This window comes from Gossypium raimondii, chromosome 3 (assembly GCF_025698545.1).
Source record: "Gossypium raimondii isolate GPD5lz chromosome 3, ASM2569854v1, whole genome shotgun sequence".
NCBI lineage: Eukaryota > Viridiplantae > Streptophyta > Magnoliopsida > Malvales > Malvaceae > Gossypium > Gossypium raimondii.
Window position 1 is genome coordinate 31,368,092 of NC_068567.1, and position 72,089 is coordinate 31,440,180.

Here is a 72,089-nt window from a genome sequence, read left to right on the forward strand (position 1 = left end):
GCTAGGCGAAGTAGTTGGGCTTGTAGGTTTTGGGCCAGGCCGTATAGCCACATGGGCAAAGCCAATCTGGGCGTGTGGGCCCATATGGGCATGAGGGCCCAAAAATCTAAAATTTTCCCTAGGATTACACGGGTCGCTTCGATCGACTGTAGGCCTACCGTGGGGTCGGTAAGGGATAACCAAACTCTAAAATCATGTGATCTGATAGTCTGATATTATACTCTGAGTATGACATTGTTATGCATGCGTGATTATTATGTTATATATATTTGATATATGTATATGAGCATGAAAGCATGATATTTCTGTATATATGATTGGGGTGGGAATTGTATATGTGGAGGAAGTGTTCTGTATGGCGACCATCGCCTATATTCTGGCAGCTTGGCTGCATATTATCTGATATGTGTCGTAATGACACGATATGGTGTGTAGGGACTGGTGGGTGTTTTTAACCCCACATGGTGTGACGGGATGGTCAGAGTTGGTTTGTAGAGGATGGGGGTAGGATTCTGTATATATGTTTTGCATATTTGATTATATTATTTGTATCTGTAAAGGACTTAAGTCCGAATCTGAATCTGAATCTGACTGTGTATGTGATATTTGTATGAATAGCATGTCTAATTTTGTTGGGTTACAAACTAAGTTTATGAAAACTCACATCTATTTATCTGCTCTGTTTAGGTAATCCACGGACTTAGGCGGATCGGTGTGACAGAGCCTCACGGTGACCATGAGTTCCAAATTATTTAAGATTTTCATTTTTATTTAATTAAGGATTATTTCTGGGAGTTTTGTAATTAATGGACTCTTCGAACTGTTGATTGTATTTTGGATTTGTGTTTTCGATTTAACACTTTATCTAAGACGATTAGCTAAAAATATTATTTTTACTAAAACAAAAGTTTTCTTAAAATACTAACGGATTTCCAAATATAACGTTTTTTTGGCAATTAAATTAATTAAGTAACTTTTTGATAATGGTTATAAACTAATAAAAGTTACAAATTTTGAATGATTTATCGAAACGACTCTATTTTCAAAACCTTTCTTTGTGATATCTCTGGATTCGACTATAATGTCTAGGTCGGATTTAAGGTGTTACAAATATTCACATAACATATAACTTATAATATAAATAAAATAATTTTTAATAATTTTTCAACTGAATTTAGACCTGATTGATAGATGACATTAACTAAATAAAAAACTTTATAAATAATAAGCATAAATATATAGATTATTGTAGAAATTAAAAATCCGAGTTTTAAAATAGTATAGATGACAATGCTACAAAGGGAAGTTCTCCCCAAATTTTCAATTCACATTACTTTGTCAATAGTCGTGTTCGGCAACTTCCATGGAAAAAGGAATTTATGTATTACTTTTGCTTTTAACATTGCTAATGATGGCGTGATTTTAAAATAGAAAAGTCAATGTGTTAGCTACCAGGACCTTAATTCTTCTAAGTTGCATGCCATACGAGAAGTCGAGCAAGATTAACATTATTTTTAAGAAAGTGTTTTTAAAAGGTGTTGTGAAAAATGATTTAGAGAAGTAATTTTGAAAATTTTAATTTAAGATTTAAGTGTGTAATATTACTGGTAAAAAGTATTTTGAAAAATAAAATATTTATTTTAGACATGGTATTATAAAATAATAAATATGCATTTAAATAATGTTCAAATTAATTAATATTATGATATTTTAGTAAGAATATAAAAATAATTTATTATAATTTGTTGTTAATATTTTAATATATAAAATATAAAATTTAAATATTTTTAAGCAATTAATATTAATTATTTATAAAATTTAATTTGAATATATAAATTATGTTTTAAATATTAAAATATAACCAATAAAAGTTTAAATATATAATTATATTTAAAATAAATTTCAATAGGAAAGTAATTACATACCCAATATAAATATCATATAAAATATTTTATAAGGGTTAAAATTATCCTTATTCCTAAAAGTGTTTTTACCAAAATTAGAAACTAGAAAAACTTACTTTTGCTTTTGAGTTTAAAAACACTTTTGAGAAATAAAACTAAACTTAAGTCGTACTCTTACATGCATTCAATTGGAGTATTCAAATCCAAATTTTCATCAGCGAGACTACAAATTGTACGCCATACTAAAAAAAAATGATTGATGGAATTGGAAGTTCAATCGCTGAATTAATAACATTAAAAACCTTCATTTAATACAAAATGTTGGTCGCCATACTTCCAAAAATAAACATGATCGACGTACTTGGAAGTTCAATTACTAAAATAATGACATTACAAACCTTCTTCATTTAATACAAAATGTTGGTTGGGACAATAGCAGGTAAATATCCATGAGGAAATACAACAATAGACGACCATCGGTGCATAAAAGAATATACTATTTTTTATGACATTAATAACAGCAGATAAGATTATTCAATTCAAAGCCAAAAATGATAAAAATTCATCTCGTAAAAAGCACAAGTACTTTTCGAGAAAAGTTTATTATTATAAATATCACAAATCGGTTTGATTTTTAAAATTTTTAATTTTCCGCTGTGACAGAAAATCATTTTCAAGCCTGATTTTTTCCAACAATCCATAGGATAAAAATAATTATATTTATCAATTTTAATTCATGAAATTGTTTGCAACATAATAGTTATTGGATCTTGTTGGAAAAAGGAGATGAAATATAAGCCTTTGGATTGAAATTGTGATGTTGGATATATTATTATTTTAATTATTTATTATATAATTATAAAGGAAATATGAAAAAAAAAAGCCTCCATATTTCCCTATGCTTCCAACGTGCAGGAGAAGGATGAAAAGAGAAACTTTCATCTTTTTACAATTTTGTCCTTTTCCATAACATTTTACCTTTTCAACCCAAAACCTTAAGAATTTCCATAGCAATTAAAGAGAGAAAGTGATGCTGAGACCTTAAAGAGCTTATGTATCATCTTAGAATCAAGATATTTGAAGTTGGAAGTAAGAGAAAGTTAAGAGAAGTGTGAGAAACCAAAGTTACAAGGTAAGACCTTAAGTGTTCTCTCGTGGATTTTATGCTTAATAGAAGTAGAAACATGAAAAAGCAATTTTTAGTGTAGTTTTTATTAAGTTCATCTTTTTTTTATGAAGTGTAAAAAGAAGAGGAAGTGATGGAAGTGTTGTAGATAAAAGAAAGAAAGTGAATAAAAGCAAGTGATATTTAACCAAAAATAGGTAAGTACTCATATGAACTTTGTTTAGTTTATAAAGGATTAAATTGAAATATGTTATAAATTAAGTGTAGTGAATGTGAATGTAATGGAAAATAATATTAGGGTGAAATAATTGATGAAAAACAATATTTAGAAAATATAAGAATTAAAGAGAGCAAATTGTCATACTATGAAATATGAAAAGTGATAGTGAAAAATAAACTTGATGCTGGGATCTAATGTCATCATTATCATTAATATCTTTTGTATATTTTCCTAAAGGGTAAACTACAAAAATAGTCACTTTTGTTTGCCTCAGATTACATTTTAGTCACTTATGTTTGAATTGTTACGTTTTAGCCACTTATGTTATTATTTTGTTACAAAGTGGTCACTATTCCGTTAAGTTCTGTTATCTCCCTAACGGTAATCCTACGTGGCAGTCCAACTAGATTTCTAGTGCCAACTTAGATTTCCTAATGGGATGAGAATAGATTTTTATTTAAATAAATTTAATTAATTAAAATTTTTAAACCCTAAATCTTAGTTAAAAAACCGTTCATCTCCCCCATTTTTTTAGTTTTCTTTTTTTAGTTTTCAACACTAATTTAATCCCAGTAGATGGCTCAGGAATTCCTAGCTTCTCAAGGGAAACCGCTTCCCATATATCATCCAATATCACCACAAATCTACTCTTCCGAGACAATGTTTCAAACAGCATCCGTGCCCTTCTTGTTTCACATTGTCACCACAAAAAGTTACTTTAATTTGACTTGCAATGGCCATCTGTAGCTTAGCAATACTCATCTCCTTGGATGCAGTGATCCAAATCACAATATCGAATTTCTCCCTCTCTTGTAAGAGTTGATTGTTTATAAGTTTCATGATGCTTGTTTTCCCCACACCACCCATCCCCCAAACTCCAATCTTTCCAACCTCATCATCCATCAAGCACTTCCAAATCTCTTCCATACAGACCTTTCTACCTTCACCTGATAATCTTGTTGTCGACAAAACCTATCCAATCCATTGAGGATTGTCAACCACCAAATCTTCCTGAAATTTGCCTTGCTGAATAAGTTCCTCAACTTCTCTTGTCCTCTTTAACACATCGTCTGCATGAAATCCACGTGTAAGAGTAATGCTTTCACCAATTCGTTCATTAAGGTTTTGAACTTCGCCATTGATTCTTTCAACGTTTTCTAACCATATCTGGACCTCCCTCTTGAGTTTTCTTTCTTGGTTGCTGCTCTGCTTTCATTCTAGAATTTATATCTTCCTTCACACCATTCAATTCCATTACTTTCCTTTTCAGGTCATTCATATGCTGATTAAGGCTTTTGTTATTGTCCCAGTGTTTATCAATCTTATTCAGAGCAAATTCCATGGCTGTAAGTTAAGAGTACTGCATAACATGTAATATGTTAGAAACTAAATAATAATGCATGGTCAGTTGTGTGTATCTAACCATGGCTAAAAAATAACTTTCTTAGTCATCTGAAAAAGAAAACTAAAAAAAAAGGAGATGAACGGTTTTTTAATTAAGATTTAGGGTTTGAAATTTTTAATTAATTAAATTTATTTAATTAAAAATATATTCTCATCCCATTAGGAAATCCAATTTGGCACTTAAAATCTAGTTAGACGCCACGTGGATTACCGTTGGGAGATAACGAACTTAACGGAAGAGTGACCACTTCAGTAACAAAATAATAACATAAGTGACTAAGACGTAACATTTTAAACATAAGTAACTAAAATGTAACCTGAGGCAAACAAAAGTGACTATTTTTGTAGTTCACCCTTTCCTAAATGATTTTGCACATAAAGTAAAATGAAAGAAAATATTAGCTTTGTAACGCCCTCAACCCAACCTGATTTACTGAGTCTGGATCTCGGGTGTTACTAGACGATACAAAAATTTTAACAAAACAATTTACAATTTCCCATTTATTTTAAAACTATTATTTGAAATCCCAAAAGAAAATCTCAACATCTTTAAAACTTTAAAATGGAGTACATGTTGAACATCTTATTACAACTCATCTGATTCAGATTTTTACAAGTTAGAAAATTATTGAAAATAGACTTAAATGAAAATAGCCCAATCTACCACCAGCTTGGCGTACTACTGGCGTTGTCTCTTCAGGCGGAGTCGCTTCTCAACAAACCTAAAAAGAAGTAATAACCTCATAAGTAAAAAAGTACTTAGCAAGCTTATTGATAGTACCTTGGCAGAGTCTTGTAACACTTTAAGACTTTCCATGGATCAACTTCTACATTGTATTAGAGTATACCCAAAGACCAATCATAAGATGATTGTAATAACATACTTGTTTTTCCTTGTTTATTAATATAAGGTATTTTCATTATTATTTCAGTTTTTTTTCGTGTATATAAATAATCTGTTTTATAATAATGTCCTAAGAATAATGTGATTATTCTTAAAAGGTCATTAGTCGAGTATTATTGTGGTCTTGGAGAACAATAATGCATTAAGACTAACATGTAGTTGATTGATGACAAAGTGTTGTCATTGACATAGGGATGTCAAAATCAATATATAAGTATATGTTAGAGAATGACATATTGGACTGACCCGCTATGAGTATGTTTCTTGGATTATTATGTAATAATTACAACATTACTCATAGTGATAATACGATCCTTAAACTTGAGATCATCATTGTCCCAACATAGTGAGTCATACATTTTGATACAGTCAAATGTTTACTGTAACAGGTTGTACTATAAAGACTGATGTTGGGTATGCCACAATCTATGTAGTGGGATATGATTGATCAAGATAGGATTTGTCCCTCCTACATAATGGGAACAATATCTTAGGTCACTTGATGAAGTGATACTAGAAATGCATGGTCATGCTTAAATAAGTTAATATGAGATATTACACTTATTTGTTTATTGTAGTCTACTTCGGGAATCAAGAAACATGATATTGGACTTTGCAAGTGTGACTATTCCATGACTTGTGTCCAATCAAGATATAAAGGAAAAAAGGATATAATACATGAAAATTTATCACAAAAAGGTTATGTTGAACCACGAATTATTGTAACTTGGGTAGCAATGATGCACTGCTAGATGCCACTCATTGTTTGTAACGTTAGAAGTGTTCTAGTATTACTACCAATGTTACAAGAGCCTACAGGGTCACACCCTATGGTTGAAACGAACAGAACCTAAACATAATTGATATTAAATTTAACTGTCACGAGATTTATATTAATTATTAAATTAATTTAATTTGACAGTTAAATAATAAACACAATATATGTACAAATTCAGTGTACAAGAATAGAGAACCTAATTAAAATAAATGTATGAATTTGATTCATATAAAATATTAATTATGATCTGTTTACCAAATTATTAAAATAAAGTATTATAATAATTAATTTCGGTCAAACATAAAATATATATAGAAATTAATATCATTTTGGAAAGGATATTATACTATGATATTTTCAAATATATTCTGGCACCAAAAAGAGGATTCTATTTTTATTTATTTATTTAGGGAATATTAAATAAAAGGAAATGAATCATAAAATAAAACCCTAGTGTGCAGAAAAGTGTTAACCAATATTAACTACAAAAGAAAATAACCTAGGTCTAGCAGCCGCATTTCTTTTCGTATAAACTGTCTGAAGTGTTCAATGAGAGTTTTTGTTTGTTCGTTCGTAAACAGGGTGGACCATGTAGAGGTCAGGACGATACTGTTGCGGCTTTGGATCGACAGCATGTGAAGGGGATTAAAATAGCAGTGGTTCCTTCCTATTTTTCTGAGTACGACAGGTATATTTTTCAAACCTTTTCTTCCCGATTTGTTCCTCGTGCATGGATTCCTGGTTTGGATCGTCGGAATAATTTTTTTTTCGCTACGCCACGGGGCATCCCGGTGATCCAACACTTTGCGCCATTTACTACGATTGATATATTGCCAACTCATCACTCTCATATTCGCCAATCATCAAACTCTTATCATACTTAATCTTTCATATCTTGTTACTGAGGAAATCCTTCCATTCAATTCATGAATCTCTTATTTCAATTTAACTGCTCGCTAACATTATCTTGGGCAGATACATATACATGGCGAATACTTATGTGACATTTCATACTTGTGGTTCAATCTCATACCTAACATGATCTAATTTCGTGCACATATTCATACTAGTAATTTATTGCGCATAACATCCAAATGAACTCCATATCATGCTATACAAAATCTCATAGTTCAAAATAGCATTAACTTAGATTCAGAATAAATAGGGAAGAAGATGTGATACCCCTTACTTTGAATCTAACTTATTCAATACTTCCTTCAAAACTTATTCCAGAGCATACCAATACCTTATCTTGGTTAAACATATTACAGATCTACTAGAACTTACTCATATCTTACCATAGATATAGACATTCGAATTTGTAACTTACCAGATTTTCCCGACAGTCCATGCCACTTCAACTTAGCAAAATACACCTTACCGGAAATCAGATAGAACACACCACTAAGATGATCCATTCATAGTTCACCACAAGGGGAGTTCTTAAAAGTGCGCCATGAAGGCATTCCTTACAGAGTTTGCCACAAAGACTTACCTTTCATATTTTGCCACAAAGGCTTTCTTTCATATTACACCACAAAGGCTTTCTTCCCCAACGTGTTTACGATATGGATTTGCCTAAACTCATGTTATGTGGGGTTTGCCCATCATTATTCTGGGACACAAAAAAAACCCAATTAGGAAATCACCGTCCTTTAGTTCCTTTCGGAAGGTGCCATGGCAATGGACTTTTCCTTTCAAATATTGTGTTTAAAGTCCCGACGAACCCCTTTGACTCCACCGCGGTGAATAGACCCAAAATCACTTCATCGGCTCTTCATGCATTGACACCATTTAAGACTTCACACTTTGATCTATTAACAACACTAGACTAACTCACATCTCATCACATGCATTCAATTTGTGCTCATACATTCCATTTGCCCTCTTCGTGTAGAAAATAATTTTAAGTTTAACTCATCCTCTCTTAGGTACGATCCTCAAAATACTTCTCGAAGTTTTTCATTGTAAACTTACTATATTACAATTTGACTTGTATATTTGTGGACACCGCAGTTCTATTTTCTATCTTTTTGTTGCAGTATTTCCATTCCAAACATTTGTACATCTAGCAACGGTTAAGTTGGCACTGTTGCCAGAGAGGTTTCGACATTAAATTAAATTTTAATTTTTGCATTTAATATGATAAATAGGAGATACAATTTTTATTCTTTTTATTTTAAAATTAATTTTGGGTATTAAATTAATATTTGGTTCTCTGATTTTAGTGCTTGACTCAGAGCGGAACCATTCCAATTGAGCCAAAACTTGAGCCAGGGAGAATTTTGAGATGAAATTGACAGTAGATGCAACATAATCCACCAGTGTTAGCTGATTTACCACAATAAAACCCATTATTCGACGATCCAATTGAACCACCAACTCAGGTTAGAAGAGAGCCACTAATGGCTCAACATGAAAGAACATTGTGTGAATATGAATTACCTACATTGGATGTAGTGTAAGGTAGTATCAAAATCAAGTCGACTATTAATGCTAATAACATCGAAATCAAGATGGGCACCATCCAAATGTTTTAAATCGCTCTGTAGTTTCAGGGTAATATGACTGAGGACCCAAATCAACAGTTAAAGTGGTTCCTTTAACTCTATGATACCTTTAAATATAATGGGGTCACCTGTAATACCCTATACCCGGTATGATCACCTGACCCAAGCTATAAGGTATTATGGCTGTAAAACATCACTATTATTCAAAGATTCAACATAAGTAATCAAAAATTCTATTAAACAAAATTAAAACAAGTATGACATGATTTATAATTAAAAAAATGACATTAAATAAGCATGTGAGACCCTTAAACCAACTCAGAATCAATTTAGGACTAAACTAAAACTTTTACAAAAATTTACGCAAAAAGTGTCCAGGCTGTGTGACAAGGTTGGGACAGTGTGGTCCTAAGACATGGCCATGTTACCTAACCTTGTAACAACCTGATGTCGTGTAATCTAGGGTCACATGGTCGTGTGGACAAACCTGTACCAAAATCAAACAAACCACCTGGTCGTGTCATGCAACCGTGTAAGACACACGACCATGTGGCAAACCATGTCAGAGGCCGTGTGTGCCCAAATGTACCTTCTAAAACAAGTAATTTCAACCTAAATCACTTAGGCCACAAGTCATGTTATTACCATCCATTTAACCTACCTAAAATGCATCAAAACATGCCAAAACATGCCATATATCAACCAACCTAAGTGCCTAACCAATATTCCATCAATGGCACCACAATTAAAACATTAACCATTAGCATTCAATACTATTCATACCGTAAGGTTAATACCAAAACAATCACTTAACATCATTATTTTCAATGCTAGCATAATACCAACCAAAGTTTAATAAGTTACTTAAAACATATATACCAATTCAATTATCCAACATGCATTTAGGTACCAAAACTTTTTTATGCCATAACACACAACAACCAATCCAAAATAACCATTAAAGATTAACATCTAAATACATGTTTCATATGCCAAATGGCACAAAACATAACCAAAGTGCTTTAAAACATACATAGACAAAATCCTATTTACATGTGCATATCTATTAGCTTGAGTAAATCACATTTCAAGTAGGCTACTCACTTGCCACTTCATTTCTCATCATAATACCAAATCATTCAACATCATTAGACCAAGATCATGAACATCCAAAATAACTTAAACACAAATACAACCCTATATACATGTCACATAATCAAATTTAGAATAAATAAAGATTATTGAATTAAAAATTTGATAGTGCGAGCTCCAAGTTGATCCGACCGATGCATTCTGCAAAATAACCTATTCAAAGATAGAAAAGCAAACAAGATAAACATTACAAATGCTTAGTAAGCTCGTATGAAATTCATTTAACCTACTTCGATAAGTTTACAATTAAATTATGAAAACCTAATGTAACAAGTTTGAATATCATTTGGCATCTTGTTACATACACAAGCACATCACTTAATACTTTCAGAGGTTAATATATTAGATTACAGTCTTATTATATCACCATTTATCTTTAATACGATCCAAAACAAATTTGACCAATTATAGCTCAATTCAATTTTTGCTTATTTATCAATCACAACTTAAAACAATATAACTCACCTCAGTTTGTATTTAATTAAACGGACTAGCTACTATATAGTTCCCTGTTATCACAATTTAATATCAACAGGTAAGATTATCACACATGAATCAAATAACATTTCCAACGATACCATTTAATCTATATAAAAAATGTTCAGCAAGTACAACATTTAAATCATTTCGTTCTCATGTATCCATTTCAAATTTAATATTCACATTATTTAAACAATTTCATTTCATATCACGTTTATTTTCATCGCCTGGAGAAATATAGCAAATATACCTTAGATCCATAGGATAATAGTGCTCACATGAGCTGTGAATCAGACATTAACCATTACACAATGCTCCTCACACGAGCTTTGAAGAATCTGCAACAAATGCAGAATCTTAACCATCAGTAAGGTATCCAGAAAATCGGGACATTAACCATTACACGATGTTGCTCACACGAGCTGTGAAGAATCCGTAATATATGCAGGATCTTAGCCATCAGTAAGGTATCCAGTAAATCGAGACATTAACTATTACACGATGTTACCCACACGAGCTGTGAAGAATCCATAATATATGCAGGATCTTAGCCATCGGTGAGGTATCCACCACCATTACATAATACCTACTATAAAAGACCCTAATGACATGTCATTTGTATCCTAGCTATTCACTAATTTCACATGGGCCCTGTATCACGTATTCAATCTTTTCCATTCCTTTGAACATTTTCATACACATATCAAATGACCATCCACTTATTCATTTTCGTTCACATAACAAATAACCATATATTTGTAACTTAAACAGATTAATATTTCATAACCATTCTATATCATATAACTATTCGTATTAGCCACATATATTGTACTTTGCATTATAGTTCTTTCGATGCTAACAATTATTATGTTACAACAATTAAACTATCAAGTGACTAAATAAGCAATCAATAAGAATTTAAATCTCATACAAAACTTACTTAATCAAGATCGACAACGAATACGACACCAAGGACTTTTAAGTAATTTTTTTCCTTTTTTTGTGTTTATCTTCTAGTTGTCTCAAATCCCGACCAATTTTAAAGAATAAGCTTAGACAAAAGCTTGGTATTTCATCCATGGAGACTCGGTGGAGATGGAAGGGAAAAGATGAAATAAAATGGTTTTTACCTTTTTTTATACTTTAATACATTTTAACTTACTTATAAAATTATTTTAATATTAAAAAAACATATATATATATATATTGTTAATAAAATGGCATTAACCATCCATTACAACTTAAATAATGGTTAATTTCCACTTAGACAATTGAAAAATATTAAATAAGCATTTTAGCTAATAAAAATCAATAGCAATTTATTTTACGATTTTTACAATTTTGTCTTTTTTCTTAATTAATTATCAATTCGCCAAAATTTAAGGACCAAATTTCAATTTACCCATATAAAAACTCTGTAAATATTTAATAATAATATTTACGGGCTCAATTTATGAAAACGAGATCCCGATACATCATTTTCCAAACCCACTTGACTTTAGCTAACTATCCAATTTTCAAAACTTACTAGAAATTTGCTAAAATATTATAATAAACTCATAGAAATTAATAACTAATATTTACAAACTCACTTTTCAAAATTGTGGCCCCGAAATCATTTCTTCCGACACCTCTAAAAAATGGGTTATTACATCATTGATGACGCTATTCATCTTCGGTTGTTCCCCCTTTTTCATTGTGTGATAACGCGTATGATTAGCTTGAATCAAAAGCTCCAAGTTCTATCACTACGTGGAACGAACTCATCGAAAGCTTCTTACACAAATTCTTCCTCAAAAGTAGAACCATCCAATTGAGACACAATATCACCAACATTAAGTAGATTAAGGGCGAAAACTTATACGAGGCGTGGAAACTCTTTAAATTGTTGTTGAGGAAATGCCTCCATCATAGGATGCGAGAATGGCTTCAGATGCAACTTTTTTAAAATGGTTTAGATGGGAAAGTGAAGTACAGGTTAGATGACGCATCTAGAGGAGTGTTCATGAACAACATATATGAGCGAGCCTATTAGCTAATTGATGACATGGCCATGAACTTGTATATGTGGTCGAATGAAAGATTTTCATACAACCCGAAACCCTCAACAATTAAAGTGGTCCTAGAGGAAGATAAATACCAACAAATATTGGAAAAGTTGCACCTCTTAAAAACCACCAGTAAACAACCCATGAATGACTGACCCGAAGTTATGGGAAGTATTATATGAGCCACCTGGAAGAGGTAAATTATTTGGGTAATACGAGTGGAAACCTCTATTCGAATACCTACAATCCCGGTTTGAAGGACCATCCCAATCTAAAGTGGAGAGGTAATTAAGAAGGTGGAAATCTAGTGCAGAATCGGTTGAATCAGTAGTATCAACCCTCTAATAACATGGAGAAAGAACCCACCAGCTCGAGTAAGGTGGGTTTCTGAATGTTAGAAGAAGGGAAGGAAGGACAAGTGAACTCCTTCAATTATTGAGACAGATCCTTGTCCTATTTTTGTTAAACATCAAAGGGAGAGAAGGGATACTAGCCCACGTCGATATGTTTCTGCTAAGAGAATAAGGTTTGGACCTCTCCTAAAGGGGGAGTGTAATAGAGGGCACCAATTGAGGAAGTATGAGAAGCTTGGCAGTGAGTATCGGAGTCTAGGAGAAGAGGAGTTGAGGTGGTAGTAGGAGGGTCTGTAACATTGGTGGACTTAATAGAAGGATCAAGAATGACCGGAGGAAGGAACAAAGGATGAGTTGGAGAGTCTGATCTCGGGAATATTGTTATGGGCACTTGAGAGGAACAAGGGATTCACTCTTTGGAAAGATAAGTTGCTTGCCAGGTTTGTGGCGGGAAAACCTGTTGTCGCTTCTCTTCCCAGCACTAGAGGATCCCCTTTCAATTGTCAACCTCTTGCAGCTACTATTACCAACTCGCACTTTTGAATCAATCGCATTCATGGCTTGTTGTGCACACTCAAACAGAACCTCTGCATCTATGACTCCATACTAGGATAGGGGTGTTAGGGGCAAGAGATAAGTAGGACCTACAGGAGGAATAATGGGGTCAGCAATATTTTCAACTAAGTCTCTACCCAACTGCTCACTCATGAATCCCAGAGTTGATGAAAGCCAGCGCCGAGGAGAAATATTGCAGACAATGTTGAAGAAATTAGTGGGCTCCCTCCATTTTCCAACAAGAGCCCAAGCTAACTCGCTATCGACCCCAAATGACCACACCTCTTCGGTGGACTAAACCATTCTAGGACTTACGTCAAGATAACGATTTGAGGCTCGGCAACCATTTGGGCTCTTTCCTCAAAGTAGTAGCGAAAGATATTTCTAACAGTAAGAAGCCTTTTTTAACTCCAAAGTTCGCCCCGGATTCAATAGTTCAACTTGTGCTACTGGAATTTCTATGTCCAAGGGTTGGGATTGGCGACAAGTGGAATTTGTAAGAATTGATCACTTTGTGGGAAAATTGAAATAGCTGGAAAGTTTACTTTTCACCAAAATAAATTTATTGTGGTCCAAACATAGGTTTGGGCCCGAATCCTTGAGAATGGGTTCGCAGCCCTAACAAACACTAAAGTAGACCATTCCAACTGAAGGCCTCTTAGTCAGAACCTTCAATCGGTAAAAGCGTTGGAAGATGCCAAGCAATGGTGGATCATTTCGGCTATTGCAATGTAAGAAGTATGCCACTAAAGTCCGTCAGGATAAACTAGTTAATTGCCCTGGTGCAATTTCGTACTCTTGGAGTACCGTGTAGAAGAAAGAATGTAAGGGGAGATGGAAGCCAACTTCCAACAAGTAGAAAGGTAGAATGAGGCCCTCGCTGGAATCACTTAGACGTCTCTCTCCCATGACGATCTCGAAGTGATATGCGAAGTTGGGCAACTGGATACCTCGGGCTGCCAGGTAATGTACTATCTCCTCCAAAGTGGTTAGGAAACTATAAATGGCATTCTCGTTGAAGTACTAGTCCCCTAAGACTGTAGAACATTTTCATTTTTTACGGTAGCGCTCCTTTGGTAACCCTTTTGGCTCTGGGGACCGGAGTCTCTGACCCTTCCTCTCAATGCTGGTGCAACCCCAGACATAATGATATAGTGTGTAATGAAATAAAAGAAAACTGAAAGATTACCTGGAAAACTAAGAAGTGATCACTGGGGACGAGAAACTCCAATGAAGGAAACAAAGAAAGGAGAAAGAAATGATAAAAGGAAGTGAAGAAAAAAGATTTAGGGTTTAGAAAGAAACTCATTTGACAAAAATTTTAGGGTGAAAAGTTAATTTTAGATGAAAGGATTTCTACTCCCTTAGTACATTGATTTAAATAACCAAGAGTCCAAGAGAAGCTTGAATTCAAAAAGGTAACCAACTATTCAAGTCCTCGAACATGCTTTTGACACCGATCAATCAGGGGAAGGGTTTTTCCTAAACCCCTCGATAACCAAATAGTGGGAAGATCGTCCAGAGTGAGTCGTCCATCAAGTATCTACCAAAATTAGTGCATGTTTACATAGAATCAATTAAGTAACTTTTTCTCTAGGGACGTTTGGCATCAAGAGTAAGCCAGAGGCTCCACCAAGAAGATATTAAGGTTATCCTTAAATTCGTTACCCACTACAAACCGAGTATAGGTGGACCGACTACCTAAGTGGGATGGGTTTAAGGAAAAAGTTAAGTTAGTGGTTAATGCTAAGGTATCAGAGAAGTATAGTGGTGATCACCCTTGAGTAGTGAAGGGAATATATACCTAGAGTCCACTTTTAGAGTTAGTCATAAGAGGAAATTTCGTGGATAAAATTTTCTTTAAAGGTTGGGTAGTTGTCACACCCGGTTATCTTTTTGGTCTCGAAAATTAAGCATAACAATACAGAATCACAATTTTCAGAATACAAGTATATGTTCATGTATGACTATGCAGTTTTGAGTTACAGAGAAAGATCCTACCTAACACCACTACACACCACAATAAGAGTTTCCTAAAACTCATCCATCCCTACACACCGCGTTGTGGACAAGCCACCAGTATTTGCAAATAAACTGCTAGAAATATGTGGACAAGTCGCCAGTAGTACAGATAACTAGAACTTCCTCCTTTCATAATCGACTAAACCCCAATGCAATGTAATATGGCATATAATGTCAATAGTATAATCAGTATAGTATAACATGCAATCAAATTTTTAAAAAAAACAGTGGCATGATTTATCATGCATTCAGTAGAACAGTAGCAGTGAGCATGCTTAATCATGTTTTCAGTAAACTGCAAATCTGATTTATAACATTTACACTAATCACCAAACTACAAATCTGAAACAACGAAACTTAAACAGATCAGATCTGGTCTGACACATCCAGATCTGTACGTAGACAATGAATCACTCACTTGTTAAGATTGATATTGTTAGATCTAGGAGGAAGTAGTGAAATCTAATCTTAGTAAAAACTTATGCTTATACGGATTTGATTAGGAGGATGTGAATAGTTTCAACGGTCAATGGAGATTCGAACCAACCAGATACTTCACCAAATTTTAGATCGAAGCAGAAAAGATAGACTGAATAAAGATTTGCGTAAGGAGATGGTGACTCGGTGAGGACTCAATAGGGTTAAAGAGAACAGAAAGATAATATGAGAGATAGAGATCACCAAAAGAGAACGGCTAAGAAGAAAATAATAAGAAAAAGCGAGCAGAAGATCAGCCAAAGAAAAACAAAAGAGAGAATAAATAGTAGAAAGGGAAAGAGAAATGAAGAAAAATGGTGGTGGCAGTGCAGCGGCGACACGACAATGGCGCGACGATGGTGCGGTGGCAATGGTGCAAAAAGAAAATAATTGAAAGGCGATGGCAAAATGGTGCAGGGTGGAGGGAACGACAGAACAAGCAAAAAATGATTAAATGAGTAGCAAAGAAGGGGCAGCACAAGATGGAGTAGAATGAAAAAGATGGAGAGAAAATATCTTTTTAGGACTATGGGTTTGGATCTTACGGAGTTGAATAAGGGTACATGGGATATAGAATGTATTTGAGGTATTCTTATGGAGAGGGACGTTCAAACGATTCTGAAAATTTTTGTAAGTGTAAGAGGTGGTCGAGATTATTACGGTAAAATCAGGTTAGTATGTTGGAAATCATTTATATGGTGACAAGTTTGATACTGTGGTATCCTTGAAATGGAATGTCCTACGATAGTTGCTCATCCCTCCAAAAGTGAAAGAATTTATGTGGTCATTTTGGAACGTGTTGTCGTCGAAAGTGCAATTAAGGGAGAAGGGTATCAAGACTACTTGCAAGCATTGTAGAACCGATGAAGACATTAATCATGTGTTAATTTCTTGTCCTAAAACATGTCAATGGACTGTTGGAATGAATATCAATAGTCTTAACGTATCTCTTGTTGAATGCTTCAAGGTCCTTGCTGAACATCATCCTAGAGCTATCTTGAAGGATTTTAGTATGTTTTGTTGATGGGCGAGGAACAAGATAGTCTGGAAAATTCTGATGTACATGGTTCAATCATCATAAACTTTACCATAAGGCATTCAAGGGAGTAGCAGGATGCACAAGCTGTTAGCTCCCTGTATGGTGGCGCAAATAGCTGCGGACGAGATCATGACTATAACTCACCTGTGGGAGGAGGATGGTGCTTTTGGATTGATGCAACACTATTTGAAAGGGAGAAAAAATGGGGAACAAGAATGATTGTTTGAAACAATGAGGGTGCTTCTGCGAGGGCCCTTGCTTCATCATGCATTTCTATTCACCATGAGTTGTGGAAGGTGGGCGATCCAAAACTTTGAAAGCGAAGAGATGATCAATACTAATGCTCAAGAAGTTCCATTTGCAATCCGCTCAATGGAGGAAGATCGGTCCAAAATTGGTTGCATGATTTTCGAATGCAAGGATCTCCTACGTAAACGTGAGGGCATCAAAATCCAATAAAACCAGCGATCATAAGTTTGCTAAATATTGTCTCTTGATCATGTTAAGAACTTGATGTCAAACCACATGATCTTTAACATATTCATTACCAAATTCTGTTTTTTCACTATACTACTGTAAATAGTAAATTCAAGTTCGGAATCCAAATCCAACAATTTAGTTTAATACGAATAATATACGAACTTTGATTTTAAAGTAATTATGCGAATTCAAAAAATCAAACATCCGATGGGATGCCATCCTAAGTAAAAATATTAATGTGGAAAACAATCAATATAATAACTTTGACATGTAAAATCCTTAAAAGGTAACCTCAATCGTCCAGAAACGAAGTTTTCCAGCCAATAAGAACAATCAATTAAGAAAAAGAATACTGAAATATTTTCTCAAAATATAATTTCATGGTATACATCATAGAACTCGTTACATGTCAAAAATGGATATCAATATATGGTAAATTGTTGTTTTACACTCACCTCTTTCTTTAATGTATTTTCTGTCTCCGTTCACCAGGGTGCCGTGCGGACTTTAACCCTCCCACCCCCCCAGCTGTCACTAAGAATCAGAACATGTATCAGAACGAAATCCATCTCTCAAACTTTTTCATAGAATAAAATGTATGCCTCGCAGCGAAGAACTTCTTCGATTGATGCTTGGCGAACATGTTGATCACTCACATAATACCATTGAGATCCAACATGGTCGATACCGGTCGTCCCTTTCCTTTTCTCACCTCCTCTCACATATGCAATGTAGTGACCACCTCTCATTGTTCCCGAATGCTCCACAACCCCCACCAGACTGTAATTGCAATTATCTGCATCTTCACACCTGCAAATTTTAAACATGCTTGTAAATCACATAAATCAATGTTTTTCTTTCGTTTGTTCTTTCCAACATTTGTGTCCGCATAGCCTCATAGTTTAACAATCTGTTCACATCATTTCACAATATGCTATCAGAATTGACAAATTACAGCCAAAAGAATCAATTTAAGGATCATTATCAAGAGTTCAACGATATCGTGGTGCGCGAAAGACAGCCACATGTCTTATCAAAGAATACACCATTTCTTTCCCTCAAATGGCTTTGCTAGCAACTCTTTTTCCCTAAAATATCCATTGCTTGGGACTCATGTTCAATACATATTTGGACATGGATACAGAGGTACAACCCTCCAAATATCTGGAAATACTTTGAAAAAAATTAAGAGTATCATGTTTGACACAGCCATATTTGACACTGACCCCTCGAGTCCAAGCGACATAGAATTACAGACCTGTATATATATGCAATCAGCTGCAATGTACAAGCTACATCATGTAAAATCTCCAATAAAACTTGTTATATCATGAGCATTAAAAACAATCCCTGATTCGATAAAGATATTATGGCTTCTATATATTGTTTGAGCTACTGCTCTAAAAACAAGCTAATTTCAAAAGGATGCTTTCACAATCACCCGAATAAGCCTATGCAAATCTTCGAAGTTGGACTTGAATGTACAATTAGCTTAAAAAGATAGGATTATGAACGGCAGTTTTCGAAAGCAAAACATATTATGTAAAAATAGAGAGGTTGCTTGAAATTTTCCAACTCTTTGCATGGAAAGCAAAACAGTGATCAGCTATCATGTAGTAATTTAGCATTTGACAATGCTGCATGGACTCAAGGCTGAGTGTCTAATACAGGTATATATCAGATATAGATACGCTCAATCTGATAAAAGTTTTATCACATATTTGGAGAATCGTATCCACGCATCTATGTCCAAATACGTTTAGAATATGGGTATCAAGACATAGGTATTTTAAGGAAAAAGAAGAGTCAGAGCAACTTAAGCATCTGAAGCATGTAGCAAGTACTTCAACATTTGAATGCAAGTTTATTTGTCTAGAAACATGTAACAGCGTACACCCATGGTAGACTCTTTGGAAAAAAGAGGTGGATTGAAACAACAAAAATAGGTGACTAAGAGAGGCATACCCGGAAATAGACATCAAAAGGAGGGGGGGGGGGTTGTATAAATTATCTATATAGAAGATCATGTTATGAACAGATAGAAAACCAAACAAACATTTTTCACATGTTTCAGAATTTAAAATCAGCACATTTTGGAAATATCACCCTACTAGGATAGGTCTCCTGATTTCTTCTTTGGAACTTCATCTAAGAATAAAACCTATGGCCACTTTCAATATCTCTATGTGTTTAATAAGAGTTTAGATATCTCAGGCACTAGCATAATTAGCAGCTAAACCATTATGTCTCGAATTTACAATACAGGTGAATGTGCGATTATTGCAGATAATGTTCAATGGTAAACAGTTAGAGCATTAAAAGGAAAATACTAGAATTTAAAGCTTGTATATTGAAAGCATCTAGATATATTTGTCTATCTCAATTACAAAAGTCAACTTTCCATTTAGTACATTATAATAATCATACTAAGAAACCTTTTGTAAAACTTTGGGGAAGGCTTGAAAGCTAGATGCTGGCACATGCATGTTCGTTAGGTCTTACATTCCCAGCTAGGTAAAGATTTTTTTTTTTTTTTGGGAGGGTCCTTAGAGAGTTATACCCATGTCTGAATACATACTGAACACAAAGGTCAAATACGGGTACTTGAACAAAAAAAAGAGTCGAAACAGCATAGATGATAATAGTATGGGCTTGTGTTGGCATTCTTACAACATTAACTAACCTAACTAATTGAAGTGATAAATAGCCAACCTTTCACTTTCAAAAGCTGATAAGTGAATTAAGTTACAGCGGCCATTCAATAAAAATCTTAAGAGATGTGAGAGGAACAGAAATAATCTTTTTCTAGCAAAAAGTCACATTACTTTAATGAAATAAATCATCCCATTCAGGTAACAAAGTCAAAATAGGGCAATGTTTATCCTTTTCTTGGTCAAACTATCCTATTCTATCATCTGAACTCGCTCTTTTAACCTACTTCTGGTTTAATTCCTAAGATGTTATTAAAATTGTGTTCTGTAGAGATCTTACATTGTATTTTAAATTCTGTAGAAGTGTCTCAGCATCTTAAACGTCAGAAACAGTTCATCATTCCTATACGGGGCAGCTTCATGTAATTTCCAGAAAATCATGTATCACAAACAGGAAACATATTGATCAAGTGAACAAGAGCATGGTGATTTAATGTGAATACTACCAACTACCCACATATCTATACGGAATGTGGTGAGCTAATAAAAGACATCGCTAAAATATTAGAATAAGCAAAAGCTCGACATATGGTGAAAGGTACCTGGGATCCAGATATGGTCTAAGATCAATTGTCTCTCTGAAATTGACATGACCATTCAATTTACTCAAGCGACCACGAGCATCTTGACAAAACCTCTTCAAATGAATAGTCAGAACAGGCGGTGCCTTGTTTATGAGGACCCTCTTTGTAGCATTTCTCTTAACCTTCAAATTTTCGGAGTCTAACTCTTCATCATCACTTACGCCTGATTGACAGTTTTCAGTCATATGTGAATTACTCTGACGAAAGGTCTCATTACCACTATGATTTTCAACATTGCAAGAATCAATAGTTCGGGTACCCCCACATTTTTCTTGAGCATAACATTTAGAGGAAACTGAAGAATTTGATTTCAACGGACTTGCATCTTCTAATTCAACAGAATCTAGCTCACTTGTTTGACCATTTTCAACTTTTACACCATTTTGATTCTTGTTATGAAAAACCGAGCTATCACCGGAACTACTGATATCGCCATTACTAATGGTTCTAACTCCATTAGGGCATTGGTGTTCCATATCTAAACTTCGGGTCTCACTTCCATTGAGTAAATCCTTTCCCATTTTAGTCTGCTTCTTCTTTGCTTTCAACTTCTGATGTCGCAAAATTTTCGCACAATTCTCACAATTCCAAGCATTATCATCCGAAAGAAGCTCCGGCTTTATGAAGTGAGACAAACAACTTTCCACGGATACTGGAGAATTACTGTCATCAACCTCATCAGGATCAGAATCACTAATACTCCCAGCCATAAAACCAGTTTCAGCAACTTCATTTGCCAAAGATGGTCCAATGATGGGCCCTTCAGCAATTTCAGGCTCATTAAACATGTCACCAAAGCCATCAAACTCCACTTCCTCTTGTCCAAGACCCGCATTTGATGAAGAGGCCTCATTTTCTCTCACACTCAAAGTACCTGGAATATCTTCTTTATATGGAAGCAAAAGAACCACAGAATCTTGAACCAGCAATGGAAGATCCTCTTCTTGAAGGTTCCCGGAAGAATCTTCAGTTTTTTTATTGGTTTCCCCCTCGAGTACGGAAACCTCACAACTTTCTGCTAAAGCTTCATTTGGAACTAGTTCCTTTTCCTCGGAATCTTGAAGGGAAGTATTGTTATTTTGAGAAATCAAGTCACTCTCATCAGCTACTATTTCCTGTTGCAGGTAATCCATCCAAGAAAAATCATCTGCACCAGTATCATTTTCCGGGAGTGTATTCTCTGTTGTGAGGTAATCCAACCAAGCAAAATCATCTGTCCCAGCTGAATTTTCCTTCACTGTACTCTCCACAACTTGTTCTTTCTGAGACTCCACAACATCAAAGAGATTCCTTGAAGCAGAACTGCTTTCATCTGCCTTGGTGCTTGGGCCAGCAGCATGTGAGAGTGAAGAATCACCAGAAGATGCCACCTTGGGTTCCATTTGGGGCACAGCTATATGCCCTGGGCCTGAAGATTCACTGTTAGGTACAGGAGCCGTAACAACTTTAGCTGGCGCCTGATCTACATCTTTGTTAACTTTTCCTCTATTCCTGCCAACTTTTTTCGGTGGCAGCTTTGTTTTCTTTGCTCGAGAGACTGGTTGAGCCTTTTTAGAAGGGGTTTTCTTAGTTGGCACTGAAAGTGAGAGATCTAGAAATGGTTCATACACTGTTGACGAGTGCCCACACTCCTCACAACAGAGAGTACTCGAAATTTGACCCCCAAATACAGCATCCACAAAAGTAAGATCCTGACTTGCCGTAACTGCATCACTTTTAGAAGCATTAATGTGTTTTTTTAGAGCCAACTCCTCTGTATAAAGCCCATCAAGTAAGCAGCGAAGCAATTCATGACTGTCGTGTTGCTGATAGCCTCTAAACTGGGGAGCCTTAGAACAAAGGGATGCAAAAAATGGCTTTGGATTGATAGCATTTTTCAAGCCCATCTCAGGTCTTATTTCAGCAAAAAGCTTTTTCATAGAAATTGTTAACTGCCCCATGGACACATCCAGATTCGAGAAGTAGTCCCTTAGCCTATTCAGAGCCAGAAGATTCTGCATTACTGAATTAAAGAAGCACGTATTACCGAGATTAACCAAACCTCGAACCACATAACCATTTTTTCCATCCAAAAAATTCGATATAGTTCCTTCTGATTTGATATCACAAATAACACTGCCGCTTCCTGACAAAACATCCTCAACATCATTTGTGGATGATTCAGATGATCGTTCCTTAATCAATTTTACAACCTCATATAAAACATCTTTGCTTTCACTGTTCTCTTCCATTTTCTCAACTGGAATGAATATGTTGCAAGAGAAGCACCACCTCAATTGAGGATTATCCCATTGAACCACCAAGTGGTGACGGGTTTGTCTAAGATGTCGAACAGCATGTGAGGTAGAAGCTGTTGGCAAACCAACTCCAGCGCATACATAATGTCCACACTCCAAACAAACCCAAATGGCTTTCGATTCAGATTTCGACTCAACCGAAGCACTTCCCTTCTTCTTCCCATGTTTACTCTTTCCCTTACCTCCTCTCCTATCATTTCTGCCTTCCCTACAATCTTCACACCTTATGGGGTCTGATGACCTAAGTTTAGTCAACAATTTATCTATGTTGATGCCTTTATCAAAATGCAGGCACTTTTTCCTCTCTTTTACGGCTTTAACTTCATCGTCAACATCATCAATACCGGCAGTTTTCTCCTGAGGTATAGCTTTTGGAGATTGAGCTGCCACAACCTTTTTCTCCTTCGGAGGTACTCGACGATTCTTTTTAACTCTTTTCCCCATTATTAGTTCCTAAAAACAACAAATCCAAAAACCCATTAATACCTTAAACCCAGAATCATAGAAGCAATCAAATAATAAAAAATGGAAAAAATTTCCAAACGTCTTAACTCTTTTCTCCATCATTAGTTCCTAAAAAACAACTCTAAATAACCATTAACTACTAAACCCTAATCACAAAAGCAATCAAATAAGGAAAAAAGTGAAGGAAAACGATCCAAATATGTACTTTCATAAACATATACGATGAGGATTAGAATCTACGAAACATACCCAAAATAACTATCAAGTAAGAACAAGCAGAGATTGAAACAAGAAAAGAAACAATAATGAATGTGAATTTAGAAGATGACCAGATTATGATTCGGATTGATGAATGCAAAAACAAGCTTCCAAACTAGTGTTAAGAACAAAGCAGGTGAATCAAAGAAACCCGATAAAAAAATGTGCTTAAACTTAGAAAAATCAAGGAACGAAAAACAAAAAGTAAATTTTACCTTGAAATCCGGTGGAAGAGGACCGCTTTAGAGAAATCAGGAAAGCAGGGGTTTGATTACATGGAAAAGGATTAGGGTTTTCTTTGGAGATTTAGGATCTAAAGCAACGAAAGAACAAGTGAGGGTTTTGGTGGCACAGCTTCGGCTCCAAGTTTACTCTTTTTTTCTAGTTTCTCTTTTATCTCAAATCATAAGATTAGAGAAAGAGACAATGAAAGGTGAAAAACAAATTAACTGCGGTAACTTTATAAGAAAATAAATAACAAAAAAGATTGTTTATAAAGGTAATGTTTTATCTATAACCCTTGATAATGCGTGGGGCCGGGTTTGGACTGGGTCGATACAAAATTTTAAACTCGTTTTTTAGGTTCGGTTTGAAAATTGGATCTAAAATACTGTCCAAGACCAATCCAAATTGAAAATGCTAAATTCGAGCTCGATCTACCCGTATTAAAATTTAAAAACTATAATACATCAAATACACTAACAACATTAAAATAAATATATTTAAAATAGTAGCAAAATTAATAATAAAACAAGAGTTATATAATATTCAAACAATAACAACAAAACAATAACAATATAATAGCGAAATAGTAGCAAAACAACATAAAAAAAAAGTTTAGGCTGATTTGTATCGAGTTGGGCCCAAGCCAAAAAAATCTTATCCAAGGTCGTGCCCGTTTCCAAACTCGTTTTTTGAGCCTATGTTTTTGCTCAAGCCCTTCTATTTTTCAAGCGGGCCTTTCGGCCTGGGCAGGTTTCTGACTCATGATCAAGTCTAATATATACTTACTTATATTTATAATATATATCTATAATCTTTCGGCTAATTTTTGCATATATGCTGGAAAAAAAAAACTTATTTGAGAAACTATGTTGTTTTTATTTAATTTACCAATCTATATTGTTTTTGGAGAGAGAAAGGAAAATGCATCTTACATGGTGCGTTTTCACTGCCACATCAGTGAAAACGTGCCCTATAGGACGCGTTTTCCCCTCAACGGTACTATTCCAGCGGTAACTTTTCCAACTGCAACAAGATGTCCAACAACTATAATTTTTCCTATATAAACCCCTCCAAACTTTATTCTTTTCAACTCAATACTCAATCCTCAATCCTAAATCTTCAATCTTCAATTTTTAATCATCAATTCTCAATTCTCAATCCTCAATCCTCAATCCTCAATCCTCAATCCTCAATTCTCAATTCTGAAATTTATCTCGATTCTTAATTCTCAATTATTTTTTTAAAATAAGTCTCTGGATCTTTTTTTTATTCTTTATAATTTCTAAAATGGCAAATTAGCTTATTCGTTTGGATGACAAGCATATATTCGACGTTCAATTACAAATGGTAAGAAAATATTATATTATTTAATTTTAAATAGTTAAGTATTATGCTGTCGACATCATTAATTTTTTATGTTTATATACATAAGGCAAAGATCAGATTTTGGAGATGTCCATAAACAATTTAAGCGAAAGTGCATCGGATGTCATTTATGGACACTTGCGAATTGCAGGATTTCTATATGCGACTCGCATGCTTGGGGGACTAAATTGGACCCCCCACTTATTAGTGCTTTGGTCGAAAGATAGAGACCGGTGACACACATATTTCATATTCCTTGCAGTGAGTGTACAATTACACTCAAGGATATTAGTTTACAACTCGGTCTATCAGTCGATGGGGAAGTCATTATGGGGCCAATGGCGAGTATCGATTGGAGTGCAACATGCGAGCAACTAATAGGAAAGGTGCCAAACAAGTTTAAGGGTATCCGGATCGAGATGGGATGGTTGGAGGACAACTTCTAAAATATCGAGGCTTCCGTGAGTGACATTGAAAAAGAACAATTCACATGTGCATTCATCTTGAGGTTGATCAAGGGTCTACTTATGCCAGATAAATCTCGAAATCTGGTACATTTAATGTGGCTACTACTATTCAGAGGCAATTTGATAGGGGGTTGCGCGCGGACCAAGATCGAGTTGCCAAGTCACGGAAAACTCCTATGCAAACGCTAGACGCTCGGATCTGAAATGAAACACCCAAAACAAGAAAGAATCAGCCAAGAATCGAAACACTTATTAATAGCGTTGATTGGAAACAAAGAAACAAAATTTAGTTTCAAGAAAAAACTCCTCCAAGCCAAATCTACAAAGAAGAACACAAAACAGAGAAATAAACTCAAAACCCAGCAAACCGAATTGAATCAGAATTAGGAGGCTTGGGCGACAAGATCTATTGAAGAGTATGACTAATGGACGTTTCTTTAATGCCAAGAATGGTGCCGAATAGATTCTTGAAGGTTAGAATGGCTGAAAAACGCAACAAGAGAAATTAAATCAAGTTAATCAACCAATCGGCATAAACAGAAACAACTAAAGAAGAAAGAACAACAAAAAAGATGAATAAAGTCCTAAAAAGCCTTGAAATCAAGAAAGATTTCACAACTCCCTTCAAACGGCTCTAATATCCCCTCCAATGTAGAACAACGGCAAGAAGAAGACTGAAGATGGCTCCCACAATCAAAAAGATTGTTAAAACTACTTCTAAAAAAACTCAAGAGAGAATTCTTGGAGAAAACTCAAAGAGAATTTTTCACTCAATAAAAAATCTGATTTCAATGTGTTGTGTCTATGGGTGGCCGGTCAAGCCTTACATATATAGGCCTACTACTAGTTTCCTAACCCTATTAGGAAAACTAAGAAAAAACCTAATTGTTTGACTTTTAAAAGAAAATTCGGCCAAGGCCTTTAAATGGGCCTCTTAGAATGAATGTTTAGATAGAATTTAATTCATAAAGTCTAAAAATTAAACTAAGTATTTAAAGAATTAAAACTTAACAAATTGGGCCACTTTGACAATTTGGCCTGATTTTCAACTAAGTCTAGTTTGAACTTCTTGATTGGGCTTAGAACATCTTATTGGACCGTGCCTTCAAGAACTTGGGTTTGTGATACGTTCTCTCCCGAAATTGGTTCGTTGATGCTCGTAACTGAGATCCAATGCGCCTTAGCTGTAAGATTCGGTTTCTTGGACCAAGATTTCCAAGATTTGAAATCTTGATTTTCTTGATTCTTGAAATCGCTCAAAACAGCAAAATTGGACCAAGATTCGGTTTCTTGATTTTCTTGAAAACAAGAAAATGAATCTTGATTTTCTTTTCCTTTGTATCTGTGACTAAGGCCTTGCTAATGAAGTCTTGAATGATTCCATTTAGTTTCATACGCATTTGCCTGGCCTTTGACCTCGTTATTGGGCCTTGTGGTAATTTGAGCCCATCACGTCCTTGAGCTTGAATTGGGCCTTTGTGACTCGTATCACAATTCTAAGGGGGGCTGGCATGGGCCCCGACCCCTCCTAAAATGAAAAATTATAATTTAGGCCCTCTAAATTTTTTCAAAATTTTAAATTAGTAAAGGTAAAATTACACTTTGACCCCCTAAAATTATAAAAATTCGATTTAATCCTTTAAAAATTATAAAGATATAGACTATAAAAAATTAAAATTTCATTCGGGCCCCCTAAAAAATTGTTCTGGCTTTGCCCCTGCTACTATTAGCCAACTTGAAAGAAGTGAGATAACTTAATTAGGGATCAGCGGTGCTGGCGACATTGTACCAAGAAATGCGTCAGTATCAAAAGCAGAAATAGCCAAAATCAGTAGTTGCGTGCTCCTTCTTCAATCGTGGGCATGATATCGACTACCATTTTTACGCCCCCAAGTGGATCTCCCTTATGAATTTCCACTTGTAATATGGTAAATTCATTTGATAATATCATTATCGTTTTAATTTTTAATTGTTGTTATTTTGAAATAACATATTATTTGATTAGGTAAAACAATATGGCGAGACATATAGGTATACTAACCAAACTTCAGGATATCCGGCTATCTTTAGACACATAGGTATATGAGGCAAGTGCTAAAATTTATAAATTTGTACTGCAGTTTATATAAATGCCATATGCGGATTCGAGAATTCAAGAATGTGTCTCGGCCGAATTTTTGGTCAATCGCAACATTTGGCAAGTCAAAGTGCCATTGATCGTTTTTGCAACAATCGAGATACATGAATCCAACCAAGTGATGCGACAGTTCGGGTGTACGCAATGTATTCTGCCACCACCCTAGGAGCTCGATGACCTACACAAGATCGACTTGCAGGGGAGACTCAGGGAACATTAACCAACATTCCACAAGAAGTATATCAAGATGTGGCAGCGTAGGTACGATTACTTGCCAATGCGTGAACCATTTCTTATGCCGAATTTGGTGACATCTCTGGATTACATGGATTAGTTCAGGCATAACAGCAAGTCGTATCTACTGTTGACTGTAGAAATAAGTAGGAAACATCACCGTAATAGGCCTAGACGAGGGCCCATTAATCCTAGGTTGGTAGAACATGCTAAGGGGGATCAATATCTGCTCCAGGTCCACACGAGGACCCGATTGTCGTGCAACCTACCGGTCAGTATGGTTCATCTATTTTTTCTGCTAACCCACTTTATTATACACAAGTACCACATCATGCACCATTAGTCACTGTATCACCACCTTCCAGGTGTATATTTCACACAATTGTCACCCATAGCACCATATTACACGTCGATGCTTATCTGCTGCAATTTTTTGTAGTAGATTAAACTATTTTTTGTGCTTAATGAGCTCGTAAGAAAGAGATTTAGTTATATTTTGTTTAGTTTTCGATTTTAGTATATAGATAATAAAAAAAGCAATTTCAGTAATTTATATGACCTTGGGGGCCAAAGTAGGACTAAAGATAAACTAACATATTCGGTGAGTGTGTAAGACACCATTCGGGGACACAAAGACAGTGGATTGTCTGCGATGTTGCAACAAAGAGCTTCAATGTCGCAACATAGTGAAAAAGTACCCAAAAAGAGCAGTCTGCCTTCGATGTCGCAACATAAACAGAAGGTGTCGCAACACCGACATGACGTGGGAAATTAATGAGCCAAGGGTGTTTTTGTCTGCACAACAAACTATAATGTGAAATCGTCAGCCGAATTAGGTTAAGAATCAGCTGCCAACCATAGGCCTATAAATAGCATTGCTCGAAACACTTTATGGACAACTTTTTAGTTAGTTTTAATTTTACTTTTCGTTGTATTTAGATTTTCTCTTAGTTTTCTATTTCGTTCTTTATATGGATCAAATTGTAGATTGCCATTACTCTTCAACGGATTATTGTTCGCGCATTTATAATTATATCAGGATTTTTCTTATCTCTGTTGTTTATTTATTTACAATGTTTATCTTTTCTATTGATTACTTTGCATGTGTTAAATTCATGAGGAACTAATCTAGTAAAGGAGATTAACGAGTGGATGTGGGATTAATTAACCTCTTAGTAGGGTTTCTTAGTGAATCAGCTGGTTGGGATAGGAATATCTTAAAACCCTAGGCTTGATGACCTTAAGAAGTCATCTAGGCGGGAATGAACCCGAAATCGGTATTGCATATCTGTGAAAACCTTACCCTAATCCTGCCTGGACTATGACATTGAGAGATAAGTAGTTCTTACCAATTCATTAGGTTAGTGGAAGGCCAAGAGGCCCTGCTAGGTTAATGACTAATTGATTGAATAGAACCCAAAATAGGAGTTAATTATGAACACTGAAGAGAGTTAGTCTTCTATTGTTAAATCTGATAAAATCTGCAATTTGTCTCCACAATAGCTTTTTATTATTTTTATAAAACATATTTTATCATCACCTTAGGATTTATTGTAATATAATTTAATTAAATTACTAGCTAGACCCATTAACGTAGGAATTAATATTAGTTTAGTCTTGCCTCCTTTGAGTACGATCCTCAGAGTACTTGCATACTTCGTTGTAAAACTCTATTACATCCTGACTCGCATACTTGCTAACATCACTTTCATTCAAATCCTTAGTAGTAGTATTCTCACTTCCAACGTTGATACGTCGGGAGGCGGTCAAGTTGTTGATGCCATTTCCAAGGAGGCAACGCCACTGAATTGATTTTAATTTTTGCGCTTAATAGTATAGTTAGGAAAATTTAAAGTTATAGATACAATTTGTATTTTCTTTTTCTTTTTATTCATTTAATTTACTAAATTTTTCTTTTACTTTGTAGATTTCAATGTATGACTCAGAGTAGAGGCACACCTATAGAGCCAACCACTGATCTAAAAAGACTAACACGTAAAAAATCGTCGACAACAGCAACAATAGTAGATGCAAAATAACCCGTCTACTGGAGTTAACCCACCACGAGATAACCTACTCTTTCACAATCTTAACTTACCAGATCTACCACTACCATTACCAATAAGCCACCAATGGCTTGAGAGGAATGAACTATTAGAGATTATGCACTACTGAATCTTAACGTAGTACAAGGTACTATCATGAGGCCAGCTATCACAACCAATAATTTAGAAATAAAGTCGGCCATGATCCAGATGATTCAAAATAATCTGCAGTACAAAAGAACTATGATGAAGGACCTGAACCAGCATTTAAAATGATTTCTCCAACTTTGTGATACTTTTAAATTTAATAGGGTCACCAATTACACAATTCGTCTTCGGTTGTTCCCCTTCTCATTAATAGATAATGTTTTATCTTGGTTAGATTCACAAGCACCAAGATCTATCACGACATGGAACAAACTTGCAACAAAATTCTGGTACAAGTTCTTTCCTATCAGCAAGACAATCCAACTGAGAAGAGAGATCGCAACATTTAAACAGATGGAAGGAGGAAGTTTTCACGAAGCTTGAGAGTGATTTAAGTTGCTGGTGCAAAGATGCCCTCACCATGGTATACTTAAATGGATGTGGTTTCAAATGTTCTACAATGGGCTGGATGCGCATTCTAGGTTAGGACTTGATGGAGCGGCAACAGGAGCCTTGATGAATCATACATATGAAGATGCCTATCAATTGATAGAGAACATGGTCATGAATTCTTACCAATGGACTAACGAGAGATTCACCTGCGGTCTGAAACCATCCACGGCTAAAGCTGTCCAAGAGGAAGACAAATACCAACAAATATTTGACAAGCTTAACCGATTTAAGTCGACATCCAATAGGCCCATGATGCACGAAACATCTAGAACAATCGGTCAGTATCCTGAGAATTCAGTCGATGAAATAAATTACATTGGGAATAGGGGTGAAAATCCCTATTCAAACACTTACAATCCCTATTGGAGAGATCATCCAAATCTTAAATGGGGCAGCAATCAAGGAGGAGGTAATAATTTCAATCAGAATAGACAAAATATTATTTATCAACCTTATTATTTGTAGGAAACTCAAGAAATGGCCAACCCCAATGACCATACTATATGTGGTCAAAGGCTGAATAGGATTGAGGAAGAGATGCAGTCAATTTGGATAGAGGTAAGACAAGTGCAGTCTAAATGCACTTAAATGTGAACCACATTGACTAAGCTTGAAAACCAGATGATCCAATTGATGAGCATGATAAGAGACATCAAAAGGTAAATTGACACAAGCATCCCGAGTAATACTGAAAATAACCCTCATAAAGAAAGGAAGGAGTAAGTGAAGACAGTAGTGCTCCATTCTGGTAAACTACTAAGTAGCTTGAATAACCCTACTCAAGAGGAAGATAAAGAAGATGTCGATGATCCTCAGCAAGCAACCTTTCAAAAAGATAATACTGAAATAGAGCTAGAGACGATAGTTGAGTCGTTAATTGAGTCGAAAGATAAGTAGAACCTAGAACCTGTCCTCACAAAGATACCATTCCCCTCACAGTTAGATGATAAATGCAAAAGGGATGAAATGGAGTTTGTAAGTTTTTTAAACTTACTTAAATCGCCTAATGTTAATTTGCCTCTCATCGAATTAGTAGAAAAAATTCCTAAATAAGTAAAGTACCTAAAGGAAATAATAGCTAGGTGTAGAAAAATTAAATAGGGAGATCAAATTAACCTAGACAAATCTTGTAGTACAATCAACATTAAACAGATACCCCAAATTTAAAATACCTGAAGAGTTTCACAATACCAATAGAGGTAGGGAACATACACTTTAGCAAGGCCCTATGTAACCTAAGAGCCAATATCAACCTAATGCCCTTATCAATATGTAAGAAACTTGGGCTATGGGAGCACAAAAATACCCATATCACACTACAGTTAGCTGATAGATATTCTGTACAATTGAAAGGGGTGCTCAAAGATCTAGTTGGTTAAGGTGTACAATTTCATCATCCTGGTAGATTTTGTAATTTTAGATTTTGAAGAAGACCATGAGATCCATATTCTGTTAAAGAGACCCTTATTAGCTATATTCTATTAAAGAGACCCATATGACACGAAACCTCTGTGTCGCGACATTGCTGCAAAAAATTACAGGGTTAACACGACTTTCTATGCAACTCGCTAATTTGCCACAATTATTGTGGCGTATCAAGGACTTTCTGGCACTTAACGAGCCTATTTTCTAGTGTTTTTATATGTTTTTATTTCATTTTTAGTTTTTATTTGCTTAGGTTAATTTATGTAAAATAAGCGTTTTTACACAATTTTTAGTGTTTTGAGGACTTGTAAGGCCAACTCGGGCCTTGGGTATGACTAATGGGTTATTTGAGTGTGTAAGACATCAATTTGGGCTTAAGTATGCAAGGAACAACGGTCGTGTCGTGACATCAACATCCAGCTTCGCGACACTAAACTTCAATGCATCAAAGGCTGAAAATAGGGTTGACACCGTGACGTGGGGATCTTGGCGTCACAACGTCATCGTGACAAATTACTGACGTCAATGATTGCATGAACAAAATTTTAAAAGCTACAAATTTTTTATTAAATTAATGGTATTTGTAACACCCCATACTTGGCCTGGATGTCAAATCAAATATTGAGAGGCCACACCACTATCTCACATTGGTTTCATTATTATTGTCACGTTTTATATACATGCATTTTTTTATTGTTACAATAACATACATGCGAATAATAAGTCATACAGGGTCAAAGTAACATTTAGTCATACTAACATACAACAAACAACCATAAAGTAGGCATAAATCAAGTATTACGACTATTTATCAAATTTTCTCATAAATGTTACGTAGGTACCGATACCGCCTCTTTGGTGTCAATATTTCCTTTAAGTGGTATCGATACCACCTAGATAATCAATACCAAACTAGCATTCTGTTTCTCGCCAAATTTCAAAACATCAGAAATTATCGGTACCTTTCGCAAGGTATCATAATTACACCCCGAATATCAATACTCGGGACAAGGTATCGATACCAAAATGGTATTCTGACTCCCTGCACTTTCAAAAATATAGAGGTATCGTTTTAAAAGCCTTAATATCGATACCTCTACTTTAGGTTACAAAAATTCAGCATATAAGAACATTTAAAGCATTCAAACTTAGTCCCTAAACATCATGTTTCATTCACCTAGTCACATAAGCACCAAAATGTCTAAACAATAAACCAAACACCATGTCCAAGTTCACAAGATTCCAAACTTACACAATATGCAAATAACCCCAAATACGTCTTAACAAAACCGATAAAAATGTCTACCATATTGCTTTTTTATTCCCTAGAACTAGAATAAACAAAACACCTACTATAATGAGTAAAGAATGGCTTGGATCAATCCATCGATGGTCACACTACTCACACTAGGAACATAACTACTCTACAAAGGATAAAATGAAGTGGGTGAGCTTAACAAGCTCAGTGACTGCTTAGAGTAACCACTACACAAACAAGTCGTCATGCATCAACCAAACAACATACAATATATTTCCAAAACATCATTAACTAAATGTCATAATTCACATATCTAATTATGTTTTATACATTCTTCTACACATTATTTATACGTGCATTTAGGCATATATATATTTCGACATGTATTAATCATATATAAGCACATATAATCACCATGTATGATAATTTGGCTCTTGAGATTATGAAACATAAAGTGGACTCTATAACCACTCACTGGATACATAGATCTCCAACACACCACACATAAACTCGTAAAGTCAAACTTATCCCATAAGCGATGCATATAGTTAACACTCTCCAACACACCACACATATGTATCCTAGTGAATGGAGCTTAACTCACATTCCCTTATCTATCCAAAATTGTCACTGGGCCTTAACGCCCCATATATCACAACACATATAATTGAGTATTCATAATCCTATGGCATGTCAACTATATCCAACGGTCTCATTAAGTCACAAGGCCAAAATATCCACAATGTCATCAAATATCACTTACTGATCATCCGCACACATTCACCGCATAATCATATCATTAGCATATTATATGGCATGAATGACATACCCTCATATTTACCGTCACAATAGTCATCACAACATGTTCATATTTCATTGCATCATAATTCTCTTTATCACAATTCACAAACATATTCATCACATATTTAGCATAGGTAAAAGAACACTTACACTCAGAATTTTGAGAAGGGTTTTAGGCTACCTCTAAATTCCCAAATACGCAATGAATCACTTACGAGCAGTTATTCCAAAACACTTACCGAAATAATTACTTTTCTTGGAAAACTGAAAGCTTAAACAAGCTTCCATTTGCCCTTATCTCTCGTCGTTGAAGGTCGTATCGACTCCGACACTTCAACAAGACAAGCCACACATATATTCAGTCAACAATCAGTTAATAACCCACCTCAAATAGCCACACACAAGCCTAAGCTACACTCTTTTCTAACCAAATCCTTTAACACGATAAACTTAAAATTTGAATAACTCAGCCTATACTTAATCTTTTCGCATGAAACAAATTCCATTCATCTACATATTCATCTACGACTAATTCCCAACCTTTAAACTACACAAAACTACGTGTTTTAAGGTATCAAAATTTTTCGACAAGTTTTGGCCCTTTCAACGAAAATTTATTAAAACCCAAGAAATCCTTGACGAAACTTCAAATTTACTTTGGAAAGCTTCTAATTAGGTTAAAACTAATTGAAATACACTTTAAAACCAAGTTTTTATCCACAAACTCGAAATTCACCATTAAAGACCCAATTTTTGGCTTTTAATTAAAAACATTTGACTTAACAGCTAAAAATTCAGTGTAAAGAACTAAATAACATTTAAAACTAATAGGAAAATGATTGGTTACTTTCGACGAAAGAAAAATAGAGATTTGACGTGAATTCGAGAAAACCCACACTAGAGGAAGATGATGAAATTGGTGAGATTTTTTGGTGATTTCTTGAAATATTTTGAAGATTGATGACTTGAAAAATGACAAATCAAAAGGGAGAATATTTAGCAACCAAAATCAATGAAGAGGACTTGAGAGAGAAAAAACGACATAGGCAATAAGATAGCAAAGCTTTTTTGTGAAACAAGATGGGAATGGGGGGTTTTAGGTTGGTTTTAAAATTCTGGGTAATTTGCTTCATAAGAACTCTCAATTTTGACCCTGTTACAATTCAGTCCTTTTTCCAAAATTAAGGATATTTAAAACTCGTATCAAATAATTAACTTAACTTTATGAAAACCATTGTCGCAAACATTATCGAGTACCAACCTTATTAAATTCTGAGCTCAATAAGCCAAAATTCAAAAAATACCCCTAAAACTCTTAGGCCCTATTTTGAGACGTGAAGGTATTTTAGGAATAAATTACCTTAATGTTGCTATAATGCCCCAAAAATTCTAATTTTGTTATTTTGAAAATATGACACAAATATCTGTCAGCTTTAGTAGTTATGTGTTCTGGGAGTGTTTGGGAGGTCCCAAGTTTAAGCCTTCACTTGGGCAAATTTTGGTATTTTGATTGAATTAGGTCTTACTCTTGTTTAGTAGGCTTTTATTTGATTGTTGGGTAAATTACATCAGAATGGGTCTGCTGGTCTAGTGGTTAAATAGTGTGTTATTATAGTGAAGGTCTTGTGTTCGAATCTTTATGCAGGCAAGGGTATTATTATTTTTTTTTTTTGCTTAAATTTCGGAATAGAGTTGTGTAATAGGGGGATTCTGAGTAGTGGATGGTAGTGGAAATTAAAAGAGAAGATTAAGGGATTTTGGGGGTTATCGGGATTTTATTTTATTTTTTTCTCATAACCGAATTTTGATTCTCTTTTCCAAAAAAATTATGTCGTCTGTTCTTCTCCCTCTCCTCTTGCCGAAATTCTCAGAGTTTTTCCATCTTTCTCTCTTTTTTTTTCTTTTTGATTTTTCCCTAATCCATTTATTTTCCTTCGTTTTCGCACGCGGTTAGTGCTCGCTTAATTTCGGTAAGTTTTTCTCTTCGTTTTTGTCATGAATCTCTTAACAACTGAAGTGGTATTGTTTTTTCTCTACGATTTGGGCGTAGGGGGAGGCTCAGACTGGTGAATTCAGTGTTCTCGTCTTAACAATAGTTAAACAGAGGGTTATCGTTGGGTTTCTGTTCGTTCTTGGTTGTCAATTCGCTTGTAAATCCGTTAAATTGATGTTGAGTGTCTTGATAGGATTTGGAGTGCTCGAGGACTGTTTTAGTATCAAACAAAACCAAGTGTGTACCCAAAACGCAAAAAAAAAATTGGGATTCAACGAAAACCCGAAATTGCTTGTTGTTTGAACAACAGCAGTAGGCTAACTTTGAAAAATCTCCATAAATTGTGGAAATTGAATTAGCGGATGAAAAAAATATGGAATTAAATATTATTGAGTCTAGTTTCTCATATAAGAAATTTTGTAAGTAATGGAATAGTAAATCATGAGCTATAATAAACTTTGTGAGACAAGGTCAGATTGAATTCGGGTTCCCCTGTTCTGACTTTGGAAAATCATCAAAAATTTGAGAAAAATAATTAGGGGTTAAAATTTACATGTTTAAATTATTAATGAGTCTATTTTCAATAGAAACAAATGGAAACATAATCCAAATTTTTTACTAAGAGATAATTATTTTTTAGCAAAGAAGGGACGAAGTTATCAGACAGTAGAACAGGGGTAAGTTTGAAGATTTTACTGTATTTATTGGCTAAACCGAAAATTCTAAAAATTTTATGGTAGAAAGGTATTTGAGTCTAGTTTCAAAAATATCAAGCGAATCTTAATTCAAAATTCTTTAGCTAAATATATAAATAATTTAGTAACAGTGACTCAAGTAGACAGCTTTGAAGGAACATATAAGTAAATTGTGAAAACATATATGAATAATTAACTAGCACGTGTTACATTAAAAATGGATCACGTGACCAAGTCCAATTTGGGTCGAGTGGGCCACATGGGCGTGTGAGCCCATTTTTCTAAAAAGTTCTGTAAGGTTACACGGGTTGCCCAAGTCGACTGTAGATCTACTATAGGGTCGGTAAGCTTTACTTAGACCCCTATATATGTGATCTGTTTGTCTGATTTCTATACCGAGCATGACTGATGATATCTGAATGTATGTACTATTAATTGCATAATGGCATGATATATTTTGTATGTTGCACTGCATCGGGGTGGGTTGATGATATTTGGAGGAAGTGTCTGAAAGGCTATTAAGCCTCTTATCTGGCAGCTCAGCTGCAACCTTCTGATTATGTGCCGCATTTCGGTACAGCATGGTGTGTAGGGATGGGTAGGTTGATTTAATCCCCACATGGTGTGTAGGGTTGAACGGAGATGGTGTGTAGAGGCTGGTAGGTAGGATTTTGATTTACTGTATCTGCATTCTGTATCTGATATAAGCCAAGGCCCTAATGTATTTCTGAGACTGTATCTGAATGGGCTAACGCCCAAACTGATTCTGCGATGGGCACGGGCCCCAGACTGTATCTAACTGAATTCTGTTGATTACTTGTATGCATGTTTTCTGTGGGGATTACATACTGAGTTTGTGAAAACTCACCATTTCTCTGTTTAATCTGTACAGGTAATCCTCAGACTTGATGAGACGGTGCAATAGAGGACTCGACGGTGGCCACACGTAAATTTTAGACTATTTTTCGTTAATGCCTAGAATTTATTACTTATTTGGGGTTTTTGATGTATCTTCTGGACTATGGACTAGTTGGCTTTAAATTTGGGACTTTATACTATTTTTTATGGATTTTTTAAAACTCCAACTCCACAAAACACGGTTTTTTTTCTAAAAACTAAGGTTTTCCGTAAATAAAAACTATTTCCCTAAATTAATTGGTTACAAAAGCTTCTGCTAAGAGACAAGTTTTAAAGCAAATCAACTAGTTTTTTTTTTTGAATTAAATAAAAGCTAACTTACTGTAATAGTTTTTAACTCAACAATCTTATCTTCAAATCCCTTTCCATGTGACATCGCCAGATTCGGCCATAACGTCAATGATGGGTTTGGGGTGTTACAGTTGCCATAGATTTTGCCTATATATACACCTTTATAACCTCATTAGAGGGTGTTTTTGGTTGGTTGTTGATAGCTAGACAATTAAATAGTTTTATTTTATTTTTCTTTGTAATTTATTTATGTTCACTTAGTCAAAATTCTTCCTGTTCAGATGTGAAGACCATTGCGAGTGGGGATTGCTTCGGTACTGATGTGATCCCAGCCGCATCATGTTACGACACAACTCGACGACACCGAGATTGGCCTAAATGCGAGGGGCCCAAATGCAAAATGAAGTTTTTTTAATTTCAGTTTGTTAATTTGGCTGTTGGAAAATAAGGACTTTGATTCATTATTTTTTAGTTATTTTAGTTTGTGTTTTAATTATGTCATAGTTTGCACATCATTAATATGTGTTCTGCATTTAATAAAGTCATGCATTATGTAACTTTCATGTTAGTTAAGTTTGCATCATTAAACTAAGTCATGTTAGTTTAATTATGTAACTTTCATGTTAGTTAAGTTTGCATCATTAAATTAAGTCATGCATTAACTCATCTATTCATTTACTTTACATGTTAATTAAATTATGCATTAAAACATCTTAGTTGTTTGAATTAGAGTGTTATTTAATTTGGCTGTTACTTTTTAATGCATAAGTTATAGTGTGTTTAATTTTTCTTAAATAAATTAATTATGTGTTTAATAGTTTGTTGTAGGAAAGTTCAAAGGGCTGGACACATATTTATAAAGCTACAATAGGGCTGTTCCTTTTCCAAAAAGAATCAAATGCTGTCACATTCAATTGGCTATTCAGTTTTGACATTAAAGGGTGTGCATTTGGTCACTTAAATTGCTGGTGCTTAAAGGGAACGTTTTTGGTGGATATTAAGCACTCAAAGCTCATTACGGTGGCTGTTCAAATGGACCAAGAGTGACTCTTCAAATCTGATCGGTTTCATGCACTCAAAGCTAGTTATGGTGCACATTAAAGAGATGAGTACACAAGTCTTTTGCATTTGGTTTAAGGGAGATGAAGGGACACCAAACAGCACATTAAGGGTTCATTAAGTCAACAATGAAGTGAAGAGACATGCCTTTTCATCTACACCAGAATTAAGTGAAGAGACATGACTATTGGCTTCCCTACATGACTTTAAAAACGAAATTAAAGTTTCTTAAAAACCTTAGTTATTTTCTAGAGGTGAAAGGTCACAAATAGGCATTTGAATAGTCATAATAGTGCTTATAAATAGATTGCAAGAAGACATTATTTTGTGGAAGATGACTTTTTGCTAAGTATACGAACTTTTGTTCTTTCTGAGAATTCTACCCTCATTGTTCTTTCTTGGACTGAAATGACTTATCAAGCTCAGCTTGTGGCATCATTCTTTTCTTGTTAAACCGAACTTATCATTTTTCTAAGTGTGGCGTTCAGCCATACCTTTGGTTCCTATCTTGCATAGATAACGGGTCAAGGTTTTTATCAAACTATCACGTATCATTTCCACCAATTTCACCTAAGTGCTGTTTAAGATTCGAGTCAACAATCATCCTTATTGTTGGTTCATTCTTAGCCTTAGTTGTATTCACCCATCCACCCTTCCTACCATCTTTTAACAATCTTGTTTTGGACCTATCTTTCAGCTTTTTCAAGCTTATTTTTGAAACAACTCAAACTTACTTAATTTCACGATTGGGCAATCTAAACGACTCGAATCATTCCGAAACGAGTTCGTATCAGGTACTAGACCTTAATTAATTATCAATGAAAAATTTTATTATTTTATTTATATTTCGTTTCTTTGGGCAAATAACGTTTGTATGAATATCATAATAAATCTTGTGTTTATTTTATATCTAACATGTTTTGCTTATGGATCTAATTTATTAATTAAGTAATTATTTATCTAAATTTGAGTGTTTATTTAAGAGTACTTAGTATATTAGGGAGTGACGCCCCTAATAGAATATCTAGACAGGTGAGATCGAGAAGGTATCTTGTCGAGTATATTTGTGCCAAGTGGTAAGATGGGAAGGGTATCAGTATGCTTAGGAAGAGACCGAGAGGGTGAGTTTGGTGGTAATCCTTAGTGAAGATGAGATCGAGAGGGTATTCTTAGCTAAGGGTGGTAAATAACTCAATCGAGAGTAATTAGTGACTTAATTGATAATTAGCTATTTAATCGAAAATAGACCGGGAACTCACATCGTTGACACTAGTAATAGGAAATTCCATTAGTTATCTTAGACTAATTAATTTCATTAGGTTATTTTAGATTAATTGATTTAATTAGGTTAATTTTAGGTTAAGTAAATTAATTAGTTTAACTAATATTTTAATTTGGTTAAACTACTAATTCGAGACTCGATTAGATTAGTAATTCTTTTCTGTAATTAATTTAATAATAAATTTCTCCAATTTGCAATTCCTAGGGTATGATCCTCGGAATACTTATCGGTGTTCTGTTGTAACACAAATACAAATTGACATGTTTGCTTGCAGATGCCGCACTTAATTTATATATATTTATTTTCATGATTTTAACTTTAAATGTTCGCACGTTTGGAGGGGGTAAATTTCTTGGTGCAGTTGTCGGGGATTGCGATGGTGAAAATTGTTATTAAGTTAATTGCTTTGTAAAATAATATTAATCAAATGACAAACGAGTTAGATAGTGTACTAATTTTTACTTCTCATTATTTTTAGTTATTTTTTTTTTAGTTTTAGCTACCTTGTTGACCGATTAATTTAATCATGGATCAAGTTACTTATCAGTTTGATGATAATAGCAATTGGGATGAGGAACGCAAAATGTCTACATTGTACGACGATGAAGTATACGAGGAGAGATTTTACAAAGAATGGTAGACCAATGAGAACCAAAGATTGCTCATGATGGATCTACAACAAACTCCATTAGAGGAGGTTGTGCATGATGTTCCTAACTTGCATTGCAAAGACCCCTGTGTTGTTGTCAACCATTTGGAACTAAATTGTACAAAACCATTGGATGGAACTAATAATGAAGCATCAAGTTGGATGAATGGAGCTTCGACAAACGAATGAAGTTATGCTAAAAAATACAACATGCCTGAGTACTCATATATATAGGCAGTTGCATGAGCAACCTAGGAGTAACTAAAAATCAAAACAATTGATGGAAGCCTTAACGAGCCAATGGAATTGTAATATCGGATGTGGAGAAAATGAGTACTCATCTCCTTATGAGTCGTATGACCAAAAGGAATATATGCTCAATTATTCAAATGAGATCTCATACAATTCGCATGAAACATCTTCCTACGAAGTGATTAAGTAGCCCATATTCGAGCAATTAGAGGTAATGTCAAATCAACTATGATAGATTTACTCCAACAGAGGTACAAATCAATGATCCCATTTGATAATGTCGTACATGATGTCCCGAATTACGATTATGAAGCTTACTATGGCACTATAGACTATCCAAAATTAGAGTACAAAAGTTAGGAAGAGGTTAAAATCAGAAACGGGAAAGAATTGAATATTGTCGAAGAAGTCTCTGATCTAATTAACTAAGTTGTAGATGTAACAATAAAAGTAGAAATAGATGTAACATTAACCACTAACATGGAGCTTAACCAAATTTTAAATGAAAGTGTATACGAACCGATACACTTTCTAGCCAAAACTGAGGATATGCCAACCAAAGAAACCGACGAGTCCGTTTAATTCTCATTCGATGACATAAATAAAACTCAGGCAACCAAAGCTTCTTGTGACATGGAAGGGAAAAAGCTCGAGAAAATAATACCTCAAAAAACCATTTAGGGTTGGCTTGTATTCAACACCAAGTGGCTTGTAATTTGGATGTTGCACTGACCGAAGATAAGACGATATCATTGGAATCGACCGAGGGTGCTGGTTTGGATTTATCGATAATGGAACAAACAACTTATCAAAGTAACGAGGACCAGCTGGAAGTTCTTCCTTGGGGCGATACGGATCGTCCTGATTCTGAAAAAGATCTTCTCTTTTAAATTTGTTTCTATTTTAAATTTTTAACTTTTATTTTCATATGTGTAATTATTTTGTAAAATTTTGTAGTTATAGTATGCTAAGTGTATTTGCAAGGGTGGATGAGTTTGTGAAAGGGGGCGAATCAAAAAGTAGAAACCTTGTATGCAAGGTGACCGGAAGAATACTTGACATCATGACGAGGAAGCTGCATCATCGTAACGAGCTTCCCACGTCCCGACGAGACTTCGCAACATCATGGTAAGCCCTAACAGTGTTGCCCCCAACAAGTTTTTCTTCATTGCCTTCACCGTTCTCCACTGCCGTCACTTTTAAACCCCTATTTCTTTTATTTTTCTTTAACTTGTCTTTCGCTTTTCTTTAATATTGAGTAGTAATCTTCCATTTTTTTTATCAAAACTCTCCCCATTTTTGGATTAAATTGATTCTTCATCAAGCGCAACAACTCTCTCCAATGAATGACAGTGACCGATGGGAGAAGCCTAGTGACATCAACATTCAGACAACCTTAAAGCCCGATGATATTCAACCTTGTTCCTAATCTTTGATTATCCGTATTAATTTAGGTAAATAGATTAGCAAATCGAGAAATTTGGTTTCTTTGATACTATCATGCATATTGACTTTTGAATTTGTAACTGCTTCATATGCCTCCTCACAAACGACCCGTGTCTCGGTGAATCGAGGAACGCGATGTTCCCAATGAACCAATGAGATGAATTGTCTCCACTAACGCTGTTACTCGAGCCGGTAATTTCGTGGATAAACCACTAATTCCTGAACGTGGCTTCGATTTTTTCACGCAAAATTTTCACGATCCTATAATTATAAGGATCAATCGTTTACGATAGAACACGTTTTGCCGGCATCCCCAGAAATTGGCTGTTATATCAATTGTTCAAAAATTCTATGCGAATTTCCTAGAAGCACGAAACAGTAAAATCTTTGTGAGAGGCGTATATGTAGACGCCTCACTTGTCGTAGTCGAGGGTTTCATAAGACACCTCACTATAGTCCAACTTTTTATGAAAATTTACAAGATAGTGAGGTGGACTACAATGAAATTATAAATTTTCTAACGGAAGGTAGAGGTACTTAGGTTAAGAAGACCATGACTAACGAACCTTTACGATTTCAGCAGTTGATTATGACTTTGGAAGCAAAAATGTAGATTTATTTCATTAGCGAAAATTTTTTCCCTACTCAGCATGCACAGAAGTTACCCGTGATCGTGCTTTTTGATTGTATTCTATTTTGTAGGGACGAAAGATAAACGTGGGGGCCCAAATTTTTCACAACATACGACAATGTGCTGAAGGGCACACACACGAGGGATCATATACTCGCATTTGATTACAAAAATGTGTGGGCAAGCTAGTGCGACGATTGATCTCGAGGAATCGACTTACCCAAAAAAGGGCATTTTATATGATGTCATCTATGAGTGGTTCTATAATCAACGTGTTGATCAGGTACAACAAAGAAATGAGGAGGTGGCACGGATGAGCTAGACGACGGCATCTTCGCTGATTTATAAGGAAGTTTACTTTAATTTCTTTTTTTATTTTTGTTATTTCAATTTTTCTTAAAAAATTCAAAAAAAATATTATTATATTTTATGTGTTTTCTTTTTCTATGTAGGAACTCCACAAGTTATGAGGCACTACATATTCGAGCCGAAACAACAAGGAATAGTCAGTCCCACCATTTGGGATGGACTTTTAAAGCTAATTGGGTAACCTCTTTCCTTTACATTTTTATTGCTCATTAGAGACAACGTGTCGAATAAAGTGTGGGGGTGACATAGGAAAATTTTTAAAATTTTAACTTTTATTTTATTTTGATTTTTTCAGAGTCGTTTTAAAATTTTTATTTCGTGTGTTATGTGTGTGCTTGAACTTGTAGAAATTCAAGTGATTGATTAGGAGCATATACATAGGTTGTTTGTTTAGATTGTAAATTTAACTTGAAATTAAATAATTTAGGTTGTTTATATTTAGACTAATTAGTTCAGGTTTATTAAACGTAAATAGGAAAAAAGATTAAATATAGTAAGTGATAAAGGTTAATACGAATAGGTAATTATATTTGTAGAAATATAGGATGTTCAATTAAAAAGAAAATACTCGGTAAAATCTATGGTTATTGAAATGATGCAAGATGACTAGTATAACTCTTATAAAAGTGCCCAATAAAATTCTCAATCATATTGACACATATAAAAAAAGAATAGAAAAATTAAAAAGAAAAGAAAAAAATCATAAGGGATTATCGGAAATATTACTAGTAGCATTAGGGTTCAAAGCATGGATAAAAATAAACCGAGTAGGAAAAATATTTGAACTAAATATACCCTGCAAAAATAATTATTATATTCATATATACATTTTGATGGAGACATATTTAATTTTCTTTAACTTGTTTACTTTGTAATTTATTGAACTAATCTGTTTAGTTGCAAATAACTTTGAATTGTTTAAATTTCTAGCTAAAGTTATATATTTAGGAAAATCTTCCTAGTGTCGATGCTCCAATCTAATCTCGTGTATCAAGCTAGCTCAAGTACACTGTTTAGCTATAGATTTTATTCATTTTCTTTTGCTTGCTTGAGGATAAGTAACGACTTAAGTGTGAGGGAGTTTGATCTGCCATAATTCATTGTGGAAAATTAAGGTCTTTCTGGCACTTAACGGCCTTGTTTTCTAGTGCTTTTATATGTTTTTATTTAATTTTCACTTTCAGTTTTTATTTTCTTAGGTTTAATTTCGGTAAAATAATCGTTTTTACACAATTTTTAGTGTTTTGATGACCCGTAAGGCCAACTAGGGTATCGGGTATGACTAATGGGTTATTTGAGTGTGTAGGGCATCAATTTAGGCTTAAGTATGCAAGGAATGACGATCGTGTCGCGACATCAACATTCGGTGTCGCGACACTGAACTTCGAAGCATCAAAGGCTGAAAACAGGGTTGACGTCGTGACGTGGGGATCTTGGCATTGCGACGTCATCGTGACAAATTGCTGACGTCAGCAGCTGCACGAAAAAAATTTTAAAAGCTGCAAATTGTTTATTAAATTAGAGGTATTTTAGGAATAAATTACCTTAATGTTGTCGTAGGTTTTGCCTATATATACACCCTTATAACCTCATTAGAGGGTATTGTTGGTTGGTTGTTGATAGCTAGACAATTAAATAGTTTTATTTTATTTTTCTTTGTAATTTATTTATGTTCGCTTAGTCAAAATTCTTCTTGTTCCGATGTGAAGACGACTGCGAGTGCGGATTGCTTCGGTACTGGACCTCAATTGATTATCAATGAAAAATTTTATTATTTTGTTTATATTTCGTTTCTTTGGCCAAGTAATGTTTGTATGAATATCATAATAAATTTTGTGTTTATTTTATATCTGACATGTTTCGGTTATAAATTTAATTTATTAATTAAGTAATTATTTGTCTAAATTTGAGTGTTTATTCAATAGTACTTAGTATATTAGGAAGTGACGCCCCTAATAGAATATTTAGATAGGTGAGACTGAGAGGGTATCTTGTTGAGCATATTTGTGCCAAGTGGTGAGATGGAGAAGGTATGCGTATGCTTAGGAAGAGACCGAGAGGGTATGCTTAGCTAAGGGTGGTAAATAACTCAATCGAGGGTAATTACCGACTTAATTGATAATTAGTGATTTAATCGAAAATAGATCAAGAACTCACATCATCGATACTAGTAATAGGAAATTCTATTAGTTACCTTAGACTAATTAATTTCATTAGGTTATTTTAGATTAATTAATTCAATTAGGTTAATTTTAGTTTAAGTAATTTAATTAGTTTAACTAATATTTTAATTTCTTTCATACTACTAATTTGGGACTCAATTAGATTAGTAATTCTTTTCGTAATTAATTTAATAATAAATTTTTCAAATCTGTAATTCCTTGGGTATAATCATTGGAATACTTACCAATATTATGTTGTAACACAAATCTATATTACAAATTGACCTGTTCGCTTGCAGATACTGCATTTAATTTATATATATTTATTTGCATGATTTTAACTCTAAACATCCACACATTTGGAGGCGATCACCCACCAGCCGCTATTTTACCCCTTTTTAACCTAAAATAACACTTTTATTTAAATTAAAACACTTCTAAAAACTAATCCTAAACCCTCTCAAACTCCAAACCCCCTCTTAGAAACCTTTTAACCATAAAACCCTTATTCACGCCTCATATTTCTCTACTTTTGCTGTAATTTTTTCCTTTTTTTTTTCTTTTTCTCTTCTCTTGTGTGGGTATAAGGCGCCACATAAACGAGGAATTTGCAACAAACGAATACAAGGAACAACGAACATTCAACAAGGTTAAGGGTTCCTTTTTGATTTCCACTGTTACATTGCATTGCTTGTTTTTGAAATATATTGCTTGATAATTAGTTACTCTAGTTGAACGCATCAGAAAAATACCTCCTAGAAAAGCTAGAAGAATTAATGAACAAGAAGCACCGGTGGACATAAATCCCTCTAATTTCCCGATCCCGAACGTCGAATTTTTTTTTTTCTAGCACTACAAAGGAAGACATTCATATAAGAGAAGTGTTTCAAACCATTGATGATCTTGTGTAAAGAGAATTGGACATTGGTCCGATATCATAGGTGAGAACGCTTTGGCGTAACCCCAAAAGAACCCGTTGTTGTCCTTGTAGTATAGAAATTTTATGCATCATTTAGGGACCAGAAATCTAGGAGGCCCTATGATGCCATTTGGGAAACTATAACAGTTAGGGGTAAAGAGGTGCGGTCACCCCTAGAAAAACTTGTGAATTTTACAATGCACCATATTTTGAGTATGATTTTATTGATAATACTAATTTGACATACATAGATATGGATAACATTGTAAATTATTTAACTGAAGGTAGGGGTGAATAGAAGCACCAACCAGGTACCGATATTCCAACTTCTTTTAATCAAACTATTATGTTTCCAATTGTAAAAATGTGGATGCAATTTTTATGTATTCAGGTTTCGCCTGCCCTATGTTTGATACAAGAACATTGACAAAAATAAAACATCCCATTAAACCTAAGAAAACAAAATCTTCTATCGCAAGTAAGACTAAACTTTTATATATTAAAAGAAAGGCCAAGTTACTCAAACTCGAGCGTCAACGTCGGATACAAGCACATATCTTACATGGATATGTGTAAAATTTTCCCAAGGTATTCTGTATTTTTGGGAGGACCTTGAAGGGCCATATTCCCGAACCCATATCAAAATATTTGTTGAACACGTATTGCAAGAAAAGTACTGAGCCGGAATAACATAGACGAAGAAAAAAAAAACTAAAAAAAAAACTGAATTACCATCTCTAAATGCATCTATTGCTTCATTTGCCACAATATTCAACTTAATCCCAAGCAGATTTTAGTGTTCTTCACATGGCATTGGTTCTTTTCTTCATCTTCAAATACTGAACTTCTCAACCTGACTATTATGTCCAACATTATCATCCACCTTTGATAACTCGGCCGCTTCCTCGGCTGAAATATCTGCATCAACATCACCCACTACACCAGCAAATTGAGATTCTTCGATATCTAAACCCTTATCTGCAGTTTTATCATCTTCAAAATCACTTCCATCAGAGCTGCTATCGTTTTCCGGGGTTTGAGGGGACTCACCACCTTCAGTTTCATCAAGCTTCATATCTGCTTCAGCCATTCCGACATCCATCCCGGGAAGTTGTTGCGGTAGGGGGAGTGCATTGCCTAAAACTTGGCCGGTCCTTAATTTTTCCCTATAATCCTCCATCTCAACTCGATATCGTTCTTTATCTTCGAGAGCTTTTTCCTGATAAACCTGAATGTAGGATAAAAGACCATGCAAACAATACGAGTTAAGAAACAGATCGTAAAAGAGAGAACAGTGGTATTATGGAATATAACATAGCTCTTACAGATTTTTCAGATTCGGTTAACTTGTTCCATTGTTCACCAATCATTCTACTGATTTCTCGGTCTTGCCCAGGGTGAAGTGGTTTCAATCTAGCATGTTGCTCAGCAAAAAAGAAATTATATCCACTCCTGTTTGGTTTTGGATGAGCAGGATCCCTCCGTTTTATCTCGGATTTTTTCCGGCGTCTTCTGCGTTGGACACCTGATGTAGCATGTGGAGTCACACTCTGGCTGGAAAATGCACCATAGCAGTGTGGCGCTTCGGGTGCTGCATCATCTGAAGCCTGATAAAGGACACCTTTTAGCTTCTCTGAGCCAATAGTGACTGTGACAAGATAGCCACTCTCAAATTTACCGTCAATGACACCAATCACCGGAGAGCCTGCAGTTGTTGATTGCCTTGCTGCTGTAATAAGCTAAACACATTATCATAATGGACAAAATCATGACACTGTACAAGGATAGAGAATTACAATGGCATTATGTGAAAAATAGACAAATAACAGCAAATATTATGAGTTGGAAGTATGAATTTTATATAATTGCTGAAAAACATATTTGTTACTTGAATCTATGTTGCTCCGACTCATTACTTTTTCTTAAAATACCTGTGCCTAGCACTCATACAGACATGAGTATGGGGATATCATCTTCCAAGGTCCCACCAAATACATGAAAAAATGGAAAATGAAAAATAGAACATAACCGTGTCAAACACATACCCTATCAAACACACACCTAGATTCAAGAACAGAAACTTGAATAACACCAAATACATGAGAAGAAACTTTGAACATAACCGTGTCAAACACATGCCTTATCCGACACTCACTCATCCAAATAATATATAAACTCATATAAGTTTTAAAATAGCCAAAATCTACGAACAGAACACCAAATTATCTACAATATATTCACCATATAGCTGCTGCAAAGTAACCAATGACAACCTTTCCAGTCAATGGCCTAAAAAAACATTGAACAATTTAAGAAAATTCATTTCCGATATATTTGATCAATGAAAGAACAGTTGAGAATGCTTGCACAGATCGTTTATGGAACAGAAGAGAAGAGAGAGCGAGGAAAGGGAAATGATCACCAGCATTACGGAGAGAAATAATATGGTATCATTCAAAATGGAAAACTTAAGGCACCTGCAGGTGAATCGGCAATATTTACTCTTGGTTGCTGGACGGCGGCTGCATGAACATCAATGGCTGGCCGTATGGCTCCTTGAGTATGAATCTGTGTAATGGATTGGCTCCTGAAGGGATCTGCATAAAGCAGATCATCATATAATATTAAGAGCAGTACACTGACATCTATTTGAGAAGAGTTGAGTTCTCAATTTGCATACCAGAAGAAACAGGAACCCAACCACGGGCTTTAAAGAAGTAGATTTGTTCATAGTGATGAAGCAGGGAAAGATAGTATTTCCGAAGCACAAAAGATGCATTTGTAGCAGTTGACGGGAAGTTGAAAATCGCAGTCACTTCCTTCCATCTTCGCTCTTTTATAATCTGCAAGCTCAGGATTTGATACATGATTAATGGCATTACATTTTATAGATCTTGGAGTCTAGAGTTAGCAAATGATTTCAAAATATGACTGCGACCAATGTGAAATCCAAACAAAGTCTATCAAGCATAAATTCAACTCTTATTAGTAGTCTCTAAGTCGTATTCTTAATAATTTTCAAAGAAGATGGCACCAGTCAGACTAGTCAAAAACAGTGTTGTCAAAGCGTGCACCTAGTTGTGCCTGTGCCTTAGTGTTATACAATAAGAGTGCTTCAGACCCATTCAAGTGAGACTCATTAGATCAGGCGCATGCCTGATGTGCCTAGACGTAGTTTTTCCAAAGGCAATAGGCATAAAAAAAGCCCGCCTGATTGTTGAAGTTCTCATTAACTTTTTTTTCACCTTTTTTCATTTTATATGCCTTTACTAGTAAGAAAGGGATAATAACAAACTCTATACTTCTCAATATTTGAGCATTCAACAACAAACATTAACCATAAGGATTTCATGCATATTGATTATTGACCAATAAAAGAAATGCAGGTTTTGTAGATAAACTAGACCAGACTTTAGAGTTTACTATATATCTTAAGCTTTATATGCATATATATACACACAAAAAACTCTTATACATACATATATTGCGTTTTACTTCAGTCAGGCAAGCACATTTTTTCGTCTCAAGCCTGAGGCAATGTGAGGGTTCTAGCATTTAAAGTGCACCTAGCACCCTTGACACACTGGTCAAAAGAGTCTCTCGTGTATGAACTGGATTTGGCATAACATACGTGGCCACATTGAACACGTATGGAATTTGTTAACCGTTTGAGGATCTCAACAACATTAGAGGAGGAGGAAAGAAACTCAGAACAATTAGGTGTATATCACCTTACCTTCTCGATGCCACCACGAGATGTTACCTCGACAAAAAGTTTGTGCAAATCCAACTCCTTTCCTCCAATGATGGGTATCCTATATTGGATTAGAGTCAGAAGAAATTATTAAAATTTAGATTGAGAAGTACGATTAAGAACGTACAGTCGAAAATATATAATTCTACGGACAATGTATCAACAAAACAAGCATAAGGGGAACTATGCTCATGCCGGCATCAAATCACAAAGACAGAGACACCTAGCTTAAAACTACCAATATCTAAAAATAAAGGCCGTTTTCGAGAAGAGCCAAAAGGTATTTCAGTTTCCATTCCCACAACTGTTAAAAAGAAAAAAAATCATTCTAGCTTAAAACTACCAATAAGCATACTCAACTTGGTATGCATTCAGTCAGAAAATAAAGAACTATACATGTGCAGATGGAGGTCTTTTTCTCTCCACTTCTATAATCAATTCCAATGAACACTTTGGAAAACCTGAAAAGAAAACCGAACCCGAGTCTGAAGAGGGAGGAAAAATAAGTGTCCAGCAATAATTTTCCCCAATATTAACAAGAATAGTAGAAACTTAAATTGTAATTCAAAGAATGTGCGCTGTTCTCTACGGCCAAAACAAAAAAATGTGCCACTAGACCTTTCCATAGTTTTTGAACGATCAGATAAGAGCAAAATACAACTAAAATCATGGTTCTATCATAAGTTAAGGTTCTAAAGAAACTGCCAAGAAAGGACGACTTGATATCAAATCTCAGATATTAATGTACTAAAAATAAACCATTTTTATACTGCTCAAGTGACTATTCCTCAGCAATAACACAAGACCTTAGCAAGCATCATCAGTTAAGGAACATGTCACCTATGTTGCTCCAACTCTTCATTATTTTAATATACCCATATCTGGAACTCGTGTCTAACACATTTTCAGACATAGGCATGGGAACATGGCCCTCCAAATACACAGAAAAACTTAGAAAAATTAAGCATACCCATATCTCACAGTAACACCCAAGTCCAAGTTACATAGCATGCCACATTTTCTTCCAATGTAGGCTAGACAATCTCTAACCAGAAGCATAGAACACAGTTTTTAATAACAAAAGAGAGTAAATAAGTTATCCTGCAATTATAAACCAAAGACGTAATGCTGTAAAACATTTGCTGGTCTATAATCCTACACCAACATAGTAACTTATTCATGAATGATAAAGAAGGATCATAAAGTGTGTGTGTGTGTGTATATAATGCTGTACATAACAGAAATAAATGTAACTGGAAATCTAGTTAGTAGAATCGGATGTAAGCATTAGATATGCAAGTAGACATATATGGAAATTTAAATGCTATTGCATACTATATGCAGACTTAGGAAACAAAAAGCATCAAGAGACAGGATGTAACACTTTTCCGGTCATGTTGCATTTTCCAGTTACAAACATAATGAATGCTATAATGGTTACTTGGGGTGAATACAGGAAGATTAGTACCGTAAAAAATTTGCTGATGTCTAATCTTACACCACCAACATAGTAACTTATTCATGAACAATAAAATAAACAAGATCAAAGTGTATATGTATACATATAGTGATGTACATAACAGGAAATAAATTATATGTAATCTAGATAGAGCATTGGATATCAGATATACTTGTTGACATATAGGGGCATATAAATGCTATTTCATACTTTCAAGTAAACTTAGGAAGCAAAGCCATCAAGAGACAGAATATTATCACAGTTTTGGTCACATTGCATTTATCAGTAAAAAAACCTGACAGGGGAAAGCAACGAAACCACAAAATAGCAGCCTAACATTGATGCTATTGAAATGAAGAAACTTACATGAACTTAGTTCCCATAGTAGCATGGAGCTTCTCCAAAGTAGAGAGAAAAAGCTTTGGACAAGCTGCAACATCTTCATATCTTGCAAGAGGTGGAGGATATGGATTGTAATTAGATGATGGTTCTTTCATAGGTACTACAGTCTGCTTTGCAAAAGAAGTTGATGCCATTGCTAATTCTTTCTCAATATTCCAACCTTGACCAGTCCTTCACTGCTCACCCACCAAGAAATCAACCATTAACTGTCTCTTTTTCCAGCTCTATAGACTTATAATGAAAGTGAAAAAGAGTAGTAAACAAAATAAAAAAGAGCTGAAAATATACAGAAACACTGTACATTTGAATTAAAAAGCATGCTTATAAGCAAGAAATGAAGTCAAAGAAGACAATCCAAAAAGAGAAAATATAGAAATTAAGGCATACCAATGTCAAGAAAAAAAAAACTCATTAAATAGAATATAAAAATGAATATTTGTTTAAAAAAAATGAGACCATAACCTGCAGGTAACAGCAGATGAGAATATGAACAACCTCAGTTGATATAATAACTCCCCAGTAACAAAGGAGAGGTACAAAATTCAACAAAATCAAGCTGTACAGAATATCTATAACAGCCATAAATTAGGATTTGAATGAAACAGCACAGCAAAAGAATCACCAAAAGTTCCAAACTTTTCTCTTATATACTCTTATGTCTAAACTCTACAGTCTAGAAAAAGGGGACACCCTTTTAGACTACCACATCAATAAATACCCAAAAAGGAAAAAATATTTCTCATTTCTTATCAGAACGCAGAGTTTTCATGCCTCCTGACATTCTAAAGATACATTGATATCGATTGGGTACTTTACAAATGGAGATATATATATGTCATACACACATATATATTTATATGCATTCTTATATTCATTTAACAATGTCAACTTTTTTTGCCTGTCTCTTTCATCTGACACTGTTTCAGATCAAACTTTTACAAGATACATGGATTATGGATTCTTATAAAACTGTAGTGCCCTTCAATGGCATCCATCTTAGAACAAAATTAATCAGAAAGAATGAGGTATAACTCCAAAAGAGACAAAATCTTACCAGTGCTTAAACAACCCATTAAAGCATTAACCTTGAATTTCCAAGAAATCAAAGAAAAAAATTACTTTTTTCCAACTATTAAAAATGCAAAGCACTGTTTCATGACTATATTTTGTTTATTTTATTTTTCTTTTTTAATGATGTTTGTTTATGTATTTATATTCTTTATTTTATTAATAGTTAATGTTTCCAAATAAAATTAATTAAATAAAGCATAAAGAATAGAGAAATCCCAGATGAAGAAATAAAACGATAAGCAAAATAATTAAAAAAACTTACCTTAGAAATGAGAGAGAAAGAATGGGAAAAATGAAATGAAATTAAAGAAGAAGTTTAAAACTATAACCCTTGATTATAACCCAAAAATAAGGGTAATTATATGTTCAAAAAAAAGGTAATTAATAGTATTTATTGTTTCCTTTTTTTTTCTAAATTATTTTTTAAAGGTTAATACGTAAATTTTGAAATTATAAATATTTTTATTATAATTTTCTTTCATTTTTGATTCGTGGTGATAATCGTGAGAGAAAATTAAATTAACCCACATGTCAAAAGACAAAATACACCCTTATTTTGCCCCCACGTGAGCTATAATCTGGAGGGTAGTTTTGGTATTTAGCTTACGGAGAAAACTAAAAAGTGCATATTAAATACTTATTGAATAAGAATTCCTTCCTTCAAAAAATTAAAAGAATAAGGAGCATAAATCTTATCATTCATAAGCTAAGGGCAGGGAACTAAGCTCCTTGCTTCAATAGTATAATTGTATTTTTAGTGTTTCTTTAATATAAATAATTTAATCTAATCGCGTTTAGTCTCTTTTAAATAGAAAAACTATAAATTTTAGTCACCATTCAAAAGTTAAAATTTTAATTTAAGCTTTTAATATAATATATTATATCAACACATGACAATTCTATTCTCTCTCTATACATCATCATTTTTATTTTTAAATTAATAGAAGATAATTTAAAATTATAATCTACCATTAAAGAGATTATGGCTACGCTTGTTTCACTAAAATGATTTCTAAAAATGATTTATTTTTTAGAAAAGTTAATATTCTTGATGTTTGGATGAATCTGTGTAAAATATTTTCTATTGTTTGATGATTTCCTGAAAATATTTCATAAAAGTTGTTTTTAATGAAACAAACATACATTTGAGATTTATAATAAGTAGTGAATTGATAACAAAGTGATATTAATGTGAAATTATAGTAAATAATGAATCTTCATGATGTTAAGGATTAAATTGTAAACTTTATAAAATTTATTGTACAGCCCATTTTGCCTGGTCGAGTACCCAAATTTACCCAAAAGCCCAAACACCCACCTAAACTAACCCTAACCTAGACCCAAAATCTGAGCCCAACTAAAATTAGCCCAACCAATAGTAATCTAAGGTTTCAGTTTTCTGAAACCCTAGCTTACTGCCTTCAGACACCCTGCCATCGCCGCACCTAACCCTTGACCTTCCACCACCGTCGCGCCACCTACTCTGCCACTTATTCTGCCACCGCTCGTCCATCACCCTGCAAAATAAACAAACACACAAAGAGCAGCAAAAATAATAGCAAAAAATAGAAATAAATAGGCTATAAAAGCCAACACTACCTTTGTATATTTTTTTAACAACCAGTGAAAGAAAAGCAGATCAAAAATTAAAAAAAAGGTTGATTCCAGTTCTTTTTCTGTTCTTGCGTTTTTTATTTTCTTTATTTTTCTTTTTATTTTATTTTATTTTTGTTCGTTTCACTACTCTTTTTAACAAAAACAAAACGAAAAAGGGAAAGAAAGATACTTGTTCGCTTCGAAGACCGGCGTCGGAGCCCATCTTCGCCGTCGTCGGAGTCGAACACAGAAAAAGGCCCTTTCTTTCTCTCGGTCCCGCGGTTGAGAAGGCCAAGCCTTCGAATACACCGAAAGGAGGGCTAAAAAGCCCATTTCGCGCAACTCCGACCAATGGCCGTGGAGGTGGCGCGGCGGAGGACAGAATCCAAGGCCGGAAGTCGTGAGGGAGAGAGAGAAAAGGAGGGAATTCAGTTTTTTTTAAGAAAAAAAAGCAGAAAATGAAGTAAAAAAAAACTTTGATTTTTAATAGCTTTTCAAAACGGCGCCGTTTTGCGCCATAGCCCCAGGCGTTGAAACGACGCCGTTTCACCCTGACCCGCGCAGTGACCCGACATTGAGGGGAGGATCCGCGTGTTTTCTTTAAAAGGGATATTTGCGCGCGCAGTCCCTCCGCTTTTGCAATGCGTTGCAATTGGCCCCTTTTTCCTTCTTTTCTTTATTTTTAATTTAGCCGTATAATTTTATCGTTGTTTCATTTTAGTTCCGTGTAAAGTGCTGCGTTTTGGAGGGCGGGGATATTTTCCTCTTTAGTCCCTCCTTGTTATTCGCGCACTCAATTCGGTCCTCCTCTGTTAATTTATTTACAAATTTGCCCCCCGAATTTTGTTTTAAAATTCAATTTAGCTCTTTTTTTATATTTTGGTTATTTTATTATTAAAATTAATAAATTTGATATTATTACTGTTATTATTAATTATTATTGCTGTTATTTGTTCATTTATACCTTTAAAATTTCAATTTTTATCACATATATATATGTTCATGCTTACATTTTTATATACATATATACATACATATTTTTATTGTATGTGTACGCATATAATTTTTCAAGTTTATTTATATATATATACCTACCTAGATATATATTATTTATGCTTTATACTTTATATATGTATACACATACTTTTACTTTTGTGAACACATACACATATTCATATATTTTTATATTTTCATATAATTTATATAGATACCTACATATTTTTAGATATATACATACCTATGTCTTTTACGCTTTATAATTTATATATACATAAATATGTATATTCGTTTATATATATATACATGTATATAAACTCACGCATTTTATAATTTATAATTTAAATATACTAATGTACATACGTAAATATTTTATCTCTTATTATTCGTATTGTTATTTTCGTTCTATTTGATATTTATTTATTTATTTATTCATGTGTTCATTATTATTTTTAGGAAACGCTTTAGTTTTTTTATTATTATTTCATATATACTTGACTTTTTATTTTATGTATTTTATTTCTTTTTTTGATTATTGCTTATATTAGTTGTGCATGTATCATCATTATCATTTTATTATACATGTTAATATTGCCTTTATTCCTACCATTTTATGTTAAGTTAATTTTATTTAATATGGTTTTAAAATAAACAAAGTTTCGTATTTTGAAATTCGAGAAGATCGTGCCCTAACTTACGGGGTTTCGATCTTCACGACAAATTCAAATACACGAATCATTTCAAACAAAATTTTTAAATGTTCTCGGGAATTAACAAAAGATCGTGTTCTAACTCACGGGACATGACATTTTTTTAAACTTGAGATAATCAAACTCTTTCAATATAAATATTTTTTTTTTAGCATTCATTCTCGTATCGAGAATTTTAGATATTGTGTCCTAACTTACGGGATGTGATTCTTTTTCTTGAATAACGCAAAAATATGCTTCTCTCCCTAAATTTATACAAGTTTTTTTAAATAACAAGGATCGTGTTTCGAACCTTTTTAAATTTTTTTTAAATTTTCGACATTAAGACTTTAACTAATCAGTTAGATACCAATTTTTGGGCGTTACGAGGGTGCTAACCCTTCCTCGTACGTAACTGACTCCCGAACCTGTTTTTCTGAATTTCGTGGACTAAAATCGTTGTTTTAATAAAATCAAACCGTTTATTAAAAACAACCACTTTTCGAGGTGATCCAATCACATCTCATTAAAAAGTATTGGTGGCGACTCCCGTTTTCGTTTTCATTTTTCAAAACCTAAGTCGACCCCGTTTTCACCAAAAAAATGGTGTCAACATTTATAATTGAAACAAGATAAATGATATGCATGAAAATTTGTTATGTGAAATAAGATATTATAATGAATTATTTAATTAAAGTGCTTATATGGTGAAAAATAAATTACATGACAATAGGGCTAAATTGAAAATTGTACAAAAGTTTAAGTGTGAAACAATTTAATATGTGAATAAAAATTATGATAAAAGTTTAATGAATGTGTTATGAGATGCTGAAATATGTATAAAGTTTTGTAAAAGTGAAATTGTGGAAAAATATGGAATTTTTATGATGACAAGGATTAAATTGTTAAACTTGAGAAAATATGTGGATGGAATAATAAAAGTGAAATACATAAAATTTGATCTTTGAAACAAGATTGAGATAAATTATGTGATTAAAGTGTAACAAAAAATTGATTTAATATGATTAATTAGTGAATATTGATCTTTTACGACAAAAAGGACTAAATTGATAAATTATGAAAGCTTATAAAAAATATTTGATAAGTAAAGAATGTAGTATAGAACATAACATCCTAGTGCTTTGACTCGATGTTCGGGTCAAGTATGGGGGTGTTACTGTGAACAGGGCCTTATCAGTTTAGAAAATGGCTTACAAAAAAAATATTTTACAAGAATAAGGGAATAATTTTATGTTGACTAAAAAACTTTTTATGTTGACAATCTATTTTACATGAAACAAACCTTGAGAAAACTAAAATATTTTCTATAAAAACTTTTAAGTTAAACAAAGGAACCTGTATAAAGATATGTTTTCAAATTTTAAACTGAAAATTGACAAGTTTATAAATTTTAAATAGGAAAAAATAAGAGTTGTGGATTTATGAAAATATGAAAGAAATACGAATGATTTCTGAGAAGTACAGTGAAACCCAAAAGAATTCCAAGTAAAATATTCTCGTCAACAAGCACAACAAGAAAGAAAATGCGATGGTCGAGTTTGTGAGATTGTGAAAGCAAGTGGTGGTTGGGACGCTTCACCATTTGATGGTAGAAACTATCGACGTAGGCAAAAAGAAACTTTACGAGGCCAAAGTGGGTTAAACCTTGGATGAACTTTAAAGAATTGCAGGAGTTTAAACATGCTGGTTGCTCTTCTTTCATCGCAAACGAATTATAATACTTAAATCATGATGAACAATTTAGCTGTTTTCCGAATTCAGGTGTTTGGACTAGAGAAGTACCTATTTATCCTGGCTTATTTTGAAGACGATTTAAGATGAATGCCGACCCTTCACGGTTTCGAATTCTCAACACGACCCGATTAGGAGCCGCTCCAGCAACATTAACTAGGGAACAAAACAAGCTCTCATAGAAAAACTGTGTTGCATCTCATATACATATCTATATCCTTGTGATTTCTATCGGTTTTTTAATCTTAATCGGAGGCGTCTTTTGATAAGAAGGCTTGAGACCCTCTCTATATGTGATCTTCCCTTTTGAGCTTTGTCTTGTTTATATCTTTGTTTGCAATGATTGAAACTTTCAGAAAACATTTCTTTCTTGTACTAGACATTAGACAACCAAGTTAGTTCCCTGTAATTTGTGTTTATATGATGAATGTGAAAAAGGAATGAAAAAAGAGAGTTTATTTTGCACTTTCACGTTACTGTAAATTTTAAATTTTATTTCTTTAACCTATTAAATGAAATTATGTTAATTTCCAAATAATTTATATGATCTACTTAATATAAGATGTATCACGTCCCTAAAATTTCAACATTTAGAAAAACGTTTATATTTAAAAAATCAATCTTAATTACATTTAAAATAATTCCACTTATAAATTTAATAAATAATAACAAAAAATTGTTATAATATAATACATTCAATACAACTTGTTATATAATATCTCACAAACCCAAATCTGATCCTCCCGGGTGATCTGAAATCTAACCCGATCAAGGAAGGGATGTCATCCAGCTTGTCAGTCAGTCACTCCTCGGCTCGCCACCTCCTTGTTTGTACACCCGCAATGATACTTCTCCGAGGAACCCCTCAGAGGTTACATATCAAGTCTAGGGGGGATAACGTGTTCTCATGCATGCACCTAGTTATCCCCTAGCACGTCCCATCAAAGAACTATGCCTTGTAAATACAAGGAGTAATCCCATGAGAGGGGGGGGGGAAGGAACCATCAACACTTGGTGCAGTGAGCGTTGATAGACTTCCGGCGTTCATATTGAAGATAGATCGATATGGCTCACCCAAACGAGAGAACCCCCAACACATCCTTTTCAAACCAGAATGTGAGAGGAGAAGCGAGTAATTGTCCCGATAAACTTGACCTCTTTGTAGATTGGTTAACGAATCAACCCGAAAACTTGAGCAACTCAGATCAGTAGGAAACATAACGTAATTTCAACCTTAATTTTTTTTGTCAAATCGAGAGATTTCCAACCCATCTAACTAGGAGACTCCACAACAGCAGATTGTAAGCCTACAAGAGCAGGTACGTGTTTTAAAGGAGTAGATGGTACAACAAATTATCATATATGAACCACAACTTTATCATCAAGAGCAGCTCAGACGAAATGAGGAGATGATGCGAAAGATGCGATAAGACCATTCTGGTCATCATGATAACAACATGCCCTTGTAGGAGGAGGGCTATGGAGTATATGCAAGGCCATGGCAATAGGAAATGGATACCTTGCACTGAGACATCTAGGCGCTACATCCTAACGTCGATGACATGAATTGGGTCTTTTGTGCTAACAATCCTTTAGCCCCATAAATTGCAGCGGTGGGATTACCTTTGGAGTTTAAAGTGCCAAAATAGGTCTTCGAGGGAAGAAGGAACCCATAATCATATCTGATGCAGTATAATGACTACATGAATGTTCTGGGAGCTTCGGATGCTACGAAGTGCAAGGCTTTCTCCATGAATTTAAAGGGAAGTGTTAATGATTGATATTTTTCTTTGCCATAGGGCTTTATTAGGAGCTTCACACAGCTAGGTCAGTTGTTTCTGGGAAGATTTCGTGCCAGAATAATCATGAGTACTCCAATGGGCTTAATGTTGGTCAAGTAGAAGGAAGGAGAGTCTTTGTAGGAGTATATAAAGCGTTTTCATGTGGTGACCTTGAATACAAAAAACTTGGAAAATCAATGGGTCATTGATTCTTTCATCATGGGGGTGTTGAGTGAGCATGTTCAGTATTCGTTCATAAGTAATAGACTGCAAAACCTAGCAGACCTTTATGAAAGAGCTTACAAGTTCGCAGAAGGGGAGGAAATTAAAAAGTCAACTCATTCTTTTCACCGAGAAGATAGACAAGCTAGAGAGTGGTCAAATATTCGTAGGCAACCAGGGTACACCCCGTAGATTTTATGGATACAAAGTGGGGGACAACATAAGAACTATTCGCAGGGTGTTTCTCTGCCAAGCTTTCAAAGACTCCAGCATGAGTCCACGAGAAGGTACATCTCCGTAACTTGATTTAATTTATCATGCTTGTTTCTTTTGATTATTATAATTTCAAGTTTTTAGTAGACAATAACCTCGTATGTTATGGGCTAGAATGCGAAGTGGTGAATTGTGAAACGATGAGTTAGCGAAAAGTGTTAGTAAGCAGCGAGGAGAGGTAGCAAAATCGTTTTGGGGTTTCTCTCTCCTTTATTTTACAGATTTGTTAGTAGAATAACTAAGAATGAAATCGACATAATTTTCTCTTTCCCTCTATTCGCTCCACGATTTTTTCCCTCAATTCGCTGCTTACAAGATTTTTCTAGTCTTACGGCTGGCTAATTTAATATCTCAACCTTATACTTACAGGATTTTCCCGATCTTACAGTTTGCCGATTTAAGATCGCAACCTTATGCTTATAAGATTTTTTAAATCTTGCGGCTGGCCGATTTAAGATCGTTGCCTTATACTTACAGGATTTTTTGAATCTTGCGATTTTTTGATTTAAGATCGCAACCTTATACTTACAAGATTTTCTGAATCTTACAGCTCGCTGATTTAAGATCGAAACATTATACTTATAAGATTTTTTGAATATTGTGGGTTGCCGATTTAAGATCTCAACCTTATACTTACAAGATTTTCCAAATCTTGTTGCTCACCAATTTAAGATCGCAACCTGCCTTATACTTGCAAGATTTTATGAATCTTGTGGCTCGCCATTTAAGATCCCAGCCTTATACTTACAAGATTTCTAGAATCTTGCAGTTTTCAATTTAAGACTGCAACTTTCTCATATAGTTGATTTCAATTTTAAAGTTGCAAAACCCATAGAAAACTGACGTAGTTTTTCGGTACAATTCGCAATATTTTCGCAACACTATTCTCATTATTTTTACAATACTATTTACAATATTTTCACAATAAAGCTAGCAATATTTTGCAGTACCAATTGCATTATTTTTAAATCACAACTCGTTGAATTTTTGCTGTACAGCTCGCCAATTTTTTGTTATACAGCTCGTCTAATTTTTCAATATACAATTCACCATATTTTCACTATATTGCAGGTATTTTCACCATACAATTTTCCATATTTTTTCTATGCTACTCACCGTACACACTGATGCTATCCCTAATGTTACATGCTAAATTAAGTGGCAATTTTAACATTATGAAAAAAAATATATATCAAAACCCAAATCAACATCACTGACTCCCTCAAAGAATCGAAGTTTACACAACACTGTCATGCAACAAAGTTTACTTAGTAAGTTTCAATTAGAACTTACATAACACGCCATCAATTACACAGATAAGATGTGTAAACCTGTCTCAAAAGAGTCACTTTAGAACTCTTCTTCGACAAAGTGGGGGATAAATTGTTATATAATACCTCACAAACCATAAATCTGATTCGCCCAGATGATCCAGAATCTGACCCGATCAAGGAAGGGATGTCATCTAGCTCACCAAATCCGCTAGCTTGCCACTCCCTAACTCATCACCTCCCTGTTCGTACACCTGTAAGGATACCTCTCTGAGGAGCCTCTTTGAGGAACCCTTCAGAGGTTACGTGTTAGGTCTAGGGGGCAATGTGTCTTCATGCATGGCTCCTGGTTATCCCCTAGCACGTCCCATAAAAAATCATGCCTTATAAAATAACTAAAAATAAAATAAAAAATAATTGTTATAATATTTTAATATAATATGTACCATATTCTTCTACCCTATAATCTCAAAAATTTTATTTAAATATTTTTATACATAAAAATGGTAAACATAAAATGGGCTAACCCCTACCATATTAATTATAACTCTTTTTAAATAAATTATAACTTAATTATCCTAACTATTTTAATTAAAATCTAAAATATTATCTAACCTATTAATTTATATTTCTAATTATCTTCACTAAATTAAAACTTTAATTTTCATAATATAATTTAAACTTCTAATTATCTTAATTTACACAAAATCTAATCTAAACTATTAAAAATAAACACATTATTTTCTTTTATTCATTTGTGTTATGAATATCTTATTAAGTGGATATCTATCAAGATCAAAATAAGTTTTAATGTACTTTAATTCTAATAGTTATTAAAATTAGATGTAACACCCTTTACCCGAGACCGTTGCCGGAGCCGAGCACGAGGCGTTACCTGTCTTAACTTACTAATTCGGAGCATAAAAATTTGCTTTTAAAATTAATTCACTCACCTTCAATCAATATTTCCCTAAAAAGGACCCTCGAGACCCTAAAACATGCAATGGAAATGGTTCAGGTCCAAACCGAGAACATTAAAAATTGTCCGAATACTTAAACAAATCAAAATAATTTATTTCGCTACTCACAATAAAACTGTCCACTCGCATAACAGTCACTAATCTAATTATAACTCGAGTTACAAAACTTGAAATTTAGATCCGTAAATTTTTCCTGAAACGAGACTTATATATATTCTTACCATAAAATTTCCAGAATTTTTGGGTCAGCCAAATAGTACAGTTTATTCTTTAAAGTCTCCCATGTTTCACTATCTGACGGTTCTGACCCCTATTCACTAAAAATCAATTATCTCATTGTACAGAATTCGGATAATGTTCTCGCTTATTTATTTTGAAAATAGAATTATGACTAATAATTATTTCTATGAAATTTTTAATTATTTTCTAAAGTCAGAACAGGGGACTTCAAAAACCATTCTAACTCTGTCTCACTAAAATTCAAATATCTCATAATATATAATTCCTTTGCCTACACTGTTTCTTTCATGTAAAAATAGACTCGATAAGATTTAATTCTGTATCTCATTCACTCTCTAATTCCATTTCTACTATGCTTGGTGATTTTTCAAAACCACATTAATGCTGCTGTTCAAAAACCGTTCCATTGAAAATTTTTACTCTTTTATAATTTCTTTGTATTAACTATCATTTAGGCATACATAACATCAAAACATGTTCTTAAATAGCCATTTCAATAGCTATTCATTAGCCATATCATAAGGACACACACAAAATGACTAATTCCCTATACATGCCATAACTTAAAACGTTTCGATCACAAAATACCAAGATGGTCTGTTGATAGTGTGAAACGATCTCCGACGCCCTTACGATCCCCGAATTGGCTTGGCGATACTATAAAAAGAAGGAAAATAAAGGGGGTAAGCTCAAAAAAAAAGAAGAAAAAAGCATTCGTACTCTCATAACTCAAGTCAAATAACTCGCAAAATGCTCAAAAAATAATCCTTAGGCATTCCTTTATTGAGTGGTCTCTAACCCCTTTTTTGTTTGTCTCGCTTAGAATCTATTACGATTCTTCATTTTAATCTAGTTGTTGAGAAAATGGAAAAGGGTATTTCCTTGTTCTAGGATCTTTTATCTTTGCCTTGAATCATTGGGTTTAGACATTCCTTCGGCGATATTTAAAAGCTTAGTAAGTTTACAAGAAAATAAATAACATCATATATCATAAATAATTATACTCATAAATTATCATCAAGTATCATGATCTTTACTTTCTTCTTTACTTACTCTCTTACTTGTTCACTTACTTGCTTACCTAAATAACTCATGATTATAACTTACTCCTCCCTTGCTGAAATTTCTTTCTCAACTGATAACTGAGATATTCTTAACCCTTATAACTCACTTTATTATGCTTTTACCTGAACTTTCATGTAACATAGTTTATTTACTTGCCCGTTGAACTACTTGGAATACTAAGGATACTCGGGTCTCCTGTCTAATAATAACATGCCAAAGCCATGTCCCAGACATGGTCTTACATGAGATGTTTCCTGTACTGCAAATGCCATATCCTAGATATGGTCTTACATGGGAGTTCTCATATTGGTGCCCATGCCATGTCCAGACATGGTCTTACGGGGGACCTCTCATCTCGGTGCCAACGCCATGTCCCAGACATGGTCTTACGTGGGACCTTTCATAACCTCAATAATGCTAATGCCATGTCCCAGACATGGTCTTACATGAGAACTCATCCCCTAATGTCATGACATTTGTATCCAATATATTCCTAATGTTTCAACGGGACTTTTTAACACTGATTCTCTATCATCTCATACTTGAGTCAACATTAAATAATTTCATGAAATAAGTACATAATTGCTGGAAAATAACAACATCAATAATATTTATTGAAATATTGCATTTATTTACAGTAAACTTACCTCGGTACAAAATACGATCAAATCTAGCAACTTAGTCCTTAACCTTTTTCTTTCCCCAGTCTAACTCCGGATTTCGTTCTTCTTGATTATGAGCTTGAGAAAGTGAAGAAACCCTAGCGATGGTGTCCTTAAAGTTTCGGCCCTATGGAAGAAGATGAGAACATTTTTGCCATCTTTTTCCCTTTTAATTTTTTTATTACTAAATGACTAAAATGCCCTTCAATAAAACTTTAGTTATTTTTATCTATGCATGCCCATTTTTGTCCATGAAAATCTAATGGTATAATTACCATTTAAGGACCTCTATTTCAATTATGCACTTCAATTAAATCCTTTATCATCTAAAGCTCATATTTACCCACTTTTGCAATTAAACCCTAATATGCAATTCAGACATGCAATCGCTAAAATTTCTTATCGGTATTCTAACACATGCATCCCATCAATCGGTAAATCATAAAAATTAATCACAATAAAATTTTCTATCTCGAATTCGTGGCTTCACAACCACTGTTCCGTTTAGGCCCTATTTCAAAATGTTACATTAGGTCTCTTCTTCATTTATGCTTCTTATACCTATAAGTAGAGACTTTGAAAAAACATTGTAATCATCCCATTTGATCAATAAAATACATTCTCTATTTCTTTACATATTTTCTTTATTTTTTACTCTCTTTATCTCTCTTTATTTTATAACACATTATTAGTATGATTCTCAAGTTTTTTCTAAACCACCTTGTTCTTATTTTTCATTTGATACCTCCCAATTTTTTTTAAACCTGTCCCTCAATTGCTTTCTATCCCTTTCTAACCCCATTGAATTACTTTCATTTTTTTTCTAACCTAGCATTCAAATTGGTTGCTTGGCTACCCCAAAATTGACAAAAAAAAGAGGGTTCTAAACTTGTGTAGTGATTTGCTTAAAGTTCTCGGGAGGAATCAAATTTAATCTAGTTAAGTTTTTTTTAATGATTATAATGTCAAATCTTGCCAAACTTGAATTTTCCGCTCTAGACATCTCAGGCAAGAATTATTTGTTATGGGTGTTAGATGCTGAAATTCACGTAGATGCTAAAGGTCTAGGGAATACTATAGTAGCAAATAAAGAAGCATCTAACCAAGATAAAGCAAAAGCAATGATTTTCATCCGTCATAATCTACATGAAGGATTAAAAGTGGAATATCTCACTGTGAAAGACCCTCTTGAGTTGTGGAGAAATTTGAAAGAACGATTTAACCATAAAAAAATGGTGATCCTTCCTAAAGCTCATTATGATTGGATGCACTTACGGTTGCAAGATTTTAAGACTGTAAGTGAATACAATTCAAAAATTTTCAAAATTAGTTCTCAACTGAAATTATGTGGAGAGAACATAACTGATAAGGACTTGTTAGAGAAAACCTTTTCAACCTTTCATGCTACTACTGCGCTCTTGCAATAGCAACGCTGTGAAAAAGGTTTTAAAAAATATTCTGAATTGATTTTATACCTTTTAGTGGCTGGACAAAATAATGAGTTGTTGATGAAAAACCATAGAATTCATCCTATTGGTACTGCAACACTCCCTGAAGTGAATGCTACAGTACACAATAAATATGGAAATAAAAAATATAGAGGTCACGATCATGATAGTGGACGTAGTGCAGGACGTGGTCGAGGATGTACTAGTAACCGTTATCATGGTGTTCATAATAGTGGTATTTCTAACCACTAGAAAAAGAATAGCAACGAAGGACAAGAAAGAGGTGGTCAAAATAATCCTTCAAAGGTTATTGAGAATTTATGTTACCAATGTGGTATGAGGGGCATTGGGCACATACCTTTTGTATGCCTGTAAATTTAATGAAATTTTATCAAGCATCCATTAAAGGGAAGAAAAATAATATTGAGACAAATTTTATATCCCAAAATGATGGCATGGAGGCAAAAGAGGAGGGTGATGTAATTCATGGCCTTTATGATATAACTCACCTTGATGTGATAGACTTCTTTGAGAATCATTAGGAAAGTTGATGTTATTTTAGCATTTTATGTTGTTTTTAAGTATGTTTTGTTTTCTTGCATAACAATAAGTTGGTGTTTTTTTTTTGGCATTTTTATGCTATTTTAAGTATGTTTTTTCTTGATTAAAAAAGTATGTTTATTTTCTTGCAAGTTATACATATTCAATAAATATTTGCAACGTTTCTAATGTTATATTTTATTTATTTTATGAAGAATATGAATGATCAACAAAATTTTGTTGGTTCCAAAATCAATGGAGACACGTGTCTTGTTGATAGTGCTACAAAACATACGATACTCAAAGATAAAAAATATTTTTCTCATTTAACAATAAGTGATGCTCATATTAATACAATATCGGGTAGTCCAAAACTAATTGAAGGCTCGGAAGAGCTATTATATTATTACCTAAAGGTACAAAATTAGTCATTGATGATGCTTTATTTTCCACTAAGTCTCAAAGAAATTTATTGAGTTTTAAAGATATTCGTATTAATGGATATCGTATTGAGACTATGAATGAAAAATATATTGAATATCTATATATTACAAATGTTGAATGTGGAAATAAATATGTTTTGGAAAGGCTACCTGCTTTTTCATCAAGTTTATATTATACACATATTAGTGCAATTGAGACACATGTTACTACAAACAAGAAGTTTTTAGAACCACATAGTTTTACTATTTGACATGACTGGTTAGGGTATCCTAGATCTATTATGATGCGAAAAATAATTGAGAATTCAATTGGGCACCCATTAAAGAACCAGAAGATTCTTAAATTCAAAGATTTCTCTTGTGATGTTTGTTCTCAAGGTAACTAATTATTAGACCATCATCACCAGCTAAAGCTAGGATTAAATCTCCCGCATTTCTGGAACGTATTCAAGGTGATATATGTGGGCCTATTCATCCACCTTGTGGACCATTTAGATATTTTGTTGTATTAATAGATGCATCTAGTAGATGGTCACATGTATGTTTATTATCGACTCGCAACCTGACGTTTGAAAGAATACTTGCTCAAATAATTCGATTAAGAGCACAATTTCTAGATTATGCAATAAAAACTATCCATCATGATAATGCTGGTGAGTTTACATCTCAAGCTTTCAATGATTATTGCATGTCAATTAGGATAAAAGTTGAACATCTTGTAGCTTATGTTCACACAAAAAACGGTTTAGCTGAATTATTTATTAAACGCCTCCAAATAATAGCTAGGCCATTTCTTATGAGAATAAAACTCCCTATTACAGCTTGGGGATATGCTATTTTGCATGCAATAGCATTTATGCACATCAGGATAACAAGTTATAATAAATACTCCCCATTGCAATTGGCTTATGGTCAAGAGCCAAATATTTTCCATCTTAGAATTTTTCAATATGCAATATATGTTCCAATTGCTCCACCATAATGAACAAAGATAGATCCTTAAAGGAGGTTGAGAATATATGTTGGTTATGAATCTCCTATAATTAAGTTCTTGAACCATCAACTGGAGATTTATTTATTGCACAATTTGTTGATGGCTACTTTAATGAAACAATATTCCCAACATTAGGAGGAGAGAAATTTCAGTTGGTAAAAGAAATTACATGGAATGAATCATTATTATCTCAATTAGATCTTCATACAAGTCAATGTGAGCGAGAAGTTCAAAGGATCATACGTTTGCAAAACATCGCCAATCCACTGCTAGATTCATTTACTAACCTAAAGAGAATTACAAAATCTCACATATCAGCTGAAAATGTTCCAATACGAATTGATATCCCAATAGGGAAAATTGTTAGTGGAAAAGAAAGTAATCCATGCCAAAAGCGTGGAAGACCGATTGGTTCTAAAGATAAAAATTCTCATAAAAGGAAAGGAGCAAATACTCAAGGTGATTATATTATGGAGACAAGTTCCCAAGAAGAAGCCAAAGATATAACTAATCATAATCATAAAACCCCAGAAGGGATTCAGGTACCTAAAAATGATGATAACGAAGAGATCTCGATAAATAATGTTACTTCGGGGAAAAGATGGAATTGAAAAAATATAGTTGTCGACAACAATTCTGCATATAATGTTGTTATTGAAGTAGGAAAAGAAAATGATGATCTTAAACCTAAATCTATTGAGAAATGTAGAAATAGAAAAGATTGACCAAAATGGAAAGATGCAATTCAAGCAGAATTGAATTCAGTTTCTAAACGTGAGGTTTTTGGACTTGTAGTCCAAACACCTAAAGGTGTAAAGCTAGTAGGATATAAATGGGTATTTGTGCAAAAAACGAAATGAAAAAAATGAAGTTGTAAGATATAAAGCATAATTTATAGCACAATAATTTTTGTAAAGGCCCGTTATTGATTATGAATAGACAAATTCTCCTATAGTGGATGCAATCACGTTTTGATATCTTATTAGTCTGGCAGTACATGAAAAGCTTGACATGCATCTAATGGATGTTGTTATAGCCTATTTGTATGGTACACTTGATGATGAAATTTATATGAAAATCCCAGAAGGATTTAAAATCCCAGAAGGATATAAAGTTTATCGGGAAAATTGCTCGATCATATTAAAGAAAAGTTTATATGGATTAAAACAATCTGGACGTATGTGGTACAATCATTTTAGTGAATACTTGTTAAAAGAAGGTTACAAAAATGATCCAATTTGTCAATGTGTATTTATATAAAGGTTTGGATCAGATTTTGTGATAATTGTTGTTTATGTTGATGATCTAAATATTATTGGAACTTCTGAAGAGCTCTAAAATACAATAAATTGTTTAAAGAAAGAATTTGAGATGAAAGATCTTGGAAAAATAAAGTTTTGTCTTGGCTTACAGATCGAACATTTAAAAGATGGAATTCATGTTCATCAATCAACTTATACAGAAAAGATATTAAAATTTTTTTATATGGATAAAGCACACCCTTTAAGTACTCCTATGGTTGTACGATAGTTAAATGTGAATAAAGATAAATTTCATCCTTGCGAGAATGATGAAGAGTTTCTTGGTCCTGAAGTACCATATTTAAGTGCCATAGGGGTATTGATGTATCTTGCAAACAACACAAGACCTGATATAGTTTTCGCTATAAACTTGTTAGCAAGATTTATTTCTTCTCCAACACGTAGACATTAGAATGGAATTAAACATTTATTTAGATATCTCAGAGGGACCACTGATATGGGGTTATTTTATTTAAATGATTCAAAATTCCTATTAGTCGGCTATGCTAATGCTGGATACTTATCGAATCAACATAAAAGTTGATCTCAAACAGAATATTTATTTACATGTGGGGGTACTGCCATATCATGGCATTCAACAAAGCAAACATTAGCTGCTAATTCTTCAAATCATGCAGAAATAATTACAATGCATGAGGCAAGTCGAGAGTGTGTTTGGCTAAGGTTATTGACCCAACATATTCAGAAGATATGTAATTTGCCTTTATAGGAAAATATGTCAACTATCTTATACGAAGATAATGCAGCATGTATAGCTCAATTGAAGGGTAGTTACATCAAATGTGACATAACGAAACATATTTCACAAAAATTATTCTTCACCCATGATTTTGAGAAAAGAGGTGATATAAATGTTCAACAAATTCGTTCTAGTGATAATTTAGCAGATCTTTTTACTAAGGCATTGCCAACTTCAACATTTGAAAGACTACTACACAAGATTGGAATGAATTGACTTAAAGATGTAATGTAAGGGGGAGTCTAAAAACTAGTTGTACTTTTTTCCTTTAACCAAGGTTTTGTCACATTGGGTTTTCCTGATAAAGGTTTTTAAAAATGTAGCTTGTAATAGAAGATTGTGTACTCTTTTTCCTTCATTAGGTTTTTTTATCCCACAGGGTTTTTCCTAATAAGGTTTTAACAAGGCACATTATCTACCAATGGACATCCAATGGGGAGCGTTATGAATATCAAGATCAAGATAAGTTTATGTCCATCAAGATCAAGATAAGTTTTGATGTACTTTAAATTCTAATAGTTATTAGAATTAGATCTCTACTTCATTTATACTTCTTATGCCTATAAATAGAGACTTTGAAGAAGTATTGTAATCATCCCATCTAATCAATAAAATACATTCTCTATTCCTTTCCATATTTTCTTTGTTCTTTACTCACTTTATCTCTCTTTATTTTATAACAATTTTAAATTTTTAGTTTTAGTTTTTTACTCTTTTACTTTTACGTCAAATTTATCTATTTTCTCTCTAAAGTATTCAAAAGGTTAATTGCTAATTTAGGCCTTAATTGAACATTGAACATTCAATTTAATCCCAAAACTAAACCAAAATTCAATTCTTTCAAGATTATACTCATATTTACTAAAAGATTAAATTGTTTACTTTTATGTTAAAACAACGTCTATTAATTAAATTTATTAAAGAACACAATTAAATAAATTAAATGCAAAAATATCTTATTAATCGACTTTCCTTACATATTTTAATTTTTTACACATATATGATATCTTCCTATCTTGAATATTTATTTAAACACTAATATTATAGATGTTGTGTCTTTTAATGTATTAAAGCTAATGATGGAATATATAAAATTAATTCTATAAATTTTGAAAAACATTATGCTTCTTTTGAGGTTTTGAAATATTTTATTGTTATAAATATAACCATAATTAATCTAAATATACCAATAGATGGTAATTACTTAATTTCTTTTACATGTCCAGTACAATAAATGTTGTATTTATATATTTTAATATATACAAAATTTAAAATTTCAATCAAGCATGTAAGACCATAATTGGTGGGTTATGGAGTCATATGGAAAACTAAAAGGTCGTATCGTGTAAGATCATAGTTGGTGGACTACACCAAAACAGGCTTTTAGCGACACTTTTAGC

At 33.9% G+C, this 72,089-nt stretch overlaps 2 protein-coding genes, 1 long non-coding RNA gene and 1 other non-coding gene across 8 annotated transcripts; all 4 read right to left on the minus strand.

The window, feature by feature from the left end:
- Positions 1-9,931: 9,931 nt before the first annotated feature.
- On the minus strand, positions 9,932-11,659 carry LOC105794053 (uncharacterized). Its single transcript, XR_001133720.2, has 2 exons — positions 10,729-11,659; positions 9,932-10,151 (listed from the first exon to the last, which is right to left on the minus strand). It is a non-coding gene; the product is annotated as an uncharacterized LOC105794053 (long non-coding RNA).
- A 5,126-nt stretch (positions 11,660-16,785) lies between these two features.
- Positions 16,786-24,150, minus strand: LOC105794052 (ubiquitin carboxyl-terminal hydrolase 2). 3 transcript variants are annotated; one of them, XR_001133718.2, is made up of 4 exons: positions 23,983-24,150; positions 20,706-23,497; positions 17,908-18,262; positions 16,786-17,398 (listed from the first exon to the last, which is right to left on the minus strand). XR_001133718.2 is itself a non-coding variant. In XM_012623037.2 (3 exons), exons 2-3 carry the CDS (start codon positions 23,486-23,488, stop codon positions 18,025-18,027), a joined length of 3,021 nt encoding a protein of 1,006 aa, XP_012478491.1. In that variant the 5' UTR covers positions 23,489-23,497; positions 23,983-24,150; the 3' UTR covers positions 17,708-18,024. The 3 variants fall into 3 exon arrangements, 1 of the variants encoding a protein (XP_012478491.1); XR_001133719.2 differs by lacking the exon at positions 16,786-17,398 and adding an exon at positions 20,444-20,519 and having other exon boundaries at positions 18,114-18,262; XM_012623037.2 differs by lacking the exon at positions 16,786-17,398 and having other exon boundaries at positions 17,708-18,262.
- A 6,558-nt stretch (positions 24,151-30,708) lies between these two features.
- On the minus strand, positions 30,709-30,815 carry LOC128040083 (small nucleolar RNA R71). Its single transcript, XR_008194743.1, has one exon. It is a non-coding gene; the product is annotated as a small nucleolar RNA R71 (small nucleolar RNA).
- Positions 30,816-47,457: 16,642 nt separating this feature from the next.
- On the minus strand, positions 47,458-53,998 carry LOC105794055 (high mobility group B protein 15). Of its 3 annotated transcripts, none has more exons than XM_012623041.2 (7): positions 53,939-53,998; positions 52,570-52,781; positions 50,727-50,805; positions 49,671-49,833; positions 49,468-49,587; positions 48,316-48,719; positions 47,458-48,218 (listed from the first exon to the last, which is right to left on the minus strand). In XM_012623041.2, exons 2-7 carry the CDS (start codon positions 52,737-52,739, stop codon positions 47,823-47,825), a joined length of 1,332 nt encoding a protein of 443 aa, XP_012478495.1. In that variant the 5' UTR covers positions 52,740-52,781; positions 53,939-53,998; the 3' UTR covers positions 47,458-47,822. The 3 variants fall into 3 exon arrangements, with proteins under 3 accessions (XP_012478495.1, XP_012478493.1, XP_012478498.1); XM_012623039.2 differs by lacking the exon at positions 53,939-53,998 and adding an exon at positions 53,660-53,773; XM_012623044.2 differs by lacking the exon at positions 53,939-53,998 and having other exon boundaries at positions 48,316-48,716; positions 52,570-53,397.
- Between the last annotated feature and the right edge of the window lie 18,091 nt (positions 53,999-72,089).

Coding starts and splice junctions, on each gene's coding strand:
- LOC105794052 (XM_012623037.2), bottom strand. CDS start 23,488: ATGGGGAAAAGAGTTAAAAAGAATCGTCGAGTACCTCCGAAGGAGAAA. Junction 18,263..20,705: donor AGACCATATCTGGATCCCAG/GTACCTTTCACC, acceptor TAAAATTTGCAG/GTGTGAAGATGCAGATAATT.
- LOC105794055 (XM_012623041.2), bottom strand. CDS start 52,739: ATGGCATCAACTTCTTTTGCAAAGCAGACTGTAGTACCTATGAAAGAA. Junction 49,588..49,670: donor TTGGGTTCCTGTTTCTTCTG/GTATGCAAATTG, acceptor TGCTTTATGCAG/ATCCCTTCAGGAGCCAATCC. Junction 48,720..49,467: donor TATTGCCGATTCACCTGCAG/GTGCCTTAAGTT, acceptor AGCTTATTACAG/CAGCAAGGCAATCAACAACT.